This window comes from Heterodontus francisci, chromosome 15, assembly GCF_036365525.1.
Source record: "Heterodontus francisci isolate sHetFra1 chromosome 15, sHetFra1.hap1, whole genome shotgun sequence".
Lineage (NCBI taxonomy): Eukaryota > Metazoa > Chordata > Chondrichthyes > Heterodontiformes > Heterodontidae > Heterodontus > Heterodontus francisci.
In genome coordinates this window covers 9,953,667-10,025,755 of record NC_090385.1, presented here as the reverse complement: position 1 = coordinate 10,025,755, position 72,089 = coordinate 9,953,667, and positions in this window count along the sequence as shown.

Sequence of the window (72,089 nt, the reverse complement as noted above, 5' to 3'; positions counted from 1 at the left end):
GGATGAAATTTGAATCCGTAGCACTGCTGGAGACAGTGCTATGAAAGCTGCAGGTCCTCTGAATGGGGCATACTGGGAAGGGCACTCGCACAGGCATCCCTGCGTGCACCAGCAGCTGCCGACTGGTGGTGTTATGGTGACACTCATTCATACCAGCTGATATGATGCTCTTATTGTGAACTTGGACCATGCAGGTCCATTTAAGGGGCCCAGAGTCATATTATTCAAAGGGCCCTGCACCCAAATGTTACAATGACTTCTACTCCCAGAGCATTAATTCTGTAGTAAAGGAGAATACTGTGTAGAGAATTTTCAGTGTAGAGACTTCTCTCTTCTCTTTAGCTCTGCTCATCCCCACATCCCCCACCTGCCTATATACGATTTCAGGAAGAAGAATTCAGTATCGTTCTATCTTGTTTCTGAAAACCTGAAGGTTACATTTTCTCTTCACCCATTGACCTATCCAGAAGGAATTCGGGAATATTTTAACCATTAAAGTCTTTCTTCCCAAAGGTTTTGAGTGTCAATCCATCACCTGGTTTGGCACTAAGACAAATAGATCAGGGAGCTCGCAGGTTTGACCCTTGATCTTTGCACAGCTTGCTGGCCTTAACTGGCACTATAATAGAAAATCTGTTCTTGGCTTCAGTAGCCCCCTGGGCTAGGGAAACAGGAAAGAAAAAAAAAACAGCCAGGTTTCCTCCTTCTGGTTGCTGCGTAGTTACCCTTACTGCAAGCTTTGTGTCAACAATTGGTAAGGATGGTTGAAGGTAAACTGTGAAGCCAACCATGGTCAGTTAGCCTTTGATGCTCACTCTCTAAGCTCATGCAGGATGAATCGACCCTCAGGTTAGGTACAGAAGGATAATGTAGCAACTCCCAGCACAGGAGTCATTTTTAATCCATTGCATAATTTGAGAATAATTATTCAACAACAACAACTTGCATTTATATAGTGCCCTTAACATAGTAAAACAACTCAAAGTGCTTCACTGGAGCATTATCAAATAAACTCTTTCACTGAGCCACATAAGGAGATATTAGGGAAGATGACATGAAGGTTAGTCAAAGACGTAGGTTTTAAGGAGTGTCTGAAAGGAGGAGAAAGGGGTAGAGAGCAAAGGCCTGCTACCTGGCCCGAACCTGATGGGACCCGACATCAGTGGCGCAGTGGTTAGCACCGCAGCCTCACAGCTCCAGCGACCCCGGTTCAATACCGGGTACTGCCTGTGTGGAGTTTGCAAGTTCTCCCTGTGTCTGCGTGGGTTTCCTCCGGGTGCTCCGGTTTCCTCCCACATGCCAAAGACTTGCAGGTTGATAGGTAAATTGGCCATTATAAATTACCCCTAGGATAGGTAGGTGATAGGGAAATATAGGGACTGGTGGGGATGTGATAGGAATAAGGAATTAGTATAGGATTATTATAAATGGGTGGGTTGATGGTCGGCACAGACTCGGTGGGCCGAAGGGCCTGTTTCAGTGCTGTATCTCTAAAACAAAAGCATGGGTCGGGTTGGGTCGCTCTTCCGGGTCCGGCATTCGGGCTCGGCTTGGATCGGGTCAAGATCCAGAGGGGAAATGAGGAACTTTTTTTATACAGTGAGTTGTTATGATCTGGATTCAATAGTAACTTTCAAATTAGAATTTGAAAAAGGAAAGAAAAATTGCAGTGCTGTGGGGAAAGAGAGAGGGAGTGGGACCAATGAAACTTCTCTCTCAAACAGCCGGCACAGGCATGATGGACTGAATGGGCTCTTTCTGTGCTGCATGGTCCCATGATTCTATGACTGCTGGGATTGGAAATGCATTGTTTCTTACACCTCTGGTATAGTGTTAAAAGTTTTCAATAATTTAGTGGGGTAAACCTTAGCAATCAGTAAATAGCCCTGGAAACAAGTTAATAAAATGACTGTGTTTGCTTTAGGCTTATAGTGCCGTGTTGAAGTTTTGTGGTTTATCATCCAATTCAGAGGCTGAACAGTGGAGCATATATTTTTTATGTTCTTGTCTTGAATATTTAGCGACTCATGATTATAGTGCTAAACTGTTTTCCAATCGCCAGTATCTGTCCAAATGTGGAGCGAACGATTCTAAAGCCGGCACAGAATGAGTGAGCTCCATACAAATCACTGAAATGTGGCATTTGTGCAAATCTTTTTAGTTGAGTGCCTTGAGGACTGCCGTAACACTCCACATTATTTCCAAAACCAAATTAACAAGATTAGGATTTTCTCTTTGATAGTTTGATTCGCATAGAGTCCCTCAGGATTCTGTTCCGTGAAAACGCAGAGTTCTGCAGGAAGAATGGGTCAATTGCACAACAGAGAAATGAGGCAAATTCTTCAATCTAGTAGCTCTGGAGGCAATAATTATGCAAATTGAACTATTCATATAATAAGCGGCCTGCTTATTAGTCCAGAGTGTAGAGAGAGACAGAGAGAGAAGGAAAAATGGAGAAAGAAAGAAATTGCATTTATATAGCACTTTTCATGACCTCAGGATGTCCAAAAATACTTTACAGCCAATTAAGTATTTTTTTTAAGCGTAGTTATTGTTTTAATGTAAGAAATGCAGCAGCCAATTTGTACATAGCATGTTTCACAAGCAGCAATTTATATAGCTATAAATTGGCCAGGACACCCGAGAGAACTCTACTGCACTGTTTCAAACAGTCAACAAGCTTGTTGGCAGCTCGTTTAGGGCCAAACTTGGATTTTGGCTCTAGGGGTGGGTTCAACATGCCATCAGAACCATGACAGAGTGGAGGAAACAGTGACATAGCGGGAAGTGATCTGGAATGAGGGGACAGAGGCAAGAGGAAGCATTGAAGGAGGAAGGCTGAGAGATGGCCCTCATTCGCGGTTGTGCTCAGTGGTAAGAAATATCTTACATATCATTGCACTCTTTACAAGGGCTTTTTGGGGGGCGCAGGGCAGGGGGCAGATTTGGGGGGACGGGGCGTTCAGGCAGACTCCACAATCCAACGGCAATGAAGGAAGGGCGTAAGAGGAAATGGGATCAAGCTTCTCCGAGCTTGGTCCAACGAGCAATGAGAAGCATCTGCCAGATCAGAGGCAGAGCCCTGGGCAGCAGGGATGAAGGGGTGAGGAAGGAGGGGCAGGAAGGACTCAGCATCTGCACCTAACACAATCTTCACAAACACATTCCATCGCTCTGCCAACCTTCACTTCCCATTCTCTGGCCTTTTGCCAAAATGAAATGGAAACTCACAAGTCACCAACTTTCCCAGTGCTTCATGATTGAACAGTTCATTATATTTACATCATGAACACCCAAGTGACCCACAAAGTGACATTACTGACACACTGGCCTCCGATGACAGCCATTCCTATAAGGTGCTCCCCCGTCTGGGACTGCGATGACCGTGGCAGTTGCTCTCATCATGGAGATGCCAGGGTTGGGGGGGATGTCACCTCCAAAGGCTGTCACACTGACAACACTGCAGGGGCAGCCTCGGTCACAGGGTGTGACTCAACAAATGCTTTGCCTGTTGGAGAGGCCATGGGGGAGGATGACAGAGCCTCATTAGTGGTGGCCCCCTCATCACCACCTGATGCCTTCTCAGCCCTATCATGGTGCCCTTGATCACTGCAGGGGGCCACCAGCTGGGGTGAAGCTTGCATCCCCTTTATGTTTCTCTGTGCTGTTTGTGCCATTGGCAGGTCAATGCTGCTGAGTTTGGTATGCATCCTGTGCATGTCAGTGCACTGTTCCTGCATCCACTCTGAGTGATTCCTTATATGGCTCTCAATGATGTTGGCTAGTCTCTTAAGGGAAGAGCTCATGTACTCAAAGCACTGAGACATTGTGGAGCACATGAGAATAATGAACTCCTCCATTCTCACCCCGAGTCCTCAGTGCCTCAGGTAACTCCTACATGTGGGCACACATCTAACGCTGATTCTCCCCGTACAGCTGCCTGTTCCATGACTCCTGAGACACTGCATCTCCACCCTGCTAAACAGGGCTAAGCCTGTCCTCCATCCTCCAGGGGGTACTGGCCACAGCTGACTCTACCTTGCCCAAATACTGCTGCTCTGAAGTAGATGTGTTTCACCCTGTGCCACCTTCTCTAATAACGTGCGAGGACCCACCGAGGTACAAGTGTCTGCGCTGGCGGAGGGTGCGCTGGAAGATGTGATGGTGCAGTCTCCAAGGTGTCCAGGACCTCTAGGGTTGTAATCTCAGGATTACTCCCTGTTCCACATGCCAGTGAGGCCAGAAATAGGAAAATAGTGCAGCGAAACATGTGGCTGAACTGCTGGTGTAGAAGGGAGGGTTTCAGATATCTGGATCATTGGGATCTCTTCAGGGACAGGTGGGGCCTGTACAAGAAGGACGGGTTGCATCTAAACTGGAGGGGCACAAATATCCTGGCTGCGAGGTTTGCTAGCGTCACTCGGGAGGGTTTAAACTAGTGTGGCAGGGGGGTGGCAACCAGAGCAGTAGGAAAGCTAGTGAAATAAATGAGGGGGAACTAGTAAATAAGGCCAGTAAGACTAAGAGGAAGAGCAGGCAGGGAGATGTTGCTCAGCACAGCAGGACTAGTGGTCTGAAGTGAATTTGTTTCAATGCGAGATGTATAACAGGTAAGGCAGATGAACTTAAAGCTTGGATTAGTATTTGGAAATATGATGTTGTTGCTATTACAGAGACTTGGTTGAGGGAAGGACAGAATTGGCAGCTAAATATTCTGGGATTTAGAAGCTTCAGGCCGGATAGAGGGGGATGTAAAAGGAGTGGGGGAGTTGCATTACTGGTTAAGGAGAATATCACAGCTATACTGCGGGAGGACACCTCAGAGGGGTCATACAGTGAGGCAATATGGGTGGAGCTCAGGAATAGGAAGGGTGCAGTCATGAAGTTGGGGGTTTACTACAAACCTCCCAACAGCCAGCGGGAGGTAGAGGAGCAGATATGTAGGCAGATTTTGGAAAAATGTAAAGGTAACAGGGTTGTAGTGGTGGGTCATTTTAACTTCCCCTATATTGACTGGGACTCACTTAGTGCTAGGGGCTTGGATGGGGCAGAATTTGTAAGGAGCATCCAGGAGGGCTTCTTGAAACAATATGTAGATAGTCCAACTAGGGATGGGGCCGTACTGGACCTGGTATTGGGGAATGAGCCCGGCCAAGATGGTCGAAGTCTCAGGAGGGGAGCATTTCGGGAACAGTGACCATAATTCCATAAGTTTTAAGGTACTTGTGGATAAAGATAAGAGTAGTCCTCGGATGAAGGTGCTAAATTGGGGGAAGGCTAATTATAACAATATTAGGCAGGAACTGAAGAATTTAGATTGGGGGCGGCTTTTGAGGGTAAATCAACATCTGACACGTGGGAGTCTTTCAAACGTCAGTTGATTAGAATCCAGAACCGCCATGTTCCAGTGAGGAAGAAAGACAAGTTTGGCAAGTTTCGGGAACCTAGGAAAGCAAGGGATATTGTGAGCTTAGTCAAAAAGAAAAAGGAAGCATTCATAGGGCTAGAAGACTGGGAACAGACGAAGTCCTTGAGGCATATAAAGAAAGTAGGAAGGAACTTAAGCAAGGAGTCAGGAGGGCTAAAAGGGGTCATGAAAAGTCATTGGCAAACAGGATTAAGGAGAATCCCAAGGCTTTTTATGCGTATATAAAGAGCAAGAGGGTAACCAGGGAAAGGGTTGGCCCACTCAAGGACAGAAGAGGGAATCTACGTGTGGAGCCAGAGGAAATGGGCGAGGTACTAAATGAGTACTTTGCATCAGTATTCATCAAAGAGAAGGACTTGGTGGATGATGCGTCCAGGGAAGGGAGTGCAGATAGCCTGGGTCATGTCGTATATCAAAAAGGAGGAGGTGTTGGGCATCTTGCAAAGCATTAAGGTAGATAAGTCCCCAGGGCCTGATGGGATCTACCCCAGAATACTGAGGGATGCAAGGGAAGAAATTGCTGGGGCCTTGACAGAAATCTTTGTATCCTCATTGGCTACAGGTGAGGTCCCAGAGGACTGGAGAATAGCCAGTGTTGTTCCTTTGTTTAAGAAGGGTAGCAAGGATAACCCAGGAAATTATAAGCCGGTGAGCCTTACGTCAGTGGTAGGGAAATTATTAGGGAGGATTCTTTGGGGGAGGATTTACTCCCATTTGGAAACAAATGAACTTATTAGCGAGAGGCAGCATGGTTTTGTGAAGGGGAGATCGAGTCTCACTCACTTGATTGAGTTTTTTGAGGAACTGACAAAGATGATTGATGAAGGAAGGGCAGTGGATGTTATCTATATGGACTTCAGTAAAGCCTTTGACAAGGTCCCTCATGGCAGACTGGTACAAAAGGTGAAGTCACATGGGATCAGAGGTGAGCTGGCAAGATGGATACAGAACTGGCTCGGTCATAGAAGACAAAGGATAGCAGTGGAAGGGTGCTTTTCTGAATGGAGGGTTGTGACCAGTGGTGTTCCACAGGATCAGTGCTGGGACCTTTGCTGTTTGTATTATAGATAAATGATTTGGAGGAAAATGTAGCTGGTCTGATTAGTAAGTTTGCGGACGACACAAAGGTTAGTGATGAGGATTGTCAGAGGATACAGCAGGATATAGATCGGTTGGAGACTTGGGCGGAGAAATGGCAGATGGAGTTTAATCCGGACAAAAGTGAGGTAATGCATTTTGGAAGATTGAATACAGGTGGGAAGTATACAGTAAATGGCAGAACCCTTTGGAGTATTGACAGACAGAGAGATCTGGGCGTACAGGTCCACAGGTCACTGAAAGTGGCAATGCAGGTGGATAAGGTAGTCAAGAAGGCATACGGCATTCTTGCCTTCATCGGTCGGGGCATAGAGTATAAAAATTGGCAAGTCAAGCTGCAGCTGTACAGAACCTTAGTTCGGCCACACTTAGAATAATGCGTGCAATTCTGGTCACCACACTACCAGAAGGACATGGAGGCTTTGGAGGGGGTACAGAAGAGGTTTACCAGGATGTTGCCTGGTTTAGAGGGCATTAGCTATGATGAGAGGTTGGATAAACTTGGATTGTTTTCACTGGAACGACGGAGGTGGAGGGGCGACATGATAGAGATTTACAAAGTTATGAGTGGCACGGACAGAGTGGATAGTCAGAAGTTTTTTCCCAGGGTGGAAGAGTCAGTTACTAGGGGACATAGGTTTAAGGTGCGAGGGGCAAAGTTTAGAGGAGATGTGCGAGGCAAATTCTTTACACAGAGGGTGGTGAGTGCCTGGAACTTGCTATCGGGGGAGGTGGTGGAAGCAAATGACGTTTAAGAGGCACCTTGACAAATACGTGAATAGAATGGGAATAGAGGGATACGGACCCCGGAAGTGCAGAAGGTTTTCGTTTCGACAGCATCAAGATCAGCGCAGTCTTGGAGGGTCGAATGGCCTGTTCCTGTGCTGTACTGTTCTTTGTTCTTTGTTTAGTGTCTTCTTCCCCTGACTCCTCAGGAACTTGTTAGTACTGTGTGGATTCCTGTCCCTCTGCAACTGGCCCTGTGACAGACATATGTGTAGATGGTGATGAAAGATCAGGACAGTCAATAGATGCTTCTGCTGCTTCAACTAAAAAGATGACAGCTCATGCTTTGACAGCTCATTGCACGGGGAGCATTGCCATGCATCCCCTGAACATGGAGAATCTTTTCATTTTGTCTGCTGTGGACTCCTGCTTCTCTCAGCTTCGCGTCCTTATGACTGGACACTCTGGCCACACAAGGGCTTGCTTCTCGAATTTCACAAGTACCCGAGCTGGGTCACCCCACTGTCCAGGCATGCCCTCTCCTTCTCCCAAAAGTTCAACTCCCTTTTTGCCTACACGGTGAAGAACGATGCCTTTTGGACAATGCATCCCTCCTTCTCTTTTTGCAGCTTATCATTCGTAAACCATATTACAGTCTGCACTTCAGCCTCCAGACCAGCAGCACTAGGGTTTCAACCTATGCTTATGGGTCAGTAAGGCACTTGAGCACACTCCTCTCCCCTGATGAGGAGAACTCAATACGCCCTCAGGATCTTCCTCTCTTTTGCACTCTGGTGACTGCTGATCGGGAGGCATACCTTCGGTGTCTCTCTTGCCAGAACTAAGAAGGTCATTGAAATGTTTCCAACACTACACCCAGATCCTCCTCACCCGCCTCTGCTGCTGACTTCATGTGCCACCTCCAGCCATGCTATCTTGGTAAGTCTTGCAGTCTTTCTGTTGCCACTGGCAGGGAAGAGAATGCCCTTGTGCTCACTGCCTCCAGCAGGACCTCCAGTGAGCCATCAGCAAAATGGGGGGAGAGAGGAGGCTGCCCTGTCATAGGGGCCCTTCCTGCCTACTGTCTTGTGCTCAAGTTGTGCTTCTATTTTTGGACAAATGGTAGCTTCAGCAATGGCTGCCGCCTGCCCTTTAACTAGGGCCCACTGCTGCCTCAGTACCGCCTCCTTCCCGCATCTGCCGCCACTAATTGGGCAGCGAATGCAACTCCAGGCCAATTAAGCTTGTTGGTTAACAATTACGATGCATGCATATTCTGTGGGGTCGGGACTCAGAAGTCATCACAATATCAGAGTTCCAACCCACGATTTGAAATCCCACCCAGTCACCTTTACTGATATAAGTTTTTTTAAATTCCAGATTTATTTAATTAACTGAAATTAAATTCTGCAGCTCTCACGATGGGATTATGAACTCATGCCTTTGTTTTGCGAGTACAGTAACATAACCACTGTGCTATTGTATCCATTAAGGGAATGGCCAATCTCAATGAAACTGACGGATGTGGGATAGAATCCTTCTTTCAATTGAGACATTAAATCCAGACCCAGTCTACCCATTCAGGTGGACATTAAAGATCGCACAGACACTATTGGAAGAAGAGCAGGGAAGTTCTCCCCAGTGTCCTGTCTAATATATATTCCTCACCAACATCAATAAAATGTAGGTTTTCTGGTAATTTATCTCATTGTTGTGGGATCTTGCTGTATATAAATTGACTGTTGTGTTTCCTACATTAAAAGAGTGACTACATTTCAAAAGAATTTTATTGGCTGTAAAGGACTTTGGGACATCATGAAGTCACCACAGTTACTATATAAATGCAAGTCTTCTTTTACAGTCAGTGGGGGTGCAGGAAGGTAGCTAACAATTAAATTGTCACCGACGTCCAGAAGATGGACAGCACCCTTTATGACTGATGATCATCTCAAATGTGTTTCAGCTACATTTATATTGTCGAGAGCCATATGAACTGCAAGATGATAAAAGATTAATGTCTGTCTAGTTCACCTTCCACCACCCTGGTAGTCACCTGATACAACAATAATGGAATTAGTTTTAGTTTAGAGATACAGCACCGAAACAGGCCCTTCGGCGACCATCAACCACCCATTTATACTCATCCTACACTAAGCCCATATTCCTGCCAAACATCCCCACCTGTCCCTATATTTCCCTACCACCTACCTATACTAGGGGCAATTTATAAAGGCCAATTTACCTACCAACCTGCAAGTCTTTTGGCTTGTGGGAAGAAACCGGAGCACCCGGAGAAAACCCACGCAGACACAGGGAGAACTTGCAAACTCCACACAGGCAGTACCCAGAATTGAACCCGGGTCGCTGGAGCTGTGAGGCTGCGGTGCTAACCACTGCGCCACCCGATCAATGTGATCAATCAATCACAGCGATCAATCTCTATCAATGAGTCTACAACAGAGCCAGACATGAAGTGAGGAAAACCCCCATAGGTCCAATCACACTTGTTCCTCTCAAACTACACTGATGACACATCATGGGCAGTATTTAATGCAAGTGATGGGGATTCGCTCACCGGCTGATGAGCCAACGATAGCCCTAAGTCGCCTCTTTACATGCCGATCAGGTACTGAACTGGGCAACAGCGGGCCTTCCCTGGGATTAAGGACCCTCGGACAGAAGACCCACCTGCTGTGAGCTGTCAGCCAGAGGCCGGCAGCTTTTTTACTCAGTAGTGCCACTGGGGAGGTGGTGGCTGTTGCCGGTAATGTACCACCCGAAGCCCAGGATCGTTGATGGACCCAGGACACAGGTGAGTAATGACAGGAGGGGTTTTGCGGAGTAGGAGTTGTGTGGGAAGGGGGATGTTGGGGGTGGGAGGTCGGCAGCAAGGGCAATGGCCCTCCCCTTCCCGATGCCAGGTCCCTCGATCTGGCACTGAGTGCCTTTGAATGAGGCCCCTCTCCCCCCCCCCCCCCCACCTCCACCTGCACAGGTTTGCGTGCTGTGCTCTCCACATGGTGACAGGCCCGCCCGCTGCAGGGCTAATATCAGCGGTGGCGCGAAGAGGCCCTTAATTGGGCATTAATTGTCCACTTAATGGCTTCAAATGGTGATGGGGCAGGAAGGCCATCCACGGGCCTTCCTGCCATGGACTTACTCAGGGTGGAGGCTGGAAGGTGGCGGGGACCCCACCTGCCACCATCCTGCCTGATTAAATGCTCTCCCCCCTTACATATTCACCAGGGGGAAAAGCATAAAATCCAGCCAAATTCCTCAAATACTGTGTCCCAAAGTACTATTTCCTGAAATAAATTTATTCAATTTGCATTTTTATGCAACATTATCTGCTTCCACCTAGATTCCACTAAATATTCAACTGAGATAGTGTTGGAAACCATCAAAATCAATCATAAAAGCAGGTGATTAATGACTTTAATGAGACCATAATAAGCCCTTTGACCTTTACAAACAAATTGAGCAGTGTTTTATTGGTAATACTCATTGGCAACAAAAAGCAGCCACAAACACAGCCCTCTACAATTTGAGGTAATGGGATTGATCAGGTTAATAATTCACATTGTTCAACTACAGAAGATCTGAGTGACTATCTTCTGATGGGATAGTCACGAAAGTACACTTGCATATATATTTTATGAAGCCATCGCACATTAAGTTGCTGAGACAAACGTCCTAGGGAGCTTGTTGCATAGATGTGTTTTGAATTTACTCCCCTTCACTCTCCAACAACCCTCTACATAAAGAAATTTCTCCTAACCTCTTTCCTCAATCTCTTTGTGACTGTTTTGAGTCGATGATCCCTCAACAACCGACAGCAACACCCACCCGCCACCCCCCGCCAGCCCCCGAACCTTCATAATTTTTAAAGTCTTTATTAAATCTCCTGTTAGCCCTCTGTGCTCCAGTGGAAGCTGTCTCTGGTTAGCTGGGGATGCAGCCAGTCTTGGAGACACACCCCACAAAAAATGACACCCTAGCACAGCAACACACCCAAAGCCCATAAACAGTAATGACACCAGCATGACCACTAGTGTACTCATCACCCACCCCAATCACCACCACCACTTCTCTAGACTTAACATATGCCCAGAAACCAAAACAAATTGAGCTGTCTTAGCTATACATTGCCTTGCTCCCAATGCAAGCCCATCTTCCGGTAAACTAGGATGCATTGATACGATTGTTTCAGAATCTTAATGTGTGATGGCTTCATAAAATATATAAATGTACACTTAAGTGTACGCTAGATTCATAAAATATATATGCAAGTGTACTTTCGTGACTATCCCATCAGAAGATAATCACTTAGATCTTCTGTAGTTGAGCAATGTGAATTATTAACCTGATCAATCCCATTACCTCAAATTGTAGAGGGCTGTTTTTGTGGCTGCTTTTTGTTGCCAATGAGTATTACCAATAAAACACTGCTCAATTTGTTTGTAAAGGTCAAAGGGCTTATTATGATCTCATTAAAGTCATTAATCACCTGCTTTTATCATTGATTTTGTTGGTTTCCAACATTATCTCAGTCGAGTATTTAGTGCTTTGTTGGCAGAAAGAAAGAACTTGCATTTTTACAACTTCGGGACGTTCCAAAATGCTCAACAGACAATGAATGACTTAAAGAATAGTACAGTACAGAAAGAGGCAAAGGAACTGGCGGCAACATGAGGAAATATTATTTTTTACATAGTGAATGTTATGATCTGGAATGCACTGCCTGAAAGGGCAGTGTGATGTTCTCGGGACTGGACTGTGGTTTAGCCGAGTTTGGCATAATATATGTGAGACAGAGACTGCAGGCTGTTGAACATAATGAAGTCTTCTCCATTCTGTTTTACTTTCACTTTCCCTTTGCTAGCAAGTGTGTTCTGCAGCAGCCCCAAGTGTGCATAATGTACAATACAATTGCAATTTTGAAATACTACAACTCTACAGGCAGATTCAATAGTGACTTTCAAAATGGAATTGGATAAATACATGAAGGGAAACAATTTACAGGGCCATGGAGAAAGAGTGGGGATTGGGACAAATTGGATCGCTCTTTCAAAGAGGCACTAGCACAGGCACAATGGGCCAAATGTCCTCCTTCTCTGCTCTATCACTCTATGATTCCCTGATTCCCGAATTTGTGACCTTCTTTTGGATTTCTTTAACATTGGAGGTGCTATAGTTCCAAAAGGTGCCAGGCACTTGTCTCAGTCTTAGCTCAGGGGTAGTACTCTTGCTAGTGAAGGTTGAGGGTTCAAATCCCTCTCCAGACACTTGAGTAGCTATACCAGATGAACAATTCAGTGTAGCATTGAGGGAGTGCTGCATGGTTGGAGGTGATGGCCTCCAGCTGAGCTGCTAAACCAAAGCTCTGTCTGAATTCTCAAGTGGGCATCAAAGATTCCATGGCACTGTTGTGAAGAAGAGCAGTGAAGCTCTCCCTGGTCATTATTAACATTCAACAAATATTGCTGAAACAAATAATCTGGTAACACATCTGCTGTTTGTCGGAGCTTGCTGTGCTGTGTTTCTTACAGCGATTATACTTTGAAAGTACCTCATTGGCTGTAACATTGTCCTGTGGTCGTGAAAGGTGCTCTAGGAATGCAAGGTGTTTCTATTTTTAATTGTCTAATAAGAGAAATAATGGACATACCTTATTTGACCAGCTGATGGAAGAATTCGCAATATTATTTCAATTACATAATGATCTTCGGCCTTAAATCTTTTTGCTTGTTTCACTGAGGCTAAACTATCATTGGAAATTGGAATATATCCTTGAAATTCAGAAAGAAAATGAATAAAATAAAATAAAATAAGTAAAATAAAGAGTCACCCAGATTTGTTAAATGCGCCTTGATTGTGGCTTCGCTTCTCTGTACCATATTTCTTCATGTTTCGAGTAAGTCCCATCAGTTTAGAAACAATTCCATTATGGGGTGGCTTAACAAGGTTAGAAGTCGGGAGTGGGGAGTGGGGGATGGGTAAATGGCGTCCTTTCCTTAGACATGACAGATGACATACAATTCCAAGACCATAAACTTGAAACATGAAACAATGTAACAGGCATGACATGAACGCAAGATATTTGGATTATGACCACTACCATGTCATGAAAAATTGATTTGCCATTCACTACACTGTAAATAATATTCCTGACATTCTGAACTTCTGTAATTTTGAAATTCTATATGTCATGTAATCTTGTATGGTGCTTAATCAATGACTCCCCAAACCTTGATATTCTTGGATTCAACAGTCTTCCTATTCGTAAACAGCTTTTACCTTGTCAGACCTAAATTTTGTTGATATGGTGCTACAAGATGAAAGTAACTACATCATTTTTTTTCCAAAGCAACAAGGATAGATGGTCAAGATTTATTTCTTTATGAATTAATAAAATATGAATCATTGCACCATTTGTGTCTGTGTTCCAGAAATGTGCCTTCATAGATGATTTGTACAAAGACATGGTTTTCAGTATAATTCTATTGACTTACAACATTTTCCCCAGAAGGCAACATGCTAATATTTCATTAAGAGGCCAACAGAAGTGTCTAATTTTCACCTCTTTCTCACTCTCACTCTGCTACTTGGTCTGCTTGTCTGTGTCAGGAAAAGGAATCGTTTTTCTTCATTGTTCTTAACAAAATGACAGTAACGCTGATTTTTGAAAACTGTACTTTCCAAGAATGTGATTGAGTTGAAGGGAATGGAAATAAATCAGCCGTCAAGAATCGCCCATAACGATGACCCTTTAATATCGCTCAAAGCAGCTAATGAGTTTAACAAACTAGCTGGGGATTACTCAATGAAAAATGGTAAATCCCGAAATAGTCTTGTAAACATGCAGTTAAATCCTCATGAACAATATTGCAAACAAACTCACTCATTGCACATTGCATTTTTGTAGCTGAAATAGGGTTTTTAACCTAAACAGTAGAACACAAAGGATACATCTTATACGAAGCTGCATTATGCTTGGCACCCAATAAAAGTAAGGTTTTATAGTGATGGCCCCACACTTTGGGACTGCCAGCGGGGAGCAGGGCTCACAGGGAAATTGATACTTTACATCCCATAATATTCCCTCCAGTAGGGAAAGTAAATCACAAACTGGTTGCCTATAATTATCTAAGACATACTTCCTGTGAATCTTACTTTCTTGTGGAATGCTGGAGTGCAGAGACACTCCTTACAATAAATGGATTAGAGTAGTGTTTAACTAGTAGCACATCCGTCATGAGAACATAATAACGTAATAAATAGGAGCAAATCACCTCTCAGCCATCTCTTCTCCAAGGAAAACAGTCCTAACTTTTCCAATCTATCTTCATAACTGAAATTCTTCATCCCTGGAACCGGTCTTGTGAAGCTTTTCTGCACTGCGTCCAATGCCCTCACGTCTTTCCTAAAGTGTGGCGCCCAGACTTGGATGCAATACTCCAGCTGAGGCTGAACTCGTGTCTATACAAGTTCAACATCACTTTCTTGCTCTTGTACTCTATGCCCCATTAATAAAGCCCAGAATACTGTATTTGTTTACCGCTATCTCAACCTGTCCTACCACCTTCAATGACTTTTGTACATAACGGACCAAGGTCCCTCTGCTCCTGAACTCCCTTTAGAATTGTACTTTTTATTCTACATTGTCTCTCCATGTTCTTCCTGACAAAATGAATCGCTTCACATTTCGCTGTATTGAACTACATCTGCCACCTGTCTGCCCATTCAACCAATTTGTCTATGTCCTTTTGAAGTTTTACACAATCTTCCTCACAGTTCACAATGTTTCCAAGTTTTGTATCATCTGCAAACTTTGAAATTGTGCCCTGTGCTCTATGTATCAAGAAAAGCAAGGGTCCCAACACTGATTTTTGGGGAACTCCACTACAAACCTTCCTCCAGCCCAAAAAACATCCATTAACCACTACTCTTTGTTTCCTGTCACTCAGCAATTCTGTATCCATGTTGCTACCATCCCTTTTATTTCAGGAGCTATAACTTTGCTCATAAGTCTGTTGTGTGGCACTTTATCAAATGCCTTTTGAAATTCCATGTACACCACATCAACAGCATTGCTCTCATCAACCCTCTCTGTTAACTCCTCAAAAAACTCCAGCAAGTTAGTTAAACATGATTTTCCCTTAAAAAATCCATGCTGGCTTTCCATAATTAACTCGCATTTGTCCATGTGACTATTGATTTTGTCCCGAATTATTTTCTCTTGAAGTTTTCCCACCACTGAAGTTAAATTGACTGGCCTGTAGTTGCTGGACTTATCTTTACACCTTTTTTTGAACAAGGGTGTAACATTTGCAATTCTCCAGTTCTCTGGCACCATCCCCGAGTCTAAGGAAGACTGAAAAATTATGGTTAATGCCTCTGCGATTTCCACCCTCACTTCCCTCAGTATCCTTGGATGCATCTCATCCGGCCCTGGTGTTTTATCCACTTTAAGTACAGACAGCCTATCTAATACTTCCTCTTTATCAATTTTAAACCCCTCTAGTGTCTGATTTACCTCCTCTTTCAAAATTGCTTGGGTTCCATCTTCTTCCTTGGTAAAGACAGATGCAAAGTATTCATTTAATACCTCAGCTATGCCCTCTGCCTCCATGTGTAAATCTTATTTCTGGTCTATAATCGGCCCCACTCCTCCTTTTACCACCCTTTTGCTATTTATATGCCTATAGAAAACTTTGGGATTTCTTTTAATGCTAGCTGCCAGTCTCTTTTCATGCTCTCTCTTTGCTTCTCTTATTTGCTTTTTCACTTCTCCTCTGGACCTTCTATATTCAGCCAGATTCTCAATAGTATTTTCTACCTGGCATCTGTCATAAGCACACTTTTTCTTCTATATCTTAATCTCTACCTCTTTTGGAATCCAGGAAGCTCTGGATTTGTTTGCTCTTTGTTTTCCTTTTGAGGGAACATACCTTGACTGTGCCCGAACTATCTCTTCTTTGAAGGTAGCCCATTGTTCATCTACCGGTTTTTCTGGCAGTTTTTAACTCCAATTTATTTGCTCCAATTCCATTCTTACCCCACTGAATTTGACCTTCCCCCAGTTAATTATTCTTATCCTGGATTGCTCTTTTACCTTTTCCATAGTCAGCCTAAATCTTATGATATAATAATCACTATTCCCTAAATGCTCTCCTACTGATAGTTGATCCATTTGGCCCACCTCGCTCCCAAGAACCAGGTCTCGCAGTGCCTCCTTTCTCATTGGACGAGAAGCATACTGTTGTAGAAAATTTTGCTAAACACACTGCCTTTTACACTACTATTATCCCAGTCTATGCTTGGATAATTAAAGTCCCCCATTACAACTGCCCTATAATTTTTGCACCTCTCTGTAATTTCCTTGCAACTTTGTTCCTGCACATCCTTCCTACTAGCTGGTGGCTTATAGACAACACCTAGCAATGTAACTGCACTTTTTTTGTTCCTTAGTTGTAGCCAAATTGATTCTGTTCTCAACTTCTCTGGGGCATCCTTTTTCTCCAGCACTGCAAAGCTCTCCTTAATCAATACCATCATCCCTCCCCCTTACCTATCATTACTGAACACCTTGTATCCAGGAATATTTAAGACTCAGTCCAGCCCTTCTTTGAGCCAGGTCTCTTCTATAGCTATAACATCAAATTTCCACATAGTAATCTGGGAATTATTAATCACACTCTGTGCATTCACATACATGCACATTAACCCTGATTTAGACTTTGTTACTTTCTCCCTTACTCTGACCCCACCTAATAGCATACTATTCCCTACTTGCATGCTATCTATCTCCCCCAGTATTCTGTGCACCTTGGTATTCCTCTCTCATACTTGCTCCTGATTCCCACACCCCTGACAAGTTACCAGTTTTGCTTCCCTCCAATCTGAGCTCCTTCTCAGGTTCCCAACCCCCTGACAAATTAGTTTAAACCCTCCACAACAACACTAACAAATCTCCCTGTGAGGATATTTGTCCCAGTCCTGCTAAGACTCACCTTAGAACAACAACAGCAACTTACATTTATATAGCGCCTTTAACATTGTAACATGTCCCTTCGTGCTTCACATGAGTGTTATCAAACAAAACTTAACACTTAGCCACCTAAGGAGATATTTGGATAAGTGACCAAAAGCTTGATCAAAGAGGTAGGTTTTAAGTGTTGCGATCAAGTGAGGAGAGTCAAATGGCTCCCCTCTTTTCCCTCTCCTTGTTTGACCTCAACAGGGTTTGTTTCTTTTTTGAAGTTGATATACTTGCCAATTCAGTGTTTAACTGTTTACGCGCCATGATCATAAAAAGAACCAATCGGACAGGTTTTCTTGTGTTTAACAAAGAAAGAGGTTAGCTTTATTGTACTTAAAACAGTCTAAGTAAAATAAAAAAATACGCTCTGACTTTCACAAACACACAAACTCAAAGATCACACACACAAATAAATAGGTTACAGAGTGGGGGAGGATAGATTGGTCAAATTAGAGTCCAGAGAAATAAAAGTGATATGCAGTCTGTGGAGGTTGTTGACTCATCTGGCTTCAGGCTGAATTCGATGGTCATGACACTTTCCTTTGGTGGTCTTGAGGCTTCTAATTTGGAGATGTGAACGGCTGATTTGGTGGTTCTCCTGGGGACATTAATGCAGCTGATTTCCTTCAAGGAGTTGTTGACTGCAGCAGGGGCATCTCTGGGTGGTCATGGTCAGCAGGCAGGGTTCTAAGCTTGCAAGGTGGATTGAAGAGAGAGAGAAAGGAAGGAGGGACCCCACTCGAGTCTTCCATCTTCAGTGTCTAGCTGCTTGTCTCTCTGTTGTAGAGAAAACACAAGCTTAAGCACATGGAGGGTGGGCCTTTCACATGACCATCGCCCAGTGATTCAAGCATGGTGGTTACTAGTGTGTATTCCCTCTTTCAACTTAATCAGCCCATGTCTAGGAATTCCCTTCTCACAGCTAGGGTCCCATTGCTCAAGTGATTAGGTTTGATTCAAGCATGGTGGTTACTAGTGTGTATTCCCTCTTTCAACTTAATCAGTCCATGTCTAGGAATTCCCTTCTCACAGCTAGGGTCCCATTGCTCAAGTGATTAGGTTTAAGTGGTTCGTCTCTACCAGTTGAATCTTCAGGTAAAGACCTTGACATCTTGTTAATGGGAACAGTATAGGTGGATCGCTCAGATTCACCAGGTCATTGCCCTTCATCGGGCTGTGTAAACATGCCATCTCCATCTCAATGCATTGGAATGTGTAAAGTACAGTGATGCATCGAATACAGCATTGAGTCACCTTTTATCAGTTTTTTTTTATTCAATTCAGATTTCTTGCTGGTGGATTAAAAATTATCATTCGACATTGCACATTTTCATAAGGCACATCTTAAAGAAGGAGCGAGAGGTAGAAAGAAGAACAGGATTAGGGAGGAAATTCCAGAGTTTATGGCCTAGGCAGTTGAAGGCATGCCGCTAATGGTTGAGCGATTAAAATTGGGGACGTGCAAGAGGCCAGAATTAGAAGAGCACAGATATCTCTGAGGCCTGTATTGGCTGGAGGAAGTTACAGAGATTGCATGGGGTGACAATATTGAAAGATTTGAAAACAAGGATGAAAATTTAGTTAGTTGTCTCTTCATGCTCACTGAAGCTGTGAAAAGAATTACTACCCGAAGAAGATGGCTTGCCATGACTTTCTCAAGGCAACTAGGGATGCCAGTAAATGCTGCCTTTCCACCATTATCCAAAAGCCCAGGCTGAATTTTTGTTACTAAACCATTCGAGCAAGACACAATTTTATTTCATGCAACAAAACCTATTTTGCTTTGAACTCTAGTTCGCAAAATGTTAATAGTGGAAGATCAATAGCATTCCGCTCTCGATAACATTATGTTCAGTTTTTAAACAACCAAATACAAAATAAACCACAAAATGAAATACAATAATGCACATTTTTGTTATTTTAGTTGTGTTAATGTGCTGTTAAGTAAATATCATGCAGTGTTTTTTTTTTAGTTTATGCAGCCTTTACTGAATTACATGTGAAAAGGTTAAATTTTCTATTAACTTATTAATTTAATCTTTGACTTGAATCTGCCATGATGTAAACAATTGTATTCAGCTTTAGCTGGAATTCTGTGCTCTAAATCTTCGACCATTGATTTTTGCTCTGGTTTAAGTTTGACACACGGCCCAAAGTGGAGGCAATTTTAATGAGGCTGTCACTTCTTGATAACTAGGATCAATAAATACATCTGCTTTCAAAAATGTAATTACCATTTTAAAAATGAGCAACTTAAAGTAACCATCCAATTGGCAGGGAGTGATTTGAAGCATTTCAAAAGGAAACAAAATGCTTCAGATAAATTAAAAAAGCAGCATCTGTCACAATTTATGCTTAGTTAGACAAAAAGAAAATAATGGCATCAATCATATGTAAAGAAAGAATATTAGCTTCTTGCATGTTTTTTATGCAAAACAAGCCTGTTATTGATTATTAATGCTGGAGTTTGAGAACATCACTGAATACGTGATCCACAGCTCAAGGAGAGTATTCTGCTCTCCATATTATAAAAAGGGACTTTGCGGTACCGGAGGTGTAAAAAAGACTTATAAGGATGGTACGGGACTGAGAGTTTATACTTATTCTGAAAGGTTGAACAGGCTGGGGCTCTTTCCTCTAGAAAAGGGAAGGCTGAGAGGTGACCTAATTAAGGCCTTTAAAAACTATGAAAGGGTTTTGATAGGGTAAAGGCAGAGAAGATGTTTCCACCTGTGGGATAGTCCAAAATTAGGAGCCATGAATATAAGATAGTCACTAATATATACTACAGATAATTTAGGAGAAACTTATTTGCCCAGAGAGTGGTGAGAATGTGGAACTCACAAGAGTTGGTTGAGGCGAATCGCATAGATGCATTTGAGGGGAAGCTGGATAAACACTTGAGGGAGAAAGGGATGGAAGAAAATGCAGATAGGGTGAGATGAAGTTGGGTGTGAGGAGGCTCATGAGAAGCATAAACACCAGCATAGATCAGTGGGGCTGAATGGCCTGTTTGCACTGTAAGTTGCATGTTATTCCATGCAACTGTATAGGCAGAATTTTGTTCTGCCCTTGGAGGTGGACACAAGGGCAGGGGGCAAACAAAATGGCAGAGGGTGCCATTTCCAGCATTGCTCAGGCCCCCTGCTATTTGTCCAGGGTGGGGAAAGCCGAGGACAGCCTCCCTGCCCAAGTTCAATTGAGACACTTAAGTGGCCACTTAAGGGCCTCTTCCTGCCTCCACCTCAATTTTGTTGAAGGCGGAGAGGCCTGCCGCCACGTGGAGACGCTGCCAGGTAAAATCTAAGGCCTCATGGGTGAGAGGGCAGTGCCCACTCGTGGGGGTTCCTCAGGTAAGCAGGCTGGATCTAGAAGGTAGGTATGAAGACATTCACTTCCTGGATCAGCCAACCATCACCTGGATGTATCCTCTGGGTTTCCTGAAGCTTAGTTGAAGCTGGAGTTGGATGGGTCAGAGGGGGGTTTGGGTTGGTATTCTGATTTTTATGACATTAACTCTCCTCCCAACACAAACCCACCCATTATTGGTTAAAGTTCTACACAATGCATCTGACAGTTTTTATGACTATACTTGGGTAAAAATGTTTGCTGTCTTGCCAGTTGCCTACCATACAGTGGGACAGTAGATGCAAGAGCTTTCTGCAGACTGCCCTGCTTTCCATTCAACTGAACCATCTCAGTTCCAATGCTGTCCTGTTGGAAAAAACATCTCTGCTTTGCTCAAATCAATTATGAATATAGGTTGGAGAAGTTAGGACTGTTTTCCTTGGACAAATGAAGACTGAAAGAAGATTTGATAGAGGTATTCAAATCACGAGGTGTCTGGACAGAGTAGCTAGGGAGAAACTGTTCCCACTCATGAAAGGCACGGATTTAAAGTAATTGGTACGAGAAGCAAAAGTGACATGAGCGATTGGTTAAGGTCTGGAATACACTGCCTGAGAGTATGGCAGAGGCAGGTTCAACTGAAGCATTCAAAAGGGAATTAGACTGTCATCTGAAAAGGAAGAATTTGCAGGGTTACAGGGAGAAGACAATAAGTGAATTGTCCATTCGGAGAGCCGGTACAGATATAATGGGCTGAATGGCCTCCTTCTGTGCTTTTACCAATTCTGTGATACTGTGATTCAAATCAAAGCAAAATACTCCAGATGCTGGAAACACTCAGCAGGTCTGGCAGCATCTGTGGAGAGAGAAACAGTTAACGTTTCAGGTCTGTGACCTTTCATCATTTATCTCAGCTTTGCTCCATGTATGTACTAATATAATTAATACAGATGACAAAGGAGAAAGATTACTTCAACAGGTAATTTTATTTGCTACATCAGGGGACATGAGTTTAAACTGTGTAAGAGTAGGAATAGACTGGATGTTGGGCAGTTTATCTTTTTCCAGAGACGAGTGAGACTCTGGAATGTCTTTCCAGCTGGTGCAATGGGAGCTGACTCACTGCCTTCATGAAGGAGCTGGACAGGTTCCTGACTGGAACAGAGATCACATCATATAGAAAGTAAATGTTTTTCTAGATAATACTCAGTCTAGATTGGTTTTAATCACCTGATAGGATTAAAGAGGAATTTTCCATAGTTCTTTTCCCTATTCACCCTGGGTTTTTCTCTGTTTTTTTCTGCCTCTCTGGAGGGAGGAGAGGAGAGGGGATGGGGGAGGGGAGGAGATAGGAGTTATCTAGTCATGAGGCTCTATATTATGGGAGTGGGTCAGCCATGACGGGCCAGCTGGTTATTTCCTGCCCGATAATTTTGTACTTTTGCACCACACACACACACGAGAAATACAAAACTTTTTTCAACCAATCTTTCCTTATAATAACCTTGTGTCTTTAATAAGCTGTCTTCATCTGAAGGATCAAATAGGCCTGCAATTCTTCCTTAATGGTCGCTATAAGTATGAGATTGTGTGATAGAGGCAAAAAAATAACACTTGAATAGCGCAAACATTCTCTTATTAAAGTGGAATTCAAAAATTGCCAAGCACTAATTGTGATGGGTTGGTGTGTGTCAGATCATTATGAAGCCTATGTAATTTCCACTGCAATGTCTCTCTGTGGGAACAGACCAATTATTTCAAGACAGATTCTATGGTGCAGCATGTTCCAGGGTAGCTGGTATTACATATAATGAAAGCTAAATTTCTCTCACCTAAAGTAGATGTGAATGCAAACTGCTGGCAAACAAGAATGCAATTCCACCAAATATTCCGGATTTAATTGCAGCGGAATTGATTTCTCATTACTAGTTCTGAATCTATTCTGAAAAAATGCAACATAATTATGAAGATGTGGCAATGTATTCTATCCAGACAATAGGTATGTTTGCAGCTGTTGTTGGATAATTTAGTCACCTTGTCTTGTCTTTAAATATGGGACATAAATGTATATATATATTTAATCTTTACGCCCACCTAAGAGAGCAGATGAGGTCTTGGTTTATCTGACCAATATCCCTCAACCAACATAATGAAGAAAGTCATTACCACAGTGCTGTTTGTTGGACTATGCTGTGTGTAAATTGGCTGCTGCTTTTCCTACATTATAACAGTGACTACACCTCAAAAAAGTGCTTCATTGGTTGTAAAGTGTTTTGGGACGTTGTAAGTTTGGGAAAGACACTATATAAATGCGAGTTCTTTTTTTATTGTTTAGAGAAAGAACTTGTGTCTGAAAGACCAAATGAGATTCAGTTGATGGAGTGCTACAATAGTGGGAGTGTTTTCTCTCAACTGAGCATTTAATAAGTATGTACAAATGGAATCTGACATATGTTGCTGCTTCATTGATTATAAAAGTGTCTTTTGACCTTGCAAATAGGAGTAAGTTACGTGTGAAATAAGAAAACTCAAAGAAACAATCAGTTAGTATTTTAAAAGAACACTATTCACCAATTCCAAACTGGTGAGAGACAATCATATTGCACGAAATCAAATATTTCAATGTTAATATGAAAGAGAAACAGGGAAACACTTTCACCAAGTTGATCTCCATTCTATATAGACAAGGTTGCATGCTAAGGCAACAGATGCAAATTTCACTTTATACATTTAAGCTACAGGGCGGTGAAGCCTGGTGCCAGACACAGGGCATTTTCCAATTTAAAACTGGATTGATGACAACAGAGAGCTATGCTCTAAACGAATGCCATAGTAAATAGGACTAAAGAATGTTGAGGAAACAAATAAAAATTGTTCAAGGAAAGGTAAACGAGAATCTTCCAATTGTGCATGTTTGATGGTCTTTCAATATTGAGACCAGATTTTCAGGCATAGCAGGAAACAAAGCCATTTCACAGGTCTTTTAATTGCACTTTCTTATGTTTTTTTCCCCATTTTATCCCCATTGAGACCTGCTCCATGTTTGCTGTTTCTTTGAATGTTTTTACAGCATCAATATGAGTCACATTAAAAATTGAAAGGTTTTCCCTAATGGCAGCTTTCTAAACTTGCTGTGCCTGGCGTGCATGAATGATGGTGAAATTAGTTGAAATTTTAAAACTCAAAGCAGAGGTATCCTAGTGTGGGTTCCACATTTCGTTGGGCTTCAATTGTTTACAGATTTACGCCCAATTTAAGTTTGGGCGCATTCTAATGATATTTGGCCATAACTTGATATTGGCAAAATGAGGCAACAGAGGTGCATCTCCTGGTCTAAGTTCCAGATTGCTTCCAAGGAGGAAACTCCAAGCCAGGGAACTGCACAGGATCGATGATGTTGCTGTTTAAATTAGAAGAACAGTTATGCATTCCTGTCACATGAAGCTTTGTGTAAGAGGCACTAAATCATAAAATCCACCCTGTATGTTTAATATAACCCACTCAAATGTCTCTAACAATTACTAACCTTGAGCTGATCCAAAACTCTGCTGTCCGTATCCTAACTCACACCAAGTCCCATTCACCCATCACCGCTGTGCTTGTTGACCTTACTGAAGTTCACAGTCCAACAAAGCCTCGATTTTAACATTCTCATCCTTGTTTTCAAATCCCGCCGCAGCCTGGCCACTCCCTATCTGTGTAATCTCTCCCAGCTCCCCAATTCTCCGAGATCTCTCCATTACTCCAATTCTGGCCTCTTGCACATCCCCAATTTTCAACACTCCACTATTGGTGGCCATGCCTTCAGCTGCCAAGGCTCAAAGCTCTGGAATTGACCTTTCTAAATCTCTCCATCTCTTTATCTCTTTCTCCTCCTTTAACACATTGCTTAAATTGTACCTCTTTGACCAAGCTTTTAGTCATCTATCTTAATATCTCCTTATATAGCTTGGAGTCATATTCTGTTCAATAATTATCCGTGAAATGACGTGGGATGTTTTACACTTTAAAGGCTCTATTTATTGCAAATTGTTGTTGCTGTTATGAACCAGGAGTGTCCCTTTATTTGCTTAGTAGTGAGTCATCGGGTCGCCGTGAGAAGCAAGTTAAGGATTCAGGAAAGCTCAATGTAGATGGTTAGCATACGAACATACATACGAACATACGAATTAGGAGCAGGAGTAGGCCACTCAGCCCTTCGAGCCTGCTCCGCCATTCATGGCTGAACTGAGTACTCCACAATTCCATCTATCCCTGATAACCTTCCACCCACTGAGAGCTTTTTGACCTTTTTCATCATTGGTGAATACTTGGTTTCAAAATCTATTATTTTAAGAATAAACAGAAATGTGATAGAAAAGTACTTGTTAGCTTAGCCTATGTATCTACATATGTATTATGAAAAATCTTACAAGCAACAAGATTACTTCCTGCTCTCACAATTTTGTTCACGTCTTCTGTCAACATTTTTGGATGACTTTCCAGAAATCTCAGTACATTAATTCAAAACAATCATCGTTAATTGACAAAGGACAAGATAACCTCCCTGGAGAGGGAGCAGGAACAATTTAATTGAATATAGGAACATAGGAATAGGAGTGAATCATTTAGCCTGACTAAAGTATCATCAACTGAAGAACAATTCTTCCAGTTTCCAGAGATGAATTCCATCATGAGGAATGTGCTGGACCTCAGCTTTTATTGATTAGTTAGAGGGCTCATTTTTTAAACAGGTTTATTTACATGATGTAACGAGCAACATTTGACCATCAACAACAATCTCTATAAGATTTTACCAACTGTTTCAGTAAATAAACATTCTAGTCTAGCTCATTCTCTTGAAGTGGGAATGCAATCTCAGTGCAGTTACAATTTGTAAACATCCATGTACCGATAAATCTCAATCCAGAGACTTGAGCCCAAAGTCTAGGTGAACACTCCAGTGCGGTAGTGAGGGAGCACTACCCTGTCAGATGTGTGTGAGAATCGTAACTGCTTTTCACTCAGTTTTCCTCATGGACAGGAAGTGTTGCCAACTAGAGCAGCTTGAGCTCCCATTGAGCAGTAGCTGCAGTCACGACAGAACATCCGTGAGGCTGAGAGCTGCATGGATAACACATTTCTGGAGGAGGTCATGCACCCCATAACTTAAAAATGTGAAGACAGAGAGGGAATGGGTGACTGCCAGAAGGACAAGGAGGACCAGGCAGGCAGGACAGGGTCCCCATGAATGCATCTCACTGTCCAACCGGTATTCAGTTCTGAATACTAGTGAGATTGATGCTTCCTCTGGGGATTGCAGGCAGAGCCAAGTCCACTGAACCATGGCTGTCTCAGCTGCACAGGAACGGAAGGAAGAAGAGTGGAAGATCAATAGTGGTAGGGGATTCAATAGTGAGGGGAACAGACAGGCGCTTCTGTGGCTTGTCTGGAAATCAGAGTTTAGGGAACTAGGAGAGAGATTAAAAAGCAGGACCTCAAAGGTAGCAATCTCCAGATTACTCCCAGTGCCACGTGCTAGTGAGTACAGAAATAGGAAGATGGAGCTGGTGAATACGTGGCTGGAGAGATTGTGCAAGAGGGAGGGTTTTAGATTCCTGACGCATTTGCATCCCCTCGGGGGGGAAGTGGAACCTCTACAAGCCAGACGGTTTGCACCTCAGCAGGGTCAGGACCAATATCCTCATAGGGGGTTTTGCTAGTGCTGTTGGGAAGGGTTTAAACTAGCTTGGCAGGGGATGGGAACCTGAAGGAAGCGAAGTTGGGAATGGAGGCAGAAAATTAGTAGATGTGGTTGGAAGGCAAAGGAACCAAAGGCTAGAAAATAGTCAACAAGGGAATTTGGCAGTCCTATATAGTACATGTTTCTGTTACAGCGATGTGGTGAGGGGTGTGGGTACTTCCCACTGTTCAATTCCCACCTGACTGCAGCAACTGTTTTTTATCATTAGGATTTAACCCCTTTGTGTTTTATTTGTCAAATAAACAGACAGTGACAGGTTTTCTTGTAGGTTTAAAACAGAAGATTAACTATTCGGTGTGTTTTTACCTGAGGTAGGGTTTTGGAGTTCACAGTAAACTTGTTGAATTCTCTCAGAGGTCGAGTTCTCTTTGGTTGCAGGCCTGTGGTGTTTGTAGATTTCTCTGTTGGTTGAAAGTTCAGTTTGAAGACAGAGGATCATTTCCAATTCACTGCTGCACAAGTTGAAAATGTAGAATTCACAGCAGGGTGCCTTCCTTCCTGGTTTGTCAGATTTTTTTCTCCCAGCTCTCAGCTGGACAAACTTTTGTGATACTTCTTCTTGGGTCTCTCTCTCTCTTTCCAGACTGCTCCTTTTAAGGTCAAAAATGGTTTCACACCTTTCTCTCAGTTGGGAGACATAGATATTCCAGGATGTGGCTACTTCACACTTCACAATTTTTTTTTGTTTCAGAAGAACCCATTCAATTCAAAAATGCCTCTTGATGTGTTCAGGATGGGTGCACATGACACATCTTTGCCTTGAATGCATACTTTTGTCTTTGACAGGCAGTTTGAATATACAAACTAGGTCTTTTGACCTTTAGCAGCCATATTGAAACACATTGTCCACCGTTTTCAAAGAAATATCCATTTTCTAACTCTTCATTGTGAGTTCTTGTAGTTTCAATTGCTGCATTTTATGTGAGCATCACACTTCAATGCCAAGGGAGTAAGGCAGATGAGCTGAGAGTACAGATTGACACATGGGAGTATGTTATTTATCTATTACTGAGACACAATTGAAAGAAGGGCAAGAATGGCAGTTCAACATTCCTGGTTACAGGGTTTTCAGATGAGATAGAGAGAGGGATAAAAAAGGAGGGGGTTGCAATATTGATTAAAGAAACAATTATAGCTTTGAGAGAGGACGAAAAGCTGGAAGGACAACAAATAAGGCCATTTGGGTGAAACTGAAGAACTCAAAAAGGGACAATCACACTACTGGGAGTGTATTATAGACCCCCAAATAGTTAGAGGGAGATAGAAGAGGAAATATGTAGGCAAATTGCTGAAAAGTGCTGAAACAAAAGGGCAGTAAAAGTGGGGGATTTCAACCCTTATATTAAGTGGAATAAAATCAGTGTAAAAGGTATGGAGGGCACAACATTCTTAAAATGTATTCAGGGGAACAATTGTAGCCAGTACGTAGCAATCCCACAAGCGAGGGGACGGTTCTGGACTTAGTTTTAGGGAATGAATCTGGGCAGGTGAAAGGGGTATTAGTTGGGGAGCATTTTGGTGGAAGTGATCATAATTCAGTTAGATTTAGGTTAGTTATGGAAAAGGACAAAGACAGAACAGGAATAAAAGTTCTCAATTGGGGAAAAGCTGATTTTACGAACCTGAGATGTGATTTAGCTACTTGAAGGTAAATCAGTGTCAGATCAGTGGGAGGCATTCAAGGAAGAGATAGTGAGGGTTCAGAGCAAGGAGGTTTCCTTAAAAAAGGCATGGAACTAACAAATCCAGATCCCCCTGGATGTCAAGGGGTTTATTGTAGAGGATAAAGAGAAAAAGGGAAACTTATGACAGACACCGAGGGCTCAATATTGCAGAAAACCCAGAGGTGTCTCAAAAGTGTAGGGATTAAATTAAAAATGAAATTAGGAAAGCAAAGAGAGGGTATGAAAAAATATTGTCAAGTAAAATCAAGAAAAACCCAAAGATTTTTTATAAATACATAAAGAGTAAGAGGATAACTAAAGAAAGAGTAGACCTATTAGGGACCATAAGGATAACCTATGTGTGGAGGTGGAGGACGTTAGTATGGTTCTTAATGAATATATTTGTTGTCACAAAAGAGAGGGTCAATACGGACATTGCAGTCAGGGAGGAGGAGTGTGAAATACGAGATGAAATTAACATATTGAGAGCAGAAGTATAATAGGGTTTAACATCTTTGAAAGTGGAAAAATCCCCAGCCCGGATGAAATGTATCCAAGGTTGTTAAGAGAAGTAAGAGAAGAAATAGTGGAGACTCTGACCATCATTTTCCAATTCTCACTGGCTACAGGTGTGGTGCCAGAGGACTGGAGGACAGCTAACATTGTACCCTTGTTTTTATGTCAATATTGCTTGAATTGGAAAATTTTAGTTATGAGGAAAGATTGGATAGGTTAGGGCTGTTTTCTTTGTAACAGAGGAGGCTGAAGGGTCTAGATAGAGTGGATAGGAAGCTCCTATTCCCCTTGGTTGAGGGCTCCATAATCAGGGGCATAGATTTAGGGCAACAGATGGGATGTTGACAGGCGATTTTAGGGGAAATGTTTTTCACCCAGAAGGTGTTGGGGATCTGGGTCTGACTGCCTGAAAGGGTGGTCGAGGCAGAAACCCTCATAACATTTAAAAAGGACTTGGATCTGCACTTGAAGTGCTGTAACCTACCAGGCCATGGACTGAGAGCTGGAAAGTGGGATTAGGCTGGACGACAACTTGTTGGCTGGCATGGACACGATGGGCTGAATGGTCTCTTTCTGTGCTGTAAATTTCGATGATTTTGTGATTCTAATAGCACTTACAGTTGGGACCTATGGTAGAACAGACAACTCGGGACAAAGATTTCAGGGTATCTGTTTCTTTACTTAAAATCAACAATAGTTTCAAGCAAGCATGAGCATACATACATATGTGCCTGGTCAGCAGTAACCCGCAGGATGTGGATGGTAGGGAATCCTATGATGGTAATGCCATTGTACGTCAAGGAGAGGTGGTAAGATTCTCTCTTGTTAGAGATGGTCATTGACTGTTACTTATGTGGCGTGAATGTTGCTTGTCACTTATTAGCCCAAGCCTGAATGCTGTCCAGGTCTTGCTGCATGGGGGCATGGACTGCTTTAGTATCTAATGAGTCGTGAATGGCACTGAACACAGTGCAATCATCAATGAACATCCCCACTTCTAACTATTTGGTGGAGAAATTGTAATTGATGAAGCAGCTGAAGAGGTTTGGTGCCAGGAGGCAGAACAGAATCACCAGCTGAACAATGACCAAGATGTGAATATAACCCTTATCCATGTTTGGTACTTGATATTCATACCGACAGCCCACCAAGATGAGTTATGTCAGTCCTGGGTTTTTCCTTATTTTGTGACTCTTCTGGGCCAAGGTAAATTAATGCTTCTGGGACTAGTTAATGCGTCTCATTAACTCCATCAGCTGTGGGATGTCATAGCCGAACTAGTGCAATTGCTCCTTTAACTCATCCTTTATAGTCATATCTACTTGCTCGAGCGAATAAATGCTTAACAATACCCATGCCCCAAGTCTCACAGGTTCGACTGGGGTAAAACAAAATTCCACAATAGGACAAGTCATGTTGTCATCATACTGGTATTGCCAGTGCTCAGTAGTAACACAATTTTCACACTTCTCTGGTTATGCAAATGTTATAGAGGACAGCCACCCCAAAGTCACTTTCATGGTACAATTCCATACCACCCTATCCCAATTGAACTCGCAAGCAGGGACTGCATGTTCTGCTCGGTCATAGGGGCAGGTGAATGTATCCTGAGCTTGAGCACACCCTGTAAGATCTCGGACCACCCATGTGGTCCTATCCATTTTGGAGGTTCATCATGCTCTGCTAATTGGTCTCGACACCACCGTGGCCAACATAATATGGTTTCCCCATCACCCTCTGATTGTGTTAGACTCCCTGTGTTCTCTGGGGGTCCCCTATCTGATTGCAGTGTATATTGTTATCTGTCTCTGCTCGGATAAACCATATGCATGGTTGTTTTGTATCCTCATTCTTACACTTTATACATATCCCTTTTCCTTCCCATATCTCATAAGTAGTCGCCCAAACTTCAGTTCCTGTGCAACTTGTTTTACAGGTACCACTAATAGTCTCAACAAGGGGCTTAACATGTTAGTGTCATTCTCTCTGAATTCCCTACAGTAGCCTGTCAGACCCAGAAAAAACCTAAGGGTTCCTGACCCCATACGATATAACTCCTGTATCACTCGGCGCTTCATTTCATCTATTGAGCACTCTCCCAATCGAAGAATTAGTCTGATAAATTGGATCTCCTTCTGTCCCATCTGAGCCTTCTTAGGATTTACCTTAAGATCCAACTTTTCGAGCAATTGCAACAGTTCTTTCTGTAGCCCTTCATGCTCTTTCTCGCTCTCTGAGAACAATTTGTCCACATGCTGAACAAGCTGGCCTGGATGACTGATTTCTGATAGACACTGGTGGAAAATGGGCGGGCTCTTGTGGAAACCCTGTGGCAGGCAAGTCCATGTATATTGCTGCCCTTTGAAAGTAAAAGCAAACTTATACTGATCCTTTGGATGTAAAGGAATTGACCAGAATCATTGGATATGTCTCGTTCTGTGAACAAACATGGGGATATTTCCAATTAAGTCAACCAAATATTTGAGATACCTTACCATTCCGGCTAAAATTTGAGCAACAGTTGAAGCTAGCTGTTTCACACTGCTGCTATGCAGTAACAACACAAGTGGTATTTTCCACTAACAGGATGCTGCAGTCAAGCCAAAAAGGCATTCTGCCTGCCACACAAATGAATAATGTGCTATATAAATTCCAGCGCCAGTGCATTGCCAGGTATGTAGGCCGTACGTCCTAATGGCTGGTGAATCGTATCAAACAGCACGTCCCTTCGGTGGTTCGTAATAGACCGTACTCAACCAGCCCTTACCCACAAAACTCAGAACACAATGTCTAACGTTAGATGTGATTCTGCAATTGGACAGCACTTGCTGAGCAATCCCGAGTGTGCTAGGAATTACACTAACAACCAATTTAAGGTCATCAGTCAGGTTCGCAATGTGGCTCACATAGGCTTGCTAGAAGCTACATTTATTCAAGGACCTGTCCTCTGCAGGCAAAAGGAACACATCCAGGTGCTACACCTTTTGAATTACACAAAGTGTGGGGAACAATAATTTCCCGGTGCATTCTCCATGGCAACATCTCGACCAATCGGAGTCAATGTGCAAACCAATCAGCACCCTTTGTCCAATACAGTATAAATTGTTACTGCCTTTGAAATTTGGCATTCTTGCATCTGTCCTGATGAGTGCAAGACAAAAATATCTCATGTTAAAGCAACAAAGTAGTTTCCAGCTAAATCTATACAAGTACCACAGGCACTATCTTGTGGGTAAATTTACTGATGAATTTTAGTTGCAGAAAATCATGGCTCAATTAAAGAGTTTGCTATCTATTAATCCATTTGTGTGACCTTAAGAAATGGGCTATCAGATTATGCCCAGTCTATGAGAAATAAGAGGTGTTAGCGATTCCCCCAATTATCAGGAGAGATTTTGGAGCCAGGAATTATGCCATCTCTTGCCGCAATCTATTAGAATTTGTTGACTTTAAAAGCTGCGAAAAGAGTCTGTGAGTTGACATCATCAGCAGATCTAGCAGAAGCAAGTCTCTGGACAGCACTTTCAGTTTATCACAGCATAACTTTTATTTTAACAACTCTCTGGGTTCAATTTTCATGGCCTTCACCTCAAGGTAATAGGGCGGTAATGGTCTCACAAAAGAGCCAATCGTCTCACTGTCCCATTGATACCAATGATGCGGCCCAGCTCCATTCTGACAAGGGTTTGACCATTGGGTCTTCAAAGCACTTGCCTAATTCAGACAATAGGAAGATGAAAATAGGATCCTGATTGCCCTTTTTTTTGGTCAGAACTGGTCGAAGCCTGCATTGTACTCACTCCCATGGGCAATAGCGGAGAAGAGGCCCAGCCAAAGGTAAATGTCAGGATAGGCAGGGCTTTAGCAACTGGAAAAAAATCAGCCCAATTCTAACAGTATTGTCAGAATCAGAATCCTTTAAGGACCTCCTGGCTTCCTGTGTCATGAAAGATTGTGTTTTGTGTCTGACAATATCAATTTCCACATATACAAAGAATTACCTAGTTTTATTTCTCCATCTTTTCCATTGATCTAGATGCTGGTTCATGCTCCAAATATCTGTCTGGTGAAGCATGTAGATATTTGGATTTATTTCCAGTTTAATGTTGACAAAGCTCCACTGGCCTGACTGCAGAAGCCTCCCTGATGGTCACTTTATGACGAGTCCAGAGGTATTTGATGTTTAACTCCAAACTGACTGAGTTCCTTCTCTCCACATTCACTGAAAGAAGCCTAGGTGTTGTTAAAAGACTCCTACAGATTATGCAGCTATTAACAACTTGCATTTAAATAGCACCTTTAGCATAGTAAAATTCTCAAGGCATTTCACAGGAGAGTAGTCAGAAAAAAATTACCAAGCCAAATTAGGGGACATTAGGACAGGTGACAAAAAGCTTGATCAAAGACGTAGGTTTCAAGGAGTGCTTTACAGAGGAAAGCAATGTAGAGCATGGAGAGGATTAGGAAGGGAATTCCAGAGTTTAGGGCCCAGGCAGCTGAAGGCAAGGCCATCAATGTGGAGTGAATAAAATGTGCAAAATACCAGAAATGGAGGAGCACAGAGATCTCGGAGGGTCGGAGAAAATTACAGAGAGGGGGAAGGGTGATCCCATGGAGGGCTTCAACAGCAAGGATGAAAATTTTAAACATAAGAAGATAGGACCTAGGAGTAGGAGGAGGCCATTTGACCCTTTGAGTCAGCTCCACCATTTGATAAGGTCATGGCTGATCTGGCTGTGGTCTCAACTCTACTTTCTTGTCTGCCCCCCCATAACCCTTGACTCCCTTGTCTATCAAAAAATCTATCTAACTCAGCCTTGAATAAATTCAATATTGTGAATGGTGGACAATTAAACAATTGACAGGTGGAGGAGGCTCCACAAACATCCCCATCCTCAATAATGGGAGAGCCCAACACATCAGTGCAAAAGACAAGGCTGAAGCATTTGCATCCATCTTCAGCCAGAAGTGCCGAGTTGATGATCCAACTCGGCCTCCACCTGAGGTCTCTAGCATCACAGCTGCCAGTCTTCAGCCAATCCAGTTCACTCCACGTGATATCAAGAATGGCTGAAGGCAATGGATACTGAAAAGGCTATGGGCCCTGACAACATTCTGGCAATAGTACTGAAGACCTGTGCTCCAGAACTTGCTGTGCCCCTAGCCAAGTGGTTTCAGTACAACTACAACACTGGCATCCACCCGGCAATGTGGAAAATTGCCCAGGTATGTCCTGTGCATAAAATGTAGGACAAATCCAACCAGGCCAATTACCGCTCTATCAGTCTACTCCCAATCATCAGCAAAGTGATGGAAGGAGTTGTCAACAGTGCTATCAAGTAACACTTGCTCAGCAATAAGCTGCTCACTGACGCTCAGTTTGGGTTTCGCCAGAGACACTCAGCTCCTGACCTCATTACAGCCTTGGTCCAAACATGGACAAAAGAGCTGAACTCCAGAGGTGAGGTAAGAGTGACTGCCCTCGACATCAAGGCAGCATTTGACCAAGTATGACACCAAGGAGCCCCAGCAAAACTGGAGTCAATGAGAATCAGGGGGAAAACTCTGCCTGTTGGAGTCATACCTAGTGCAAAAGAAAGTAGTTGTGGTTGTTGAAGGTCAACCATCTCAGTCCCAGAACATTACTGCAGGAGTTCCTCAGGGTGGTGTCCTAGGCCCAGCCATCTTCACCTACTCCATCAATGACCTTCCCTCCATCATAAGGTCAAAAGTGGGAATGTTCGCAGATGATTGCACAATGTTCAGCACTATTTGCGACTCCTGAGGTACTGAAGCAACTCATGTCCATTTGCAGCAAGACCTGGACAACATCCAGGCTTGGGCTGATAAGTGGCAAGTATCAATCATGTCACGCAAGTGCCAGGCAATGACCACCTCAAACAAGAGAGAATCTAACCATCTCTCCATAATTTTCAATGGCATTGCCATTGCTGAACCGCCCACTATCAACATCCTAGGGGCTACCATTGACCAGAAACTGAACTGGACCAGCCACATAAATGCTGTGGGGACAAGAGCAGGTCAGAGGGATTTCTGCAGCGAGTAACTCATCTCCTATCTCCCCAATTCCTGTCCACCATCTACAAGACACAAGTCAGGCATGTGATGGAATACTCTCCATTTGCCTGGATGGGTGCAGCTCCAACAACACTCAAGAAGCTCGACACCATCCAGGATAAAGCAGCCCACGTGATTGGCACCCCATCCACCACTTTCAACTTTCAATCCTTCCACCACTGACGCACAGTGGCAGCAGTATGTACCATCTACAAGATGCAATGCAGCAACTCGCCATGGTTCCTTCGACAGCACCTTCCAAACCTGCAACCTCAACTACCTAGAAGGACAAGGACAGCAGATGCATGAAAACACCACCACCTGCAAATTCCCCTCCAAGTCATACACCATCCTGACCTGGAACTATATCGCCATTCTTTCACTGTCACTATGTCAAAATCCAGGAATTCCCTTCCTAACAGCGCTATGGTATACCTACACCCCACGGACTGCAGCGGTTCAAGAAGGCAGCTCACCACCACCTTATCAAGGGCAATTAGGGATGGGCAATAAATGCTGGCCTAGCCAGCGATGCTCACGTCCCCTGAACGAATAACAAAAAACAACCTCCACTGCTTTCTGCACAGACTAACAACTCTGAGAGAAAAAATTTCTCCTCACCGCCGTCTTAAAAGGGAGACCACTTATTCTTAAATTATGTCCCCTTAGTTCTAGTATCCCCCACAACAGGAAACCTCCACTCTATCAAATCCCCTCAGGATCTTATATGTTTCAATAAGATCACCTCTGATTCTTCTAAACTCCAAAGGGTAAAGGCCCAACCTGTTTAATCTTTCTTCATAAGATAAGCCCGTCATGCAGCAATGAGTTGAGTGAACTTTCTCTGAACTGCTTCTAACGCCATTTTATCCTTTTCCAAATAAGGAGACTAAAACTGTACACAGTACTCCAGATGTGGTCTCACCCCAAGGTCCTGTTCAGCTGCAGTAAAACTTCCCTACTTTTATACTCAATTCCCCTTGCAATAAACACCAGCATTCCATTTCCCTTCCCAATCACTTGCTGTACCTGCATACAAACTTTTTTGTGACTCATGTACCAGGACACCAGAACTCTCTGTCCCACTGACTTCTAAAATCGATCTGTTGCTTGGCTGGAGCTAATGTAGGTCAGCGAGCACAATGGTAATGGATGAACGGGACTTGCCACAAGGTAGGACATGGGCAGCAAAGTTTTGGATGACCTCAGGTTCATGCAGGATGGAAGATAGGAGGCTGGCCAGGAGAGTGTTGGAATAATCAAGGCAAAAGATAACAAAGGCATGGATGAGGGTTTCAGCAGGAGATGAGATTAGACAAGGGCAGAGTCAACCAATATTATAGAGGTAGAAGTAGGTGGTCTTAGTCTTGGTACGTATATGTGGTTGGAAGCTCAGCTCAGGGTCAATTACGACACCAAGGTTGTGAACAGTCTGGTTTAGCCTCAGACAGTTGCTAGGTAGAGGGATGGAATCAGTGGCTAGGGAATGGAGTTGCCCTCAAGTCAGAAAGGAAGCAGGAATTGGTTCTTTGATCTCCTGGTTGCAGTTTTAATTCATTCCCTTTATTCACTGCCCTGGTGCCTGAGAGTCTGTAATATAAAATTCATCGCTGCACAACTATTTATGAGTGATGTTCTTAGCGAGAGTGATTCCAGATCCATCAATTATCCATCATCTGTAAAGGAGCTAATGTCAATAGTAGAGAGCTATTATGATTTGAGTTCTTTGGATAACTTTATGACTTCATCTTCTGTCCCCTTCTCATCAGTTATGTGCTACTGCTGGCAATCTCAACTTTCACATATACATAAACATAAACAACACCTGCTTTTACTTCTCCATCTTTCCCATCGACCTAGATGCTGGTTCACTGTCCAAATGTCTGCCTGGTAAAACATGTAGATGAATTGAAATGTTCTCCAGTTTGAAGTTGGCTAAGTTTAAGCTCTCCTCTGGCCTGTCCAGCTAAACCTCCCTGATGGTCATTTTGGGAGGAGTCCAAAGTAATTTGACCTTTAACTCCAGCTGACCCTCTCTACTTCCGATCCATTACCAACACCACCAACTTACGAATTTGCAACATCTCTCGCCTGTATTCCTGCCTCTCTCCCGTTGCTAAGGAAACACGAATCCATGTCAGTGCCCTCACATCAGAGTCAGAAGGCGATGGGTACAAGTTCTATTCCAGAGACTTGAACATGTAATCTAGGCAAACACTTTTCAGTGCAGTGCCAAGGGAGTGCTGCACTGTCGGATGTGCTGAGGCAGTGCTCCACTGTCGGATATGCTTACGGAGTGCTGCACTGTCGGATGTGCTGAGGGAGTGCTGCACTGTCGGATATACTGAGGGAGTGCTACACTGTCGGATGTGCTGAGGGAGTGCTGCACTGTTGGATGTACTGAGGCAGTGCTGCACTGTCGGATGTGCTGAGGGAGTGCAGCACTGTCAGATGTACTGAGGAGGTGCTACACTGTGGCATGTGCTGAGGGAGTGCTACACTGTCGGATGTACTGAGAGAGTGCTGCACTGTCGGATGTACTGAGGAGGTGCTGCACTGTCGGATGTGCTGAGGGAGTGCTACACTGTTGCAAGTGCTGAGGGAGTGCTACACTGTTGCATGTGCTGAGGGAGTGCTGCACTGTCAGATGTGCTGAGGGAATGCTGCAATGTCGGATATGCTGAGGGAGTGCTACACCGTCGGATATGCTGAGGGAGTGCTACACTGTTGCAAGTGCTGAGGGAGTGCTGCACTGTCAGATGTGCTGAGGGACTGCTGCAATGTCGGATATGCTGAGGGAGTGCTACACTGTTGCATGTGCTGAGGGAGTGCTGCACTGTCAGATGTGCTGAGGGAGAGCTGCACCGTCAGATGTGCTGAGGGAGTGCTGCACTGTCGGATGTGCTGAGGGAGTGCAGCACTGTCGGATGTGCTGAGGGAGTGCTACACTGTCGGAAGTGCTGAGGGAGTGCTACACTGTCGGATGTACTGAGGGAGTGCTGCACTGTCAGATGTGCTGAGGGAGTGCTGCACTGTCGGATGTGCCGTGGGAGTGCTGCACTGTCAGATGTGCTGAGGGAGTGCTGCACTGTCGGATGTTCTGAGGGAGTGCTGCACTGTCGGTTGTGCTGAGGGAGTGCTGCACTGTCAGATGTGCTGAGGGAGTGCTGCACTGTCAGATGTGCTGAGAAAATGCTGTGTGTTGAGGGAGTGCTGCACTGTCGGATGTGCTGAGGAAATGCTGTGTGTTGAGGGAGTGCTGCACTGTCGGATGTGCTGAGGGAGTGCTGCACTGTCAGATGTGCTGAGGAAATGCTGTGTGTTGAGGGTGTGCTGCACTGTCGGATGTGCTGAGGGAGTGCTGCACTGTCGGGTGTGCTGAGGGAGTGCTGCACTGTCGGATGTGCTGAGGGACTGCTATACTGTCGGATGTGCTGAGGGAGTGCTGCACTGTCGGATGTGCTGAGGGAGTGCAGCACTGTCGGATGTGCTGAGGGACTGCTATACTGTCGGATGTGCTGAGGGAGTGCTGCACTGTCGGATGTGCTGAGGGAGTGCAGCACTGTCGGATGTGGTGAGGGAGTGCTGCACTGTCGGATGTGCTGAGGGAGTGCTGCACTGTCAGATGTGCTGAGGGAGTGCTGCACTGTCGGATGTGCTGAGGGAGTGCTGCACTGTCGGATGTGCCGTTGGAGTGCTGCACTGTCGGATGTGCCGTGGGAGTGCTGCACTGTCAGATGTGCTGAGGTAGTGCTGCACTGTCGGATGTGCTGAGGGTGTGCTACACTGTCGGATGTGCTGAGGGAGTGCACACTGTCGGATGTGCTGAGGGAGTGCTGCACTGTCAGATGTGCTGAGGTAGTGCTGCACTGTCGGATGTGCTGAGGGTGTGCTACACTGTCGGATGTGCTGAGGGAGTGCTGCACTGTCGGATGTGCTGAGGGTGTGCTGCACTGTCGGATGTGCTGAGGGAGTGCAGCACTGTCAGATGTGCTGAGGGAGTGCTGCACTGTCGGATGTGCTGAGGGTGTGCTACACTGTCAGATGTGCTGAGGGAGTGCTGCACTGTCGGATGTGCTGAGGGTGTGCTACACTGTCGGATGTGCTGAGGGTGTGCAGCACTGTCGGATGTGCTGAGGGAGTGCAGCACTGTCGGATGTGCTGAGGGTGTGCTGCACTGTCAGATGTGCTGAGGGAGTGCTGCACTGTCGGATGTGCTGAGGGTGTGCTACACTGTCAGATGTGCTGAGGGAGTGCTGCACTGTCGGATGTGCTGAGGGTGTGCTACACTGTCGGATGTGCTGAGGGTGTGCTACACTGTCGGATGTGCTGAGGGAGTGCAGCACTGTCGGATGTGCTGAGGTAGTGCTGCACTGTCGGATGTGCTGAGGGTGTGCTGCACTGTCAGATGTGCTGAGGGAGTGCTGCACTGTCGGATGTGCTGAGGGTGTGCTACACTGTCGGATGTGCTGAGGGAGTGCAGCACTGTCGGATGTGCTGAGGTAGAGCTGCACTGTCGGATGTGCTGAGGGTGTGCTACACTGTCGGATGTGCTGAGGGAGTGCTGCACTGTCGGATGTGCTGAGGGAGTGCAGCACTGTCAGATGTGCTGAGGTAGTGCTGCACTGTCGGATGTGCTGAGGGTGTGCTACACTGTCGGATGTGCTGAGGGAGTGCTGCACTGTCGGATGTGCCGTGGGAGTGCACACTGTCGGATGTGCTGAGGGAGTGCTGCACTGTCAGATGTGCTGAGGTAGTGCTGCACTGTCGGATGTGCTGAGGGTGTGCTGCACTGTTGGATGTGCTGAGGAAGTGCAGCACTGTCGGCTGTGCTGAGGGAGTGCTGCACTGTCGGATGTGCTGAGGGAGTGCAGCACTGTCGGATGTGCTGAGGGTGTGCTACACTGTCGGATGTGCTGAGGGAGTGCTGCACTGTCGGATGTGCTGAGGGAGTGCAGCACTGTCAGATGTGCTGAGGGACTGCTATACTGTCGGATGTGCTGAGGGAGTGCTGCACTGTCGGATGTGCTGAGGGAGTGCAGCACTGTCGGATGTGCTGAGGGAGTGCTGCACTGTCGGATGTGCCGTGGGAGTGCACACTGTCGGATGTGCTGAGGGAGTGCTGCACTGTCGGATGTGCTGAGGGAGTGCTGCACTGTCGGATGTGCCGTGGGAGTGCACACTGTCGGATGTGCTGAGGGAGTGCTGCACTGTCGGATGTGCTGAGGGAGTGCTGCACTGTCGGATGTGCTGAGGGAGTGCTGCACTGTCGGATGTGCCGTGGGAGTGCACACTGTCGGATGTGCTGAGGGAGTGCTGCACTGTCAGATGTGCTGAGGTAGTGCTGCACTGTCGGATGTGCCGTTGGAGTGCTGCACTGTCGGATGTGCCGTGGGAGTGCACACTGTCGGATGTGCTGAGGGAGTGCTGCACTGTCAGATGTGCTGAGGTAGTGCTGCACTGTCGGATGTGCTGAGGTAGTGCTGCACTGTCGGATGTGCTGAGGTAGTGCTGCACTGTCGGATGTGCTGAGGGTGTGCTACACTGTCGGATGTGCTGAGGGACTGCTATACTGTCGGATGTGCCGTGGGAGTGCTGCACTGTCGGATGTGCCGTGGGAGTGCACACTGTCGGATGTGCTGAGGGTGTGCTGCACTGTTGGATGTGCTGAGGAAGTGCAGCACTGTCGGCTGTGCTGAGGGAGTGCCACACTGTGAAATATGCAGTTTTTCAGATGGCACGTTAAACCAAGGCTCCTTCTGTCTCAATTAACAGAAAATGTTGGAAACACTCAGCAGGTCAGGCAGCATCTGTGGAAAGAAAAACACGGTTAATGTTTCATATCTGTGTGACCTTTCATCAGAACTGAAAAAAGTTAGAAATGGTCTGATGAAAGGTCACTGACCTGAAACGTTAACTCTGTTTCTCTCTCCACAGATGCTGCCTGAACTGCTGAGTATTTCCAGCATCTGCAGTATTTTGCTTTCATATAAGGACATCCTTGGGTTCTGCAAGGCCTTCTCTAAACTTTTATTCCTGAATCACATGAACACCAGACTTGATGGAGATGACATTTTCCCTTTCTTTCAAGGGCACTGGTGGGTTTCTAATAATCCAGTTATCTTCAGGATATATTCTTGATTCTATCTCACAAATAGCCAGATGTATTGGATTTTATTCACAACATTCCATGGTGGGAACACACTTTGTCGAGCTTGGGATATCCTTATGTGTTTAGAATGATTACGATCAATTGTTTTTAAAACAAAATTGCTGTATTGATTTTAACCAACAAAAGATTCATATACCTCAGTAGAACTGTTGAATCATCTTTAATTCTGTGTTCCATTATTCGACTGGAAAGAGCAAAGTAAAATTGAATTTGGGGATCGAAAGCAGCAATCAGCTGAGGGAGACAGACCGCAGGGAAAATCCATTCTCATGATGAATAATTTCTGAATTTAAACTTTGTGACTGAACGGTGTTTCTAAGTGAGGGGCTGTTCCAGGAGGAGAGTGCTTGTGACATTCTTTCCCTGCAAACAAACAATTCGGTATTGTCGCTGTCTCTATCTATAGATTTTTTCCACATTACGGAAAGCACATCATCCTCACTTCATCGATTGCAACAGCCGGAAATTATTATATGGCTTTTTTAGGAGTCAGACACTTTCAATGTTTATGTGGCATTCATTATCTTTCAAATAAAATAATTAACCTGGTGGACCAGGGAATATCATATGAATGTGAATATCCATCTACATATTGAAGCAACATTCCTTGACAGATGAATAACTTGTCAACAATGCAAAAACCTGTGCTCATCATTAGACCTCTTCTCATCCAGTAATTAAAAAAAAAATGTATATATAGCATTCAATCTTTAACTGGGTCTATTTCAATGGACAGGAACCTATTCAGGGCTTCTCTTATATAGTAACACTAGCAGAACCATGCAAGCAGGTCAACCTTTATTGTTGTGCTCTGGATTCAAGAAAGACTTGCATTTATGTAACATCTTCTGGGACCTCAGGATGCCCCAAAGCACTTTACAGTCAATTAAGTGCTTTTGCAATTTAGTCGCAGCAAGAATGTTTCCACTTTTGAGGAAGAGCAAATCTGGAGGTCATCAATATATGATCATCACCAAAAAATCCAACAGGGAATTCAGAAGAAACTTCTTCACCCAGAGAGTGGTGAGAATGTGGAATTCGCTACCACAGGGAGTGGTTGAAGTGATCAGTAACAATGCATTTAAAGGGAGGTTAGATAAGAAGATGAGGGTGAAGGGAATAGAGGGTTATGCTTAAAGAGTTAGATGAGAAAGGATGGGAGGAGGATCAAGTGGAGATAAATGCTGGCATGGACTGGTTGGGCTGAATGGCCTGTTTCTGTGCTGTATATTATATATCATGTGTTGTAATGTAGGAAATGCAATACCCAGTTTGTGCATAGGAAGGTGCCACAAACAGTAACATGATAATGATCAGATAACCGTTTTTTTTAATGTTAAAATGGAAAATTCTAGAAATACTCAGCAGTCAATGACCCTATCGACCTGAAATGTTATCTCTGTTTCTCTCTCCACAGATGCTGCCGGACCTGCTGAGTATTTCCAGCATCTGCAGCATTTTACTTTTGTTTGTTAGCATTGTTGGTTGAGAGATAAGCCTTGGCCAGGACACTGAGGAGAACAGCCCTGCTCTTCTTTGAAATAGTGCCACAAGATCTTTTTATCCAACTGGGAGGGTGGGCAAAGAAGCGTGGAAAAAATAAATAGTACGGCACAGAAGAAGGCCATTTGGCCCATCAAGTCTGTCTCTTTCAAAGAGAAATCCAATTAGTCCCACTTCCCCACTCTTTCCCCACATCCCTGCAATTTTATTCCCCCTTCAAGTATTTATCCAATTCCCTTTTGAAAGTTGCTATTGAATCTGTGTCCACCGTTCTGTCAGGCAGTGCATTCCAAATCCTAACCACCTGTTGCGTAAAAAAGGGCTTTCCTCATGTCGCCCCCAATTCTTTCGCCAGTTGTTTTGATCCTGTAGTTTTTTTTTTCTTTTTCAGGAAGTATGCGGTGTGCCTTTAAGGTTGTAAAAGGATCAGTACTGCTTTATGAACAAGCAAACCTTAGGAATTACTGAGAAGATGCATTTTGGTTGCCATTGGATACAACCTTATGGAGAGGGAACCAACCAGCTTCAAAGACTGCATCCTGGTTATCCGGCAACAGCCATTCGGAGAACATGGACAAAGATACAATGTTGTAACAGACACACAAACAGCTGTTCTGCCAGCATATACTGAAGGAAAGAGAACTCTCCCTCAGTTTATTTAAACGCTATTTATTATACTCTCAGAATTCTGATAAGACAAGCCAGATTAATTTCTTAAAAGAAAACAACCAATTACTTTAACTACTGAACTATAATTGCTAAATTCATCACTGGAAAAAGCAGAAGAGCATCACTTCAACTGGAACTAGACTACTGACTGTCCTACTGTTGAAGAACCTTATTTTCCCCATTGAACGGCTGTGTGGATTTCAAGCAAACCTTGGACAGTTCCACATTGGAAGATTCCACTTCAGCAGGAGCATAAATCTGCAAGAACACTATTTTTTTCTACTTTAAATGTTGTTTATATCTTAGTAGCGTTTATGAATTTAGTTTTTCTAATGAAACAGTTAATTTGTTGATCTGAAGACACCGAGTTTGGTTTGCCTTATTTGGGGGTTAATAGATGGTCAATTTGGTGTGGTTTTCTTTAATTTGGAAAGTTTAAAGTGATATGTTAGGCAATCTGTGGAGTGACGGGATTGATTTGACAGTGCATTTCTCCCACTGCAATCAGAATCATATATTTTGATTGGGGGGCTTTGTCTCGAGCGGTTGGTTGTAACAGTCATATTAATTCTGTGCCCTCTGGTTATCATTTAACATGTTATCCAAAAGCTGACACCACTGAGAGTGCAGCACCAGCCTGGATTGAGTGCTTAAGATGCTGGAGTCAGATTTGAGCCCATAACGTTCTGACTCAGAGGTGGGCATGCAACCCATTGCATCGCAAATGAGACTCAATGAGCAAAGTCATAAAATCATGGAATATTACAGTACAGAGGGGAAAATAACTTGTAGAGAAGGAGAAAGAAATGACATTAAACATTAAGCTGCAAGACAAAAATAATAAAGTTAACCTGAGATGATACAGAGAATTGCAAAGCGATGTTTTGTGGAATTACTGGATCATCACAGCTAAATTATGAAGCAATAATTTTAAAACTGGCAGACATGTGTCGAATTAAGATTCGCCCTGAGTGTAATTTGCTGTTTTATTTGAAAACAGTCCATTAATTATTTTGAATGTGTTTGTTTGATGCTCCTGATTAGCTCTAGCCTGAGCCATTGATTTTCTCTTGCAAGATGGATCAAGCACCCAGGTTTGGTTATCATTCTTGTAATTATGCACACAATCATGAGGAAATAAATAATATCCTTCCTGAAAATTAAATTCAAACTATGTTTACAGCTGTAATGAGTAGAGTCAAGACCATTATCTTTCCTGTCGCTGTTACTCAGTTGGTAGCACTCTTACCTCAAAGATCTGGGTTTAAGGGCTGGATTTTACCTTAGGCAGACGGGAATTCGATGTAAAAGTCGGTCACGAACCCGCTTCCGCCTAGCCCGGGCTTTAGTTGACTCGAGGTGGAACTTCCACCCGCTTGAGGGAGGAAGTCCCGCTTCAGTAAGCTGCCGGCCAATCAGCGGGCCAGCAGCTCTTAGTCCCAGCAGCACCACCGGGAGTGGTGGCCACTGCTGGGACTGTAGCCCAGCCGATGCCATGGAGCCAGGAGACCAGGTAAGTTGGGATTGCCTCGCCGGGAAGGGTGATTGGTCATGACGGTGAGGCAAGGGTAGTCATTTGAGGAGGGGGGGGGGCGTCTTGGGTCCCGGGGGTGGGTTGGGAGGAAGGGGCAGCCCTCAATTGGGCACCCTGTGCCCGACTACCATGGCACCCCCCCCGGCTGACTGCCGTTATGTTGGAAGTGGGAGTGGGGCGGGAAGGCCTCCTGGTGCCTCCTCCTCAATTTTACGCCAGCCCCATCCTCCCTCATGCCACCAACCGACCCGCTGGGGATCAGTCCTAAATTTCACACCAGGACTTGAGCACAAAAATCAAAGCCGATACACCAGTGTACTACTGAGGGAGTGCTGCACTGTTGGAGGTGCTGTCTTTCTGATGAGATGTTAAACTGAGGCCTCAAGTGGATGCAAAAGGTCCCATGGTACTATTTTGAAGAAAAGCAATATTTATCCCTCAATCAACATCACAAGAGTAGAATCTGGACATTGCTGTTTGTGGGAGCTTGCTTTGTACAAATTGGCTGCTGCGTTTCCTATGTTACAACAGTGATTACACTTCAAAAGTAATTAATTGGCTGCAAAGTGCTTTGAGACATCAGTGGTCATGAAAAGGACTATATAAATGCAAGTCTTTCTTTTTAGCATTCACGCTTGCTATTTGCTGTATTGAGAATAGACAAGGGGGAATGATGGAAAAATGGAGCATTGCTGATCACAAGAATACAAGAAATAGGAGGAGGAGTAGACCATTCAGCCTCTCGAACCTGCTCAGCCATTCGATAAGATCCTGGCTGATCTGATTATGGCCTCAACTCCACTTTCCTGTCTGCCCCCCATAACCCTTGACTCCCTTGTCTATCAAGAATCGATCTAACTCAGCCTTGAATATATTCAATGATACCGTCTCCACTGCTCTCAGGGGAAGAGAATTCAACAGACTAACAACCTTCTGAGAGAAAAAAAATTCTCCTCATCTTAATCTTAAATGGGAGAATCCTTATTTTTAAACTGTGTTCCTTAGACAGGGGAAACATCCTCTCAGCATCCACCCTGTCAAGTCCCCTCAGGATCTTATATGTTTCAATAAGATCAACTCTCATTCTTCTAAACTCCAAGCTGCTCAACCTTTCCTCATAAGATAGACCCTTCATCCCAGGAATCCGTCAAGTGATCCTTCTCTGAAATGCTTCTAATACAATTATATCCTTTCTTAAGTAAGGAGAACAAAACTGTACACAGTACTCCAGATACTATCTATCTCAGGCCATGTACAGCTGTAGCAACACTTTCCCTACTTTAAGACTCAATTCCTCTTGCAATAAACATCAATATTACATTTGCCTTCCTAATCACTTGCTGTGCTTTACCAACTTTTAGTTTTTCATGTACCAGGACACTGAGATCCCTCTGGACTGTTGAGTTCTGCAGCCGCTTTCCATTCAAATAATATACTGCTTTTCTATTCTTCCTGCCAAGGTGGACAAGTTCACATTTTCCCACATTTTACTCCATCTGCCAAATTTTTGCCTACTCACTTATCCTAACTAAATCCCTTTGTCGACTCTTTATGTCCTCTGGACAGCTCACTTTCTTATTTAGCTTTGTGTCATCAGCAAATTTAACCATTTTTTATCCTTTTATCCTCTCAGTGGGGGTCTTGATGTTTGGAGAAACTGACGCCGTGATCCCTGCATTGCCTCTTCTATGGAAAACCTGTTGAACTTAGTGCCAATCAGGCACTTAAGTAGACAGTGGCAGGCCTTCCACGGGATCAAGGACCCCGTCGCCGAAAGTCCCGCCCTTGCAGAGCTGCTGGCCAATCAGAGGCTGCACCTACTGGAGACCAAGGAGCTTTGATGAAACCAGGCCTCAGGTAGGGCAGGGTAGGAGGGGTTTCATGGGCTGGGGATCGCGGGTGGGGAGAGGGGTGTCAGCAGCAAGGACAGGGGGTGGCCCTCAGCAGGCACTTCCCGTCCCGATGCCGAGATCCTTGTTCAGGCACTAAGTGCCTTTCAATGAGGGACACCCACCACCCGCACCACCCCATCCCCGGAGTCTGGAAACAGCCCACACTGTTTTCTTTGCTGTGCCGTGCTTCCCATGCGGTGACAGGGCTGCCCGCTGCACAGATAATTGCAGCTGCAGGCGGAACTGACCTGTAATTGGGGGTTAATTGCCCAGTTTAGAGCCTCAATTGACAGCGTGGTGGGAAGGTTGTTCACAGGCCTTTCCACCCCGAACTAAATGCTGTTGTAGGTGGAATGCTAGTGAGGAACCACCACCCCACCGTTTTGTGTAACCTTTAATGTGGCGGCTTATCAAATGCCTTTTGGAAATCCAAGTGCACCATATCAACATGTTCCCCTTTATCCGCCTTGCTTCTTACTTCCTCAGAGAACTCTAATAAATTAGTTAAACATGGTTTCCCTTTCACAAAACCATATTGGCTTTGCCTGATTGTATTCTGATTTTGTAAATGTCCTACTATTACCTCCTTAATAATGGATTCTAGCATTTTCTCTATAACATGATGTTAGACTACCTAGCAAAACTAAAAACCAAAAGTGCCAGGAATACTCAGCAGGTCAGGCAGCATCTGTGGAAAGAGAAGCAGAGTTAACGTTTCAGGTCTGTGACCTTTCATCAGAACTGGCAAAGGTAAGAAAAGTATTAGCTTTTAAACAAGTGAAAGGGGAGGGGGGTTGTGGTGGGAAGAAAAAAAAGGAAAGGTGTGTAATAGGGCAGAGGGCAGGAGAGATTAAATAACAAGGATGTCATGGGACAAAGGCAAAGGGAGTATTAATGGTTGTGGAAAGACAAAGCATTAGTCTAGAGAGAGTGTTAATGGCAGAATAATGAGCAGCTCTGTCCAAAAGCACAACATGAAAAACGGGCACATGGTTAAAAAATAAAATAAAATAATTTTAAAAATGAAATAAGAAATACATTTTTTTTTAAAAAGGCCAGTCATGCTCTGAAATTGTTGAACTCAAAGTTGAGTCCACAAGGTTGTAGAGTGCCTAATCGAAAGATTCTCGCGCTTGCGTTGATGTTCACTAGAACACTGAAGCAGGCCAAGGACAGAAATGTGAGCGTGAGAGCAGGGGTGGTGTTGAAATGGCAAGCAACTGGAAGCTTGGGGTCATGCTTTCGGACTGAGCGGAGGTGTTCCCCAAAGCGGTCACCCAATCTGCGTTTGGTCTCCCCAGTGTAGAGGAGACCGCATTGTGAGCAGCGAATACAGTATACTAAATTGATGGAACTACAAATAAATCGCTGCTTCACCTGGAAAGACTGTTTGGGGCCTTGGATGGTGAGGAGAGAGCAGGTAAATGGGCAGGTATTACACCTCCTGTGATTGCAGAGGAAGGTGCCATGGGAAGGGGATGAGGTGGTGGGTAATGGAGGAGTGGACCAGGGTGTCACAGAGGGATCAATTCCTTCAGAATGCTGACAGATGAGGGGAAGGGAAGATATGTTTGGTCGTGGCATCACGCTGGACGTGGCGGAAATGGTGGAGGATGATCCTTTGGATGTGGAGGCTGGTGGGGTGGAAAGTGAGGACAAGGAGAACCCTGTCGCAGTCCTGGGAGGGAGGGGAAGGGGTGAAGGCAGAAGTGTGGGAAATGGGTCGGACACGGTTGAGGGCCCTGTCAACCACAGTGGGGGAGATTTCCTTGGTTGAGGACAAAGGAAGACATGTCAGAAGCACTGTTGTGGAAGGTTGCATCATCCAAACAAATGCATTGGAGATGGAGAAACTGAGCGAATGGGATGGAGTCATTACAGGAAACAGGGTGTGAGGAAGTGTAGGTAAGGTAGCCATGGGAGTCGGTGGGCTTATCATGAATATTAGTGGACAGACTATCCCCAGAGATGGAGATAGAGAAGTCAAGGAAGCGAAGGAAGTGTCAGCAATAGATCGTGCAAAGGTGAGAGAAGGGTGGAAATTGGAGCAAAGTTGATAAAATTTTCCAGCTTGGGGTGAGAGCAGGAAGCAGAACCGATACAGTCATTAATGTACTGGAAAAAGAGTTGAGAGAGGGGGTCTGAGTAGGACTGGAACAAGAAATGTTTGACATATCCCACAAAAAGACAGGCATAACTGGGACCCATGCGGGTACCCGTGGCAACACCTTTTATTTGAGGGAAGTGAGTGGCGTTGAAGGAGAAGTTGTTCAATGTAACAAAAAGTTCAGCCAGGCGGAGGAGGGTGGTGGTGGATGGGAACTTGTTGGACCTCTGTTCAAGGAAGAAGCGGAGAGCCCTCAGACTGTCTTGGTGGGAGATGGAGGTGTAGAGAAACTGGACGTCTATAATGAAGAGGAGGCGGTTAGGGCCAGGAAACTGGAAATTGTCAAGATGATTTAGGGCGTCAGAAGAGTCACGGATGTAAGTGGGAAGAGACTGGACCAGGGGAGAAAAGATAGAGTCAAGATAGGAAGAAATAAGTTCAGTGGGGCAGGAACAGGCTGAAACAATGGGTCTGCCGGGACAGTCCCGTTTGTGGATTTTGGGTAGGAGGTAGAAGCGGGCTGTCCGGGGTTGTGGGACTATGAGGTTGGAAGCTGTAGAGGGAAGATCTTTGGAGGAGATAAGGTCAATGACAGTCCTGTAGACAGTGGCTTGTTGTTCGGTGGTGGGGTCATGGTGCAGGGGGAGGTAGGAAGAAGTGTCTGAGAGTTGGCACTCAGTTTCTGCAAGGTAGATGTCAGACAACAACAGCACCAGCCTTTTCAGCGGGTTTGATCACAATGCCGTAACGTTATTGAATGGTGGCACAGGCTCAAAGAGTTGAGCAGCCGACTCCTGCTCATATTTTCTGTGTTCTTATACAAGATTTCCCAATGGGCCTTCAGTTTGTATAAAGTGAGGGTGGATAATATTTATGGCTGCTTAAAGTAACACTTCTATTCCAGGCCAGAAAGGAGATGATTGGGTAAATCCCCTGATAATCATGCCAGGACACCACACTGCGGTAAATGACTAGGACTGATCTTACTCAGGTAATTTGTATTCTGCAACTATCCTCCACTCACGGGGCTGGATTTTAAGAGCCCGCCGCCGCTTGGCGAAAAAATAGTGGCCCGCCTGTGTGAGCCGCGCACCGCCGAGCCGCCGTGATCTATTGCACGGCGGCTCATTTAAGTAGCGGGGTCGGCCCCTCGCCCCCAATCATGTGGAGGGGTGGGCTGTCTGACGTTAGCAATGGCGTCAACTGCCTGTGCGCAGACGCTAAAGCCATTTTTAAAGGCAGCCAGCAATGCCGGTTAATTAAAATTTTTAAAGTCATGCCCCCCCGCACCCCCCCCCCCACTGTTGCAATAAAAATTCTATTGCCCTTTTCCCACTTCCCAATAACAATTACATTAAATATTTGCCCTTTCCCTTCAAATAAAACACTTACCTTTGAAATATGACCTTTCCCCCTCATACTGTACAAAGTTTAAAGTTCACCCCTTGCCACCATCCCCTACACTCATGAGAATTATTTGACTCAGTACACCTCCCCCACGCACTAAAAATCTTAACTCCCCTCCCTCCCCACCAGTGTCAAGCCTGCTTTCCCCAGACGGGGAAGTGAAGGTGTGGGGGTGCCGGCTGTCACACTGCAGCTTGCGGCGGGCTCATAGGATCCCAGGTAAGTTTATTTAAATGTATTCATGGTGCTCATTTCAATATGCAAAGCTGGGTCCCGTTGCCCAGTGCTGGGTGGGGAGTGGCGGGGGTGGGGGTGGGGGGGGCGTGTGGGGCTGCCATGGAGCCTCGCCACTGCTGGGAAGATTGGGCCCGGCCCTCCCAGCGTGGGCTCTGTGGCGGGCCTCTGCTGGAACAATCTTCTGGCTCTCCCCGCCATGGAGCCAGCATCGGAAGCCCTGTAAAATCCACCCACTGTATTTTGCTGAAGAAATCACCCTGCTTTTATCTGTAGATGTTGCTGTAGTTTCGCTCGTGAGTTCTTTTTCCTGTAGTTTGTACAGGCTAACCGTAAATGGACTTTGTTTGCTATAATTCCTACACTGCGTCTAACCCATTGGCTGATACAATTGTGCCAATACTCGTTCCGGATTTTGATCTCTTACAAGAGCCACTGATATGGAAAAGAGAAAAACAAAGACTTGTATTCGTAGAGGGTCTTTCATGACCTCAGGACATCCCAAAGCACTTTACAGCCAACAAAGTACTTTTGAAACATTGTCACTGATGAAATATGGGAAACAAAGGAACCAATTTGCTCACAGCAATGCGATAATGACCAGATAATCTGTTTTTCTTTGATGATAGTTGAAGAGTAAATATCGGTCAGTACATATGAATAAGTTGCAAATGGCATTACCCCACTTTCTTCCTTTATAATAACTCACCTATTGGAATCAAAAATGAGCAACCTGGATCTTGCCAGAGCTCTTCTATTTCCAGGAGAGCATGTCCAGCTACTTTTCACGGCTATGGATCTCACTTCAAAGTCACATAATTTCTTAACACCAAGCTGAATAAGAGTAACAGACCCAGGCAAGAACAATAGGTCTACCATTTGGCAGCCCTCTCAAGTTCTATCACCTGATGATTGCAATTTAATGCCTTACATTGGATCCCATTTCCCACTGTGCAAAGTAGCACAGTCAAGGTATTATCTGCAGACTGGGTTGCCTCCCTGTATGGCCAAGCTGGATCCAAAAATCTATGGCCCATCCCTCACTCTCCCACCAAAACTCCAATGGAATTCAGCAGTCGGGTTGCAATATAAACCAGGGACTTGGAAATGTTGGATCTCAGCCTTCCCTGCAGAGATTCCATGGTGGAGGGGCCAGTGTTTCCATCCACCACAAGCAAGGCCATCACCACGAGGGAGAGCAGTGGCTGGGACCAGGGATGGTAATGCCAGAGTCTGACAGAACATAAAGTGCAGCCCATCTTGATGTCCAGTCCATTGATCCATGCATTGATCCCTGATGTCATGTTTGGTCTAAATACCAAGGAGGATAGAGTCAAGTAATGGGACATTAATTATGTTTCTGGATGGTTGGTGGCAGGGGGTATTTTCATTTCGGGATCTCCCCCTGACCCTACAAGCTTTTGTGGGTTCAATGATCGAGGCAGGCACAACCCAACATTTACCCCAGGATATTGGGGTCATGGTGTTTGGCCCTGCTTTGTCCTATGCTTGCACATTGGAAACTGGGCAGTTAGGGCAGGTATGTGCAACTTTCAGGTGCTTTGGCGAAACTTAAAATTCGAACAGATCAGTTAATCTTATGATTGGCACTAATTATTAAATGTAGTTCATTGATGGTACATTTTCCATTACATTTTCAACAGCCAGGTTTTCAATCTTTCTGAAGAAGGGAAAGAGGCAAATTCGTATGAAAACTACCATCCTATACAATTGTTGTGTCAGAATATAAGTTACACACTGAAGTTTTGATAAATAGATTAGAAAGCTTGCAGATGCTTTCTTGGTGGAAACTCCAAATAGGCAATATATGGAGCATGTTTAAGAGCAGAAGATTGAGATCATGGTTTATAGGAATATAGGAATTGCTGGAGAATAAAAGATCAAGGCCCATCCAATTTACCCTCTATTATCCTGGTAGTCCCTGATACAACGATAATGGAGTTGTTGACTAATTACAGTGATCAATCTGTATCAATGAGTCTGTAACAGAACCAGACATGAGGTGAAGAAAACCCCCAGTGGTGGAGAGCTTTCGGAGCCATAGGTCCAAAGTCACTTGTTCCTCCCAAGCTACACTCACCACACGCCATGTATCAGATTCCTCAGATACTGGATCATAAAACAATATTTTCTGATTGAAATCTAATTTGCGTTTGAAGGAATTAATACAAATAGCTTCCATTGTCTCCCTAGGAAGCCTGTTCCATAGGTTGGCCACTCATCCACAGTTGGGTTTTGACAACGACTTGCCAGTGCCATGGTCATTTCATAATGTCAGCCCACAAATGACCAGATTTCTTGAATTCAATTTGCCACAGTGAGATCAGAGCTCAGAACCTTTGGGTTGCCAGTCCAGTACCACAACATATATTTTATTCACTCGCTCCTAATCTCTCCATCTTTAGCACAGTATTTGTTTTCCTCATGCCTTTGCAGAGTGCCTTGGGACATTTTTCTCTGTTAAAGATGCGATATCAATGCAAATTGCCACTGCTGTAGTTGTGTGATCTAATGTGATATCTTGCACTGAATTTTAACACCAGGAACTCCTCAGGATAGATCCTAACTCTTTAAGATAGTTTAAAATGGCAATAGCGAATTGAAGTAAATGGAACTGTAAAACAGGCTGACAATTCTCAAGATCAACCCCTTGTTTTTGTACTGCAATGTTACACTTCACATTTGTGATTTTAGCTTTAATGAGAATGAATGTGTTGGAGTTTATTAAAGCACAGTAATAGATTTGCAAGTCCCATTCTGACAGATAGCAGCTGAGCAAGTCTTAAATCAAGTAAAACAAATGCAAGCAGACAAATAAATTCCCACACATACCATTCCCAGTTACTGGAATCAAATAAGTCCAATGCTTTTTGTTCAGTAATCATTGATTGCTTCAGGCCAAGCAATGACCTCTTTGCAGTACCATCTCATTACAAGTTTGAAATTTCTCCCTCCGTTAGATTTACCCGACAGAAATAGTTATGCACCCACTATGACTTTTCCTCTGGGATAAATGTAGCATGGAGCGGGGAGAGGAGGGGGTGAGGGGGGAGGGGCTTGTTTTCAGCCTTCCATCAGTTAGAAGTTATAAATAAGTCAGAGAGAAATCAGGTGACAGACAGAAACAGTGACAGTGGGAGAGAGAGACCAAGGACTGGAACTTACTTACTAGCTCTTTGGAGACTGGCTGTGAGGCAGGAGGGAGGGGAGCCTGATGTCTTTGCGCTGCCATGGCATATTATTAGCGGCGGGAATCTCAATGGCACAGCCACCCACTGGGCAGCCAATTGAAGGAATTAAGTGCCCAATTAAGGGTCACCTCCCATTTTACCAGCGTCGGGAGCTGCTGCTGCCAGCCTCCCAGCAGGTTCCCAGGGTGAGGGCCCTCCTTAATGGTTACACTGGATTGCCCATAGCGGGGCCCCTCGAATGGGAAAGCCTACCTAACTGGAATTTCCACCCCCCCCAACCCCATACAGACAGAAGATGAGCTACCTCAAGATATTGGAGAGGCAGTGTCGCTGAAGACTGTCCCTCTCCTGAGAGGCCAACACAAATCTTTTTGTCATGATGGCGGATGAGCAGAGCCCTATTGGGATTGGTGGTCACCTGATGCCAGTGCCGGTGAAGGGCACAGTGGCTCTTACACTTCTATGGTTCTTTCCAGGGATGCACTGAAGTCACGTGTGGCATCTCCCAATCAGCGGCACATCATTGCATCAAGGTGGCGACGAACGCCCTCTTCAGGAGGACCAGCCAATACAACATCACATTGATCTGGACAGTCATTCTGAGAAAGCCATAGGATTTGGAGCTATAACTGGATTCCCCCAGGTGCAAGGTGTAATCGACTGCATGCATGTGGCCATCAAGGCTCCTAGAGGCCAGCCAGTAGCCTTCATTAACAGGAAGGGATTCCATTCCATCAAATTGCAACTGGTCATGGATCCCCACCAACGAATCCTGCAGGTGTATACAAGGGACCCTGGAAGCAGCCATAACACATACATACCCAGGCATTCGCAGGGGCTGAGCTTTACACACTCCCTGCGCATCTTCAAGATTGAATTCGTGGCAACAAGGGCTACCCATTAAAGAGATGGTACTAACTCCAGTGAGGAACACTAGCTTGGAAGCAGAGCAGAAATACAACACCAGCCACATAGAAACCTGAGCCACCATCAAGCAAACTACAAGTCTCCTGATACTTCAATATGTACCAGCGATGGTCTCCTGGATCATTGTGCTCTGCTGTGCTCTGCACAACTTGGCACTGCAGAGGTGGGGAGGCCCTGGTCAATGAGGATCTAGTGGAGCTTGAGGCACCCTCAGACGAGGAGGATGATGAGGAAACTGATAACCAGCTGCAGCATCCGGAAAGACATGAGGGGCCACATGGAGGGCGAAATGACATAGGTGCAAAGGAGGCTTGGGAGGCATCTATACATACACAATTCAGATAACCTTTGCTACATCACCCTTCCAGCCAGATAAAGATCCACCTTCAACCTCCACTGTTGCCCTTTACCTCGGTTGCAAGTCCAGGTTCCCTCGTCCGGTGCCACCTGGTGTTCTGCACAGCCTGAAAGACAAATGCCATGTTCCCTCGTTTACAGAACTTGGGGCGAACCAGGGTACTCCTGCACTTCCAGAGGGCTTCCAGCAATAGATGGAAATGTGGAGAAAACAAATTACACCTTTATTACAAACTGTGGCACAGGCAAGCAGTAGCACATTAACTATATATTCACCCATGAAGCCCAAGTGCATCTAGTGTGTTTTCTTAATTCTTCTATGAGTGCTCCTATGTGGTGCCCCCCTTCGCTGCCAGCTGTGGTGGAGGCAGGCTGCTAACCTTGCTGCCACATGACTTGGGATGACCTTGTTGGCTGTCCCCTGGCTGACTGGGGGCTGGAGGGCGGGTGCAGTAGCCTCCTCTGTCATCTCAGCTTCTCAAGGTGCTGGTCTCACTGACAGAGGGGCTGAGGAGCAGCTGTCCACAGCAGAAGCACCCTGAGAAGGACTCCCAGCAGTGGAAAGCTGCCGCTCCTCCTCCCTCACAAGGCACACTTATACTTCCCTGCTCACCTGAGATGGATGACGAGCTGGGGGAGACTCTGGGCGACTCATCCCACTCTCACTTTGCCACTGCTCCCTTGATCTCTTGGGCAAGTTGATGGCAAAAGTTCATAAACTTTTAACTTTACCCCTTCCCACCATCCTCTACACCAATCACATTAGTTTGAGCCCACTCTCCTCCCTCCCGTACTAAAATAAGTACCTCCTCCCCCCTCCCCACCAGTGTCCCGCATCGAGTGCCAGCCACTGGCTACAATATTGGAGTGGGACGGACGGCTGGAGCGGGCAAGTATTTAAATCATTCATTTTAATAAATTTACATATTTAGATTGGCCTCCCATTACTGAGTGGCAGGGGGAGTTGGTGGTGGGGGCGCCATGAGGCCTTGCTGCTGCCAGCAACATCAGAACGGGCCTTCCACATTTTCCTGGCCCCCGCCACCCACGCCATGACCCCTGACATCGAGAGGCCAGTGAAGTCCAGACCAGGGTGTGCGTACCCACTGGGATCTCCACCAGATCTTCATGCACCTCACCTGAACTTCCGGCACCTGCTGCCTCGCTGACAACTCCAAAGGCACGTCATCAGCCTGAGGATCAGCATCAACCTGGACTCCCACACTTCTCCCAGTGTCAGTGACCTCGGCTGTTAGAGCCTCCGATAGCTGCTCAGGCGCGTTTGTGATGCCATCACCAAGATGTGACCCCATATCTACTCACAACCACGTCTCCACCGACGTGAATGTATCTGCGCTGGTGGAGGTCCCCTCCTCTTCCTGAGAGGTGGCACCTGTTCCCACCTCTAACCGCTGAATAGTCAGCTCCCCACATCCCCACCCTGCCTGCTGGCTGTTAATTGGCTGGCTAGCGTGAGAGTTCAGTGATTGGAGCGAGAGAGCCAGCACCTGCTTCCGGTCCCACCTTCCTCTCCTCGCCAATTCCAGCCACAGAGAGAGAAAGACAGGGACAGAGGGATGTATTTTCCTGAATAGGGGGTTGAAAACTTGGTCATTTCCCACCCCCCACCCCTGCTGGTACCATCGCAGGCCATCCCTGCCTCATGTCATTTTTTTTTACTTCCAAAATATACCTTATTCGTAAAACTCTGTAAATAATACATTACAAAACAGTTCAAAACAGTACGCAGTCGACAATACAAAGAGTGCAAAGGAGATCAGTTTCCTTCAATACAGGAGTGAGTTGCCTCACAACCCTTCCATTTCATTTTACATGCCATGTACATTTTGCAGCAAACCCATATTTGCTGGATGCAGCCCGAGGGGTTTTCCATGGTTCCAGACCCTCAGTTTACCTTGGTGGGGGGATCTTACACTGTGGTCCTTTCCCATTGAGCCTTTGAGGCAAGCTTTAGTGCGTCCCTCAGCACGTAGTCCTGGACCTTGGAATGTGTCGGTCTGCAACACTCGGTCAAGGACAACTCTTTGCGCTGGAAGACCAGCACGTTTCGGGCAGACCAAAGAGCGTCTTTCACCGAGTCGATGGTCCTCCAGCAGCAGCTGATGTTTATCTCAGTGTGCATCCCTGGGAACAGCCTGTACAGCACAGACTCCTGTGTTACAGAGCTGCTTGGGATGAACCTCGACAAAAACCACTGCGCCTCTTTCCACACCTGCTTTGCAAAGACACATTCCAGAAGGAGGTGGGCAACCGTCTCTTCCCCACCACAGCCACCTCGAGGGCATTGTGCGGAGGGGGTGAGACTCCAGGCGTGCAGGAAGGATCTGACAGGGAGAGCTCTTCTCACCACCAGCCAAGCTACATCTTGGTGCTTGTTTGAAAGTTCTGGTGATGAGGTATTCTGCCAAATGAATTTGGCAGTCTGCTCGGGAAACCATCCGACAGGATCCACCATCTCCTTTTCCCGTAGGGCCTTGAGGATATTCCGTGCAGACCACTGCCTGATGGATTGGTGGTCAAAGGTGTTTCTCCGCAGAAACCTTTCCACGAAGGATAGGTGTTACGGCACGATCCAACTGGATGGAGCATTCTGCGGTAATATGACCAGGCCCATCCTTCGCAACACCGGGGACAGATAGAACCTCAGCACGTAGTGACACTTGGTGTTTGCGTACTGGGGATCTACGCACAGCTTGATGCAGCCGTACACGAAGGTGGTCATCAGGATGAGGGCGACGTTGGGTACATTTTTCCCGCCCTTATCCAGAGTTTTGAACATTGTGTCCCTCCAGACCCGATCCATTTTGGATCTCCAGATGAAGCAGAAAATGGCTCGGGTGACCGCCACATCGCAGGAGTGGGGTATGAGCCAGACCTGCGCCACGTGCAGCAACAACGTGAGCGCCTCGCACCTGGTGACCAGGTTCTTACCCACAATGGAGAGAGATCGCTGCCCCCACATGCTCAGCTTATGGTGTACACTGGCTACTCGTTCCTTCCAGGTTTTGGTGCACGTCCCCGCCCTTCCAAACCATATCCCCAGCACCTTCAGGTAATCTGACCTGATGGTGAAGGGGACAAAGGATCGGTCAGCCCAGTTCCCAAAGAACATGGCCTCGCTCTTGCTGTGGTTAACTTTGGCTCCCGAGGCCAGTTCGAACTGGTCGCAGATGCTCATCAGTCTGCGAACAGACAGCGGATCCGAGCAGAAGACGGCGACGTCATCCATGTACAGGGAGGTTTTAACCGGAGTGCCTCCACTGCCTGGGATTGTCACCCGTCTTATGCTCACATCCTTCCTAATAGACTCAGCAAAGGGTTCAATACAGCAAACAAACAAGACAGGGGAGAGAGGACAGCCCTGTCTGACTCCAGATTCGATTAGGAAACTTTCTGATTCTCACCTATTGATTGAGACTGCTCTACTGATTTCTGTGTAGAGCACTTTGATCCAATTGCAGATTTCCTCCCCAAACCCCATTTTGGAAAGCACATCCGTCATGTAGGTGTGCGCTATCCTGTCAACAGGCTCCTCCTGGGCCAGGCTGATGAGGCAGGTGTCCACCATTTTGTCCCGTACATGGGCGATTGTATCCCTGAGTAGTGCGAGACTATCAGAGATCTTCCTGCCAGGTACTGTGCAGGTCTGGTCAGGGTGAATCACCAACTCCAGAGCAGACTTGACTCGACTGGCGATGATTTTGGACAGAATCTTACAGTCAACATTAAGCAGTGAGATGGGCTGCCAATTTCTGATTTCTGCCCTCTCCACCTTCCTCTTGCAGATGAGGGTGATGATGCCTTTCCTCATGGATTCTGACATGCTGCCGGCCAGGAGCATACTCTCGTATACTTCCAGCAGGTCTGGGCCGACCCAGTCCCACAGGGCCGAATACAACTCAACTGGTAAGCCATTGCTTCCGGGAGTTTTACTCGTCTCGAAGGACTTGACAGCCTTTTCCAGAGTTAGCGGCTTGTCCAGTCTGTCCTTCATGCTGTCATCTAAGACCTCTGTGATATATGACAGGAAGGACTGGGAGGCTCTGCTGTCTGTGGGCTTCATGTCGTACAGCCCAGCACAAAAGGATTTGCTGATCCTTAGAATGTCGGACTGCGAAGACGTCACCGAGCCATCTTCTTCCTTCAGGCTGCTGATCACAGAGTTCTCTCTGTGTACCTTTTGGAAGAAGTCACGCGAGCACGTCTCATCCTGCTCGATGGAGCGGACTCTGGACCGGAAGATGATCTTGGAGGCCTCTGTGGCAAAGAATGAGGTCTGCTGGCTCTTCACCTCATGGATGTCCTCCTTCACCTCGACCCCCATCGACTGCAGCCGGAGCAGACTTTGCATTCTTTTCTGGAGTCAGGACATTTCCCTCTGTCTCTCTCTCGCCCTCTGAACACCTTTGAAGATAAAGAGCCTCTTGATGTTCTCCTTGATCGCCTCCCACCAGTGAACTGGAGACTCAAAGAGGGGTTTCACGGTTCTCCAACCTTTGTAATCCCTTTTGAGTTCCTCAAGGTTCTCTGGGGTTAGCAGTGTAGCATTGAGCTTCCATGTCCCCCTGCCAACCCACTGGTCATCCTGTAAGTGACAGTCGGCCTTAAGAGGCAACGGTCGAAGAAGAACACTGGCTTGACATCGGTAAATCTGACCGTGACAGCACGGGACACAAACAGGAAGTCAACCTTGGAACGGGCAGACCCATCCGATCTTGACCAGGTGTATCTACGCTGCGCTCCATCTGCAGGTTTGCTAAAGACGTCGTGCAGCTTGGCATCTTTTACTGTTTCCATTAGGAATCTGGATGTAGCGTCCAGTTTGCTGTCGTCACTGCCAGATCTTCCAGCTACATCGATGATGCAGTTGAAGTCACCGCCTAGAATGATCGGCCTGGATGTCGCCAGCAGCAGTGGGAGCTGCTGGAAGATGGTCAGCCGCTCGCTGCATTGAACCGGGGCGTACACATTGATCAACTGGAGCGGAGCGTTGTTGTACATTACATCTGCTATGAGGAGGCGACCGCCCACCACCTCCTTAACTTCGGAGATGGTGAAGTTACCTCCCCACAGCAGAATACCCAGGCCGGAGGAACGGCAATCATTACCCCCTGACCAGATCGATGGCCCATGGGACCACCATCGCGACCACTGCCTGTAGGTGCTGAGGTGTGGTATTCCACACTCCTGCAGAAACAGCAGGTGAGCTTTGACCTTGGCGAGGTAGTCCAAGGTTGAAACACATCGCGTAGTGGATTTCATGCTATGCACGTTAATTGAAGCAATCTTTATACTCATTTTTTAAGTTAGTTGTTGCTTCCCATAACATTTGTCCTTGCTAGTCCCAGTCCTTGGGTATGTTCCTGCAGACCCATAGTGTACACAAGATGTTTCACATTCGTTGGGCTCAGAAACCCCTCCTGGTTTCTCATGCAGGGTTTGTTTCGCTGGGGTGACATCGGGCGGGGGGGGGGGGGTGGTGTGGTGTCTTGTAGGCAGCAAAGATTGGGCTGTCCTCTGCTCTTGGTATCTGTTGGTATCTTTCCCCTCTGTTCCTTCTCGAAAACATCACTGCTCCCTGCTCCCCAGAGCTGGAGTGCGCCTGACGCTTCTTTGTTCTCGGTGTCCCTGCCTCATGTCATGCCAGCAGAAAGGGAAGGAGATGTATGGAGCCTAGCTGATGAACTTACTTTCACCATTCTCGTACCACTGACCCCATGGTCCACTTTTGGATGGTGGTGGTAGGTCGCGGGGAGCTGTGGTTAACGGTTCCAACTACTGTAGGAGGAGGCAGAGGGCCTGCTCGCGGCCTCCTGACCCATCGCTTTGGCACCCAGACACTTTAAGCTTCAGCCTACCCAACCAGGAGCTTTCTTGATCTTTGGGGTTTTTCTGCCCCTTTAAAGTCTCTCCTCGCCTCATTGGCTGTAATACAATTTCCACCACCTAAATCAGCAAATAGCGCTCAACAATTTCCAAATCTGATTAATTATGAAGTCTCAGTTTAATGTGTGTTATTTCAGGTGGAAACTGCTTTTCAAAGAGTAGTTCACGTCTCATTAAGATGCAAATACCTTGAACACATGATCTCATCCAAGTGGTGGCAGTTATAATGTGTGATCCATTATCAATCTGTGATACCAAGTTATGAAGATCGCTTTTACATTTATTTTTATTACAAACATGTGTAATGAAGAGCGAGAATTTAATGAAGCAACCAAGGTGGCCTGTTGCATTGGCTGAGATTAAGTTAATTTAAACCCTCCAAGAAGCAAGTTGAAAGAAGGCCAAATATTTCCTGCAGGGACGATGGCAAGACCAGATCAAGAACATGAAGCTAAAATCATCTGCAGTTCATGGTGACAAGCAACTTAAACAAACAGAATCAAGGGATATAGGGATTCTCTCTTTAAGTAGCATCCTCTTTGTCTGAGTGTTGCTAATCATGGTTTATGTCATGCCATCAGTATGAGGCAAGACGAGGAAGCAGGCTCCAAGAACTACCTTAACTGGCACAGAGGGTTGAATCCATGCTGTTATTCTGCACCACACTCTTGCCATCTGAGCCAGCCGACCCCTGATATCAGGGACAGGGAGAGAAATTGGAGTTAATATAGAAGACCAGCCATGATCTTATTGAATGGTGGAGTAGGCTCAGGAGGCCAAATGTCCTACTTCTGCTCCCGTTTCTTATGCTCATAAATATTCCATAGTGGCAAATCGCAGTAGCACCAACACACCCACTATAAATGGTAGGGATTGTATTGCCTCAGAATCTTGCTTTGACCCTGATGGGCATTGGGACTCTAGCAAGACTCTGCATTCCTAAAGTCCTCCCTCCCACATCTCCAATCAAGGGAAATAGATCGGGTTCTAGGGTTGGATCGGGTCGGGCGGACATCCTACCAGTCTTTCCAGATTCTGGCGAAAGGTCAATGAGCGGAAACGTTAACTCTGTTTATCTCCGCAGATGCTGCCAGACCTGCAGAGCTTTTCCAGCATTGTCTGTTTCTTTTTCAGACTTACAGCATCTGTGGTATTTTGCTTTTGGCCTAGTCAATCCGTTTAAGTAAACCTGGGTGTAGACTGAGCCAGGAGCTGATCCACCCTATCCCCAATTCCCCATGATTTTCATTACTTTCCACTAAAATTGGAATTGAATGTAGTATGATTAGACACAAATGATCACAGAATACCAAACAAGACATTGTTTATCTTTTTGTGCTGCACCTGTGCTAAAAATAAGAACATCTTCTGGTATCTAGCATTGTTGTGGGTGCTGGAGCAGGTACGTTTATCACAGGAGAATCGATTCAGCTGCACGATTCTGTGATTTGAAAGGTTGGCTGCCGTGGGCTTTTTATTATATTCGTTAATGGGATGTGAGCATCGCTGACAAGTCCAGCAATTATTATCCATCACTAGTTGCCCTTGAGAAGGTGGTGATGAGCTGTCTTCTTGAACCACTGCAGTCCATGTGGGGTAGGTACACCCACAGAGCTGTTAGGGAGGGAGTTCTCGGATTTTAACTCAACGACAGTGAAGGAATGATGATATATTTCCAAGTCAGATGGTGTGGACCTGGAGGGGAAGTTGCAGATGGTGGAGTTCCCATGCATCTTCTGCCCTTGTCCCTCTATGTGGTAGAGGTCGCGAGTTTGGAAGGTGCTGTCGAAGGAACTTTGGTGAAGTGCTGCAGTACATCTTGTAGATGGTACACACTGCTGCCATTGTTCACCGGTAGTGAAGGGTGGGAATGTTGAAGATGGTGGATGGGCTGCTGATCAAGCGGGCTGCTTTGTCCTGGATGGTGTCGAGCTTCTTGAGTGTTGTTGGAGCTGCACTCATCTAGGCAAGTGGAGAGTATTCCATCACACTCCTGACTTGTGACTTATAGATGGTGGACAGGATTTGGGGAGTCAGGAGGTGAGTTACACGCTGCAGAATTCCCAGCCTCTGACCTGCTTTTGTAGCCACAGTATTTGTATGGCTGCTTCAGTTAAGTTTCTGATCAATGGTAACCTCCAGGATGTTGATAGTGGGGAATTCAGCGATGGTAATACCTGTGAATGTCGAGGGGAAATGGTTAGATTCTCTCTTGTTTGAGATTGTCATTGCCTGGCACTTGTGTCGCACGAATGTTACTTGCCACTTATCAGCCCAAGCCTGAATGGTGTCCAGGTCTTGCTACATGCAGGTATGGATTAATGTAGTGTCTGAAGTGTTGCTAATGGTACTGAACATTGTGCAGTCATCAGTGAACATTCCCACTTCTGGCCTTATGATGGAGGAAAGGTCATTGATGAAGAAGCTGAAGATGGTTGGGCCTAAATCACTGCCCTGAGGAATCCCTGCAGTGATATCCTGAAGCTGAATTGATTGGTCTCCAACAATCACAATCATCTTCCTTTGTGCTGGGTATGATTCCGACCAGTGGAGAGTTTTCCCCCTGACTCCTATTGACTTCACTTTTGCTAGGTCTCCTTGATTCCACAGTCGGTCAAATGCTATCTTGATATCACTCTCTCATCACCTTTGGAATTCAGCTCTTTCATCCATGTTTGGACCAAGACTGTAATGAGGTCTGGAGCCATCTGGTCCTGGTGGAACCAAAACTGAGCATTGGTGAGCAGTTATTGCTGAGTAAGTGATGCTTGGTCGCACTGTCAATGACACCTTACATCATTTTGCTGATGATCGGGAGTAGACTGATGGGGTGGTAATTGGCTGGGTTGGATTTGTCCTATTCTTTAATGACAGCACATACTTGAACAATTTTCTACATTGCCAGGTAGATGCCAGTGTTGTAGCTGTACTGGAACAGCTCGGCTAGGGGCGCGGCCAGTTCAGGAGCACAAGTCTCTAGTACTATTTCCGGGATGTTTACAGTATCCAGTGGCTTCAGCCAGTTCTTGATGTCACATGGAGTGAATCAAATTAGCTGAAGACTGACAACTGTGATGCTGGGGTGGAGGCCAAGATGGATCATCCACTCGGTACTTCTGGCTGAAGATGACTGCAGTTGCTTCCACCTTGTCTCTTGCACTTCATTGCTGATCTCCCCCATCATTGAGGGTGTTTGTGGACCCTCATCCTCCTGTTAGTTATTTAATTGTCCACCACCATTGATGACTGGATGTGGCAGGACTGCAGAGATTTGATGTGATCCGTTGGTTGTGGGATCGCTTAGCTCTGTTTGTAGCATGCGGCATCCACTGTTAATGCATGTAGTCCTGTGTTGTAGTGTCACCAGGTTGGCATCTCATTTTTAGGCATGCCTGGTGCTGCTCCTGGCATGCCCTCCTGCACTTCTCCTACATGGTAGGGAGACTGGGAGTCTCAGGAGGAGGCTGGATAAGGAGATTTAAACAACATTTTGTTGTTGTTTAACAACAAACAAAAAATGGAAATTGAACCAAGGTTGGGGGTGCATTTTTGCAATAAGTAGAAATATCATCTGCAACATGTTCACCAGTGGTTTCAGCCACTAGGCCCAGGAGTCATTACTTACTTAACTATAAAAAGGCTTTTCAATGTAGCAGGACATGTCGATACGACTGTTAACAAAGCAAACAAGATGCCATGGTTTCATAAATAAAGACATAGAGTGCCAAAGCAAGGAAGTTATGCGGAAACTTCATGACATTGTTTCGGCCTCAGCTGGAGCATTGTGTCCAATTCTGGGCATCACACTTTTGGAAGCATGCCAATGCTTTAGAGAGGGTGCAGAAGAGATTTACAAGAATGGTACAAGGGGTGCTGGACTCAGCACTAGGTCCCCTGCTCTCAATACTAGGTTCCCTGCTTTTTGTGGTATATATTAACGATTTGGATGTAAATATAGGAGGCATGATCAAGAAGTTTGCAGAGGACACGACAATTGGCCATGTGATTGATAGCGAGGAGGATAGCTGTAGACTGCAGGAAGATATCGATGGACTAGTCAGGTGGGCAGCAAAGGGCAAATGGAATTCGACCTGGAGAAGTGTGAAGTGATGTTTTGGGGAGGTCAAACAAGGCAAAGGAATACACAATTAGTTGGAGAATACTGAGAGGTGTAGAGGAAGTGAGGGACCTTGGAGTGAAGGTAGCAGGACAGGTCAATAAGGTGGTTAAGAAGGCATATGGAATTCTTTCTGTTATTAGCCGAGGTATAGAATATAAGATCAGGGAGGTTATGCTGGAACTGTATAAATCATTCGTTAGGCCACAACTTGAGTACTATGTGCAGTTCTGGTCACCTCATTACAGAAAGGATGTAATTGCACTAGAGAGGGTACAAAGGAGATATACAAGGTTGTTGCCAGGATTGGAAAAATGCAGCTCGGAAGAAAAAATGGATCGGCTAGGGTTGTTCTCCTTGGAGCAGAGAAAGCCGAGGGGAGATTTGATTGACATGTACAAAATTCTGAGGGGCCTGGATAGAGTGGATGTAAAGGGCCTAGTTACCTTAGCAGAGAGGTCAGTGACTAGGTGACATGGATTTAAAGTGATTGGTAGAAAGATTAGAGGGGAGATGAGGAAACATTTTTTCACCCAGAGGGTGGTGGAGGCCGGGAACTCACTATCTGAAGGGTAGTAGAGGTAGAAATCCTCAACTCATTTAAAAGATGTCTGCAAGTGTACCTCAAGTGCCGTAACCTGCAGGGCTACGGACCAGATGCTGGAAAGTGGGATTAGGCTGGGTGGCTCATTTTTGGGCCGGCACAGACACGATGGGCCACATGGCCTCTTTCTGTGCTGTAAACTTTCTATGATTCTATGGTTCTATGACTCAGTTATGTGAAGAGACTGCAGAAGCTATGTTTATTTTCCTTACAGCAGAAGAAGACTAAGGAGAAATATAGTTCAAGTGTTCAAAATTATGAGAGGCTTTTATAAAGTAAAGGAGGAGAAACTGTTTGTACTGGCAGGAGGGTCAGTAACCACAGGAGACGGGTTTAAGATAATTGGCAAAAGAACCAGAGGGGAGATGAGGAGAATTTGTTTCAGGCAGTGAGTTGTTACGATCTGGAATGCACTGCCTGAAAGGGCAGTGGAAGCAGATTCAATAGTCATTTTCAAAATGAAATTGGATATATACTTAAAATGGAAAATTTGCAGGGCTATGGGGAAAGAGCAGGGGAAGACTACTTGGATATCTCTTTCAAAGAGCCTGCACAGGCATGATAGGCCAAATGGCCTCCTTCTGTGCTGTATGTTTCCATGATATAAAATCACTTCTACATTTAACGCCTCTGGAGTTCCGGTGACAAGAATGCTATCTGTGTGCTGACTCCCTGTGTCTCATATCTTTATAAAGGGCTTTATTGCCTGGATGGCAGTTCTGGAGCAATCACCCCTTCAGTTTAAAATCTTACTTGCAAATTGCTACACAGCGCAGTGTTTAACTGAATTGCAAGCTGTTAAATATTCATGTCATTTCAATGTACTTTAAATACGTGTGATCCGCACAACTGCAGAAGGCATCAGATGGCTAGTGAAGCCTTGGCATTTTCGTGTTATAAAATCAATCGCAAACACAAAACATATTAGCAGAATGCAAGCTGTTCAGATTCAATTTCGTACTCAGTAACCAGGGTGAGAATCACTGACACTGGCTACTGTCAAAAGCACAAAAATGAAAATGAAACAAAGGAGAGATTAAAGGGATTGTCTGTCAGAATTATATAAAACGTGTCATTTGTTCAACCAGCTCTTAAAAATCACAGATTGAGGAACTGTGCCTCAGCCTGCTGCACAAATAGTGAATATCAGTGTACAAGGAAGAGCTGTGAAGCAGAATGCATGTCCCACTTGATCTGCAAATTCTCCAAACACATTGGGCTGGATTAAATTTCTGGGCCGTTTCACAATAGGCTTGATGGCAGGAGGAAGTGGAATACTGGGATGGAAGGCCCAATGTTTTCACTTCACAACTGGATATTCAGAAGGGTGGCTGACATGGCAGGAGGACCTCACCCCACAACACAGCGGAAAGGTAATTAAGCCAATCGACAGCGATTTTACTGGGGGTTTTGGATCTTCCAGAGGGCGCACAGGAACCACGGGGCTTCAGAGCCTCACCAGGTATAAGGAGGCGGTGAACAAGCGGGAGGTCGGTGCTGGCTTCAGCTGGCAGCCATCGTGAGAGCCAACGTAGATTGGCAGGGAGGGTGGGGCAGTGCAGACAATGGCATTTGCAGTCAGGAGTGGGGGATAAGGTGCCAGCACTGTGGGGGCATATTTGCAGAGTGCCATCTCAGAACTGGCACTTGTGTTGATTAAACAGGAAGGAGGGTTGTTGAGGGGCGAAGGCGTCTGGATAAGAGGCCCTGGAACCTGAGAGCAACCACCTGTCAAGGGCCTAATTCACTCAGGTTTTGGACCTCTGTGAGGAGGGGCTGTAGAAAGGGAGAGAGCTGCAGCCATAGGCAGTGGGACAGCAGCAACCTCAGGGCCAACAGAAGTGCCAGCGAAAAGATTGCATAGAGGCATGTGAGCAGACTTCTATGCGCAGGGTATAATGCCAGGGGCTCAGCTACCTTCAAATGACGAAGAGCAGTGTCGCTGAAGACTGTACCTCTCCAGAAAGGCTGTCACAGATCTGGTTGTGATTGCCATCCAGTGCTAGTGACCCTGAATGTCATCATGGCACTGAACTGCTACGTATCGGGTTCATTTCAGGGATCCACTGGAGATGTATGTGGGATTTCCCTGTCAGCAGCTCATCGATGCATCAAGTTGGTAACTGATGTCCTGTTCAAGAGGGCCAGGCAATATGTGCATTTTCACACCAAGATGGACAGGCAAGTTGAGAGAGCCATTGGGTTCAGGGCCATCACTGAATTCCCCCAGTTGCAGGGTGTGATCCCCCAGCTGCACACATGTGGCCATCAAGGCTCCCACAGGCCAGCCAGCAGCCTTCACCAGCAGGAAGGGCTTCAGAGGCAGACGTTTTCTCTACCAAAGGTAAGTTTAGATATTCAGCGTTCTCACTCTGCATACCGGAAGGGAGGAGGGAAGGGGGGATCACAGGGGTCTCAGCTCTGCATTTTTAAAGGGAGGAGGGAGGGGGGGTCATGGATTACTGGAGGAAAAGCTCTGCAGGCATGAAGTGAGGTACTGTGTACCCTCACTCCGTAAACAGTGTACACTCTGTGAAGGAGCAATGGCACTCTAGTCACCCTGTGTGTGGGGAGAGTGTCAAAAAGGGTAGGAGCATTCAGGTTATATGGATGGTGGGGGCAATCGATGCAGCTGGTAGGTATGTAGTCATGCTGTGCCACTCTGAGTGTTGGCCAAGATGGGCAATGCCATGGCACGCCACATAGTTGATCCATGAAAGCAGCTGATGTACCCGTCAACACCAATCCTTGCCCTGTTAGGAACCTTCGAATACATGTAGGGTTCAATTTATTTATCACCTTGAAATAGATGTGGCTCATCCTACACTGTGTGATCCTCTGCTCCTGAGTATCCATATGCGGCGGAGCCAAAATCAACAGGCAGGTGCGATCCATGTAGAGATCCCCGGTCGTGAGCAGCAGCCCCCCAGGGGAGCTTGCCATTGTGAATGCCATGCATCTACAGGCCCCACAAGACATGCCATTGGATGTCAGAGCACCAGTGTTAGAGGTAATTGCGCATGGGCTTCGGTAGACATCCTATGCCTGCGGTCCTCAAAGTGACAGTAGTTCTCAAGCTTGATGCCTATGCAGCTTTTCAGGGGCCCACTGGACACCTTTGTGGGGTCACACAGTCAGCAGTGCACCACTGCATCAGGGAGGTCACCGATGCCCTGCACCGGAGGGCCACTTCAGGATTGACTCTTACAGCCAGGCCCAGAGGGCCATCAGTTTCGGCACCATTGCCGGAAAGCAATAGGTTTTAATGTTCATAGACTGCACTCATGTGGCCATCAGGCCTCCCACCAGGCTACCACCTGCAGACGTCACCATTAAAGGAATCCTCTCAATCTAGGTGAAGCTGGTATGTGATCACCGCAGATGCTTCATGCAAATCTATGACTGCTTCTCAGGCAGCCGCCATGACACCTGGGTCCTACACCAGTCCCAGCTGCCACCGCTGTTCAGTGAACTGGCTCAGATGGAGGGGTGGCTTCTTGGAGCCAAAGGCTATGCCTTACAGACATGGCTCCCGACACCAGTGAGAAACCCCACCACTGCTGCAGAGATATATATATAACTCCAGCCACTGAGCTACAAGAGCCACCATTGAGCAGGTGATCAGCATGCTGAAAGAGAGCTTCCAATGCCTGGATGGATAGGGTGATGCCCTGTACTACGCGCCGAAAAGGCCAGCTCCTTTCTTTGCTGCTCGCTATGCTGTGCACAAATACGCACACAAAAGGAGCCAGGGCTGGCATGATGAGGAGAGATCTTCAACAGGATTCCTCCTCGGACTATGAGGATGCTGATGATCTACAACAGGAAAGGTACATGGGAGGGCAGATGGCACCCAGGCTCTGCATGCAGTGATAGCTGCGAGCTAGGGATGTACAGCAGTGGCTTATCAGACAAAGGTTGTCTGCTCCATACGAACCGACATGAGCTCCACAAGCCACACATCGCCCTCGCTCACCTGCTGTGCACCTGTCCACATCTGCAGCATCCCTGTGTAAACCATTAGAGGCAGCAGCTGACTGAGCCAATGTCCATATCACTGCATCCATGGAGAAGCTCAGGAGTAATGGTGGCACGATAGTGATGTTATTACATTGTACATTGGCTCTCCTTAAGGACCAACAGTGCAAAGGGATGTGACATTGGCGCTAAATGCTAGCCCACATCATTCACACAGAGAAAAGGACACACATGTAGGTGAGGAACATTTAGTGAAAGACGTATTTACATTGCTGTGACACCCGTGCATTCCCATGTGTGTTAGTGTGTTCTCTGTAAACACTTGCAAGTGCCCCTTCTTGGTGCAACCTCTGCACTAGCAGCCTGACTGGAGGAAGGCTGCTGATCAGATTGCCCTTGGACTGTGGATGACTTTGGTGCTCGTACCCTGTGCGCATGAGGCCTAGAGGGCCCTGGCTGGCTGTAGGAGTTCTCATTCATCCTTTTCCGGCATTGGATCCTTTGATGCCGGATGGTCCAACGGCTACTCAACTCCTCTGCCATCTCCAGCCAGACTGCCTTGTTCATGCGGGAGGGCCTCTTCTTACTGGTGCTGGGGAAAAGGACCTCCCACCTTTCTCACACAGCCTGGAGGAGAGTGAGTAGGGAGGCTTCGCTACACTCTGGGACCACCCTAGAGCACCCCTCTGCTATCCTCAGCTTTTGGTGTGGTCCTTTAAATGTAAAGGTGACTCCACCGTGCAACTGCTCTAACTTCTGGCTGCAAGGTTTGTCTTGCACATGTTTAAAAACCAATGCAGGACTAGTGAGGAAATCTGTGCTGTTGTCATGGTTTTTCATCTATTACACATTGACGTATGTTCACAAACACTTTGCTTCTGCAGCAGCTGATCATAGTTATTGGTGTAATATTTCTAGCTGGCAATGCAGCTAGAATATGAAGATATCTTCCTGTTTTTTAACAAAGATCATTTTATTGCGGTTACATATATTTTCACATTACATTTAGAGAAATGAATACTGATTCCAAATGCATATTAGACTGTGGCTTTTCACAGTCAAATGATTAGATGCTCATAGTATGTAAACATTCTTCAATTATGGTTTTATTTCTGTTGTGTATTTGCCTTTTATGGTACATTTAAGTCTTACGTCATGGAATGTGCAAAATGAAAATTATTCACCCAGGTGCGGCACGCCTACAAGAAGCAATGTCACACTTGAGTGAAAGAAGAGGATCACAACTTGACAGGACACTGGGACACAGCAGGGTAAGTCTGTAGAAGCAAAGCAGAAAGTGCTGGGGAAACTCAGCAGGTCAGGCAGCATCTGTGGAGAGAGAAGCAGAGTTAACTTTCAGGTCTGTGAACTTGTGAAAAAAAAATCAATTCCTGTTTCATCTTTATATTGTATACTGGTTCCCAGATGTTGGAAAGAATCACACTTTAAACTTGGAAAAGGCTGCGGTAAGTCTTGTTTATTTCAGCACTATGTTCTGTGCTGTAGAACCCTGATTCAACTGGTTCTTGTGTTACAAATAACATGACTCCCCAGTGCAGCCATGAATATGCCCCAGCCCCCCAGAACACTTACACGTAACTAGTTCCTAGCTACTTAGTTCCTAACACTTTACAGTTAGTATAACAATATATTAACATATATAACATCCCTATTTCTTTAAAACATAATGCCCCTATATCAATATAACTGTCAATATAAATGAAGAAGATTATCATCCGACTTGTGAAAATAATCTGAACCCCTTTTTAGAGTCTTTAATAGCGTATATTTTATTTTGTTTATTATTCACAGTATCGCTTGGGTGGTAAGATGTTATGCCTCCATTTGTAGATTTGGCATTTGTTGCTCTCAGTAGTGAGTTGGCATGATGTACAGGCGATATTATGTCATTTGCAGGTGATGTTGTTAATGTTGTCTCGCTGGATAGTGATGTTCCTGGTTGTTGATGGTCTTTTCTGTTGTTCCAGCTCAGGTGTAGGTCGAATATTGGTTCTGTTCCTTCTCATTTGGTTACCGGTTTTGGTCTCAATGATATATGACCTTGGAGTCTCAGCTTCACCAACAACCTTTGCTGGGCTCCAGGTTTTCATAATTGGATCCTGTACATGTACAGCTTTTCCTTTCAACAGCTCGGCTAGGGATTTAGCATATTTGTTGAAGTGTTGCTCTCCTCTTACTTGTGCTTCAGTGAGTTGTTGTCTCACTCCCTCCCGGTCACTTGAAGGATGTATTTTGCTTGGCAGAGCTGTCTTATATTTTCTTCCATTTAACAGCTCTGCAGGTGATTTCATGTCAGCCTTGAGAGGTGTGGATCGGAGTGACAATAAGGCCAGATTTGGGTCTTCCTCCATCTGTTGGCATTTCACAAGTGTTCTTTTGACTGGACGTGTCTTTCTCTAAATCCGTGTCCCCGTGGGTAGTGATGGTGATGAGGTGATGGTGTTGAACCCATACTGGTCAGCGAATTCCTTAAATTCTCTGGATGTAAATTGGGTGCCATTGTCACATATTAACCTTTCAGGAATCCCTTGCTCAGCAAACAGATCTCGTACTGCTGAGATTATTGTTGTGGCTCTCAAATCTTTCATCTTCCAGATAAAAGGCAATTTTGAGTAGTAATCTGTGACAATGAGACACCATTCTTGATTATATATGAATAAATCGACTCCTACAATATGCCATGGTCTGGGTGGTATTTCAGTAGCTATCATCTCCTCTTTCTGTTGTGAGTTTCTGTACTTCTGGCACACATTGCATGTAGACACCATATTTTCAATATCTTTGTATATGCCTATCCAGTACGCA